This window comes from Cibotium barometz, chromosome 64, assembly GCF_041138505.1.
Source record: "Cibotium barometz isolate CiBa-2024 chromosome 64, ASM4113850v1, whole genome shotgun sequence".
NCBI classification, from domain to species: Eukaryota; Viridiplantae; Streptophyta; class Polypodiopsida; order Cyatheales; family Cibotiaceae; genus Cibotium; species Cibotium barometz.
The window spans coordinates 18,810,211-18,882,299 of record NC_141109.1 but is presented as its reverse complement, the minus strand read 5'-3'; the positions used below and the strand labels follow the sequence as shown (position 1 = coordinate 18,882,299).

At 43.6% G+C, this 72,089-nt stretch overlaps 1 protein-coding gene and 1 long non-coding RNA gene across 2 annotated transcripts; one reads left to right on the top strand and one right to left on the bottom strand.

Moving 5' to 3' along the window:
* The first annotated feature begins 15,229 nt into the window (after positions 1-15,229).
* Positions 15,230-17,049, top strand: LOC147603408 (uncharacterized). Its single transcript, XR_015265623.1, has 2 exons — positions 15,230-15,695; positions 16,527-17,049. It is a non-coding gene; the product is annotated as an uncharacterized LOC147603408 (long non-coding RNA).
* LOC147603407 (uncharacterized) lies at positions 16,521-44,098 on the bottom strand. Its single transcript, XM_086796608.1, has 6 exons — positions 43,944-44,098; positions 24,892-25,157; positions 24,477-24,742; positions 17,348-17,469; positions 17,156-17,238; positions 16,521-17,051 (listed from the first exon to the last, which is right to left on the bottom strand). The coding sequence occupies exons 2-6, from the start codon at positions 25,117-25,119 to the stop codon at positions 16,749-16,751; spliced, it is 1,002 nt and encodes a 333-aa protein (XP_086652734.1). The 5' UTR covers positions 25,120-25,157; positions 43,944-44,098; the 3' UTR covers positions 16,521-16,748.
* Positions 44,099-72,089: the final 27,991 nt, after the last annotated feature.

The window sequence follows — 72,089 nt, the reverse complement described above, 5'->3', positions numbered from 1 at the left end:
CTTTGAAATTTGGAAAACCCCTTAGGGAACTTTCTGTTCTCAGCAAAACTACATGCGGGAGATTCTTTCCAGGTTTCAAATGACTAGGTGTAGACTAGTATCTTCTCCTATGGACACTAGTGAGAAGATTTCTCTTCTTGATGCTTCTCTAGGGATTGATTTAGGACACTATCGGTGGGTTCTCATTGGATGTTTGGTATAGTTGACCTACTCCCAATTGGACATTTTTTTCACACTCAACTGATTGAGTTCTTTCACATATAAGTCGCGTCAGCAACATTGGCAGTGTGCTATCAAGGTGCTTTGATACTCAAGTGGTACTTTGAATTTTGGTATCTTTTATGGCGAGGGGTGCACTCTTCTTGGATGGACTGGAAATCAGGATACTCGGTGTTTGACCACTATGGTTGTGCTTCTCACTTGGGTCGGGAGCCATTCATGGAGCAATAAAAAGTAGCCTACCGTGGGACTTTCCTCTATAGAGATTGAGTATCGAGCACCTTGTTATGTTGCATGTGAGGCGATTTGGTTGCGGAGATTATTGGGAGGACTTGGCTTTCCTCCTACCAGATCTACTCTTCTTTGGTGTGAAAATCAAAGTTTTTACATTGTCATCGCCACCAAGAAGCCTTTGTTTCATGCTCATACGAAACACATTGAGTGAGAGCGAGTATCACTATGTTCGTGAACGTGTTCTTGCAAGAGATTTGTGTTTAAATTATTCTCTGTAGCAGATTTGTTCACTAAGCCGATGTTTCAGGCTTCCTTGGCTCCTCATCTTTGGCTTCTTGGAGTCTATTTAGCATCTCATATGCTAAGAGGGGTGTTAGCATTTCATCCCTATATGTTGTCCATATTTAGCCCATATTTTTTCCCTTTTTATGGCCCTTGATTGTGGGCTTGCCACACCTATTTTTTCCATTTTTCCTAGGTTTTTTCCACGTCGGTTCCACTTGGCTAGCCTCACCTATATATAGGTGGGCTGACCTCTCACATTGATATGTTCATTAGTGTTTGTGTGTGGTTCATGTTCTAACACCCTTGCCCCCTTTTGTATCCTTCACTTATGAGCCTACAAGGTCTCTCGCTCGGGATTGTATTCATTGTAGTATACTAGGTGTTTTTTGCTTCATATCTCTCTCTCTCTCTTGCACTCTCAATTCAACACATTCTAGTGCTCCCTTTGCTCCTGTTCTGTGCACACTCTATCAATTTTACCCTCCTCATACACTTGGGTATTAGACATGGATCTTATTGATGTGATAACAGGGTATGCTTCGTTGTCATCACTTGGTGACTTCCATCCTTCAACAATGGATTATGAGCTTTGAACATCATGAACAACAAGTATTCCTTATTAAAAGAGAAAAATTCTTCACTAAGATTGATTTGAGATCGGGATACCATCAAATAAGGATGAAGGAGGGTGATAAAGAGAAGACTTGAAGGAGATTGTTTCATTTTATTGTCATGGCTTTGGCTTAAGAAATGCATCGGCCACTTTCCAAGCATTGATGAATAGATTATTGGCTCCTTTTCTATTCAAGTTTGTGCTGGTGTTCTTTGTTGATAACATATTGATATATAGCAAGAACAAGGAGGATCATTTATTTCATGTTATGTAAGTGTTTTAGGTGATGAGAAAGCACACACCTTTGTGGCAAAATAGAGAAAATACACATTCATGGTCAATGAAGTGGAGTATCTTGGACATTTGATGAAAGAAAATTACATAAGGGTGGATCCAGAGAAAGTGGCATGTGTCAAAGATTGACCAAAACTAAGCAACTCTATAGGGTTTTTGGGATCATCTTCTTTCTATAGGAGATTTATGGAGCACTACGCATCGATAGCGCACCTCTTATTGATCTTCTCAAGAAGGAAGCTTTCCTTTGGGATTCCGTTGTGCCAATGAAAGTTTCAATGAACTCAAAGCTTTACTTACATCAGCCCCCATTCTTGTTTGCCCTGAATTTTCATCAAAGACTTTCTATGTGACAGTGACAGATGCAAGTGGAAGGGGACTTGGGGCTGTTTTATACCAAGAGCATGGAGTCATTACATTTGAGAGTAGAAATCTTGCCGTTCAAAATGAGATGAGATTGCATGTTTATGAGCAAGAGATGCTTGCTATCCTTCATGCCATTATCAAGAAGTGGCATCATTATCTATATTATGTCCTTTTCAAGATGAGAAGTGACCATAGAGTACTAAAATGTTTTATATCCCAACAAAACCTCTCTTCCAAGCAAAAGAGGTGGCTGGCCACTCTTCAAAGTTATGATTTTGAGTGTCATATACACCAAGCAATCATGAAGATATTCCCCATTATAAGCTTCATAATAATCTCTTATGGTACAAAGTGATCATGAAGATATCTCTGATTACAAGCTTCACAATAACCTCTTATGGTATAAGGATAGAGTGGATCATGTTCCCACTTCATCCTACATACCTAAGGTGCTTCATGAGATGCATTCTTCTCCACTTGTGGGGCATCTTCGTGTGCTAAAGACTTATGAAAAAGTGAGTAGAGTTTCTTTTAGAAAGGTATGTGGAGAGATGTCAAGAAGTTTGTGATGGAATGTTTTTCATGTCAAAGGAACAAGGATAGTCATCAACTACCTCTAGTGGTCTACTTTATCCTTTACCCATTCTGGATGGAAAGTAGACCTACATCTCTATCGATTTCATTTACAAGTCTTCACAAGACTAAGCATACATGGGATCAAATTTTCATTGATTCTGAGATTACATATGGAGCATCTCAAATTGCCAAACACTTCATGGAGAATGTATTCAAGATACATGGCTAGCCACTTAACTTAGTGTGTGAGAGTTCAAATGTTTGGAGATCTTTGTATGAGAACTTAGACACATGAATTACTCCATCTATAGCCTATCATTTCCAAACGAATGGTCAAATGGAGTGTACCAAGTGGCTTGATGCGTATTTGAGACATTATTGTAATGGGATGAGTGGCTATATCTTGTTGAATTTTGCCATAATTTTACCAAGCATTTGAGCATTGGGATGTCTCCCTTTCAGTCTCTTTATGGGTATCAAGTGCATGTGTCATCCATAGCCTTCCAAGAAGACAAGATGGTCATCACATTGGCTAAAGAAAAGATGGAGAGAATGAGGTAACTTCTTCAAACTATGCAAGGACAATATGATTGAAGAAAGCCCAAGAGGTTATGAAGGCTAATGTAGATGAGCATAGGCATGATGTGAAGTTTCAAGAAGGAGATTATGTACTCTTGAAGCTACCAACAAAGAGCCACCATAATACTCTCAAGGGTTCTACCAATCCCAAGTTTGCTCATAGTAGGTACTATGGTCCATAATACTCTCAAGGGTTCTACCAATCCCAAGTTTGCTCATAGTAGGTACTATGGTCCATACCTGGTACTCAAAAGGGTTGGTGATTTGGCTAACGAGCTTGACCTTCCTTCTTCTACAAGAATCCATAATGTATTCCATGTATCTAAATCTCAAGAAGTATGTGGATTCTATACCTCAAGAGGTAGAAGAGCTTCCACCTATGGATGAAGAGAGAGAAATCATTTATGAGCCGGAGAGGATTGTGGAAAGAAGGACAAGAGAGTTTAGGAATAGAAGCATAGAGGAATTCCTCATCAAATGGAAGCATTTAACCTTGGATAAAGCTACATGGCAAACACTTTTCTATATGTAATAACAAGGTCTATCTATGGAGGATGTTTCTTGACCATGTGGCATGATTTTCATGAACTTTTTACGTCTTATTTGGGAAGATCTACATTCTGTAATTTTTTGGACAGATTGTGCAAAGGCAAGTCTTTTCGCTATCTTAAAAGACTCCAATGGCTATTATGATGAAGACTTATGACATGGAGATGTTTTGACATTATGTATAACTCATTTACAATCCATTTCAAGATGCTTCCATGAAGGAATTACAAGGGCTTTCAACTATGCATTAACATCAAGATAGTTTTCTACATATAGGTTGATGGCTATTCTTTATTGGATAGTCAAAGCTTATGGACTAAAGTTTTATAAGATTGATTAACGGCTCGCTTAATCATTCCTTGGAGACTTTATTTAGGGACCATACAGAAGACCAAGAACATTTCTTTTCTCATACTTGGAAGATCTAGTTCTACAATGACTATGCTATCGACATGGCTACTTTTGAAAATCTTTCCATCTATTTTTTTATAGTCTATAATAGATTTTGAGGACTAAATCTTTGGAAAAAAATGATTTAAGGATCATGATCATGGGCTCAAGTATAAAAGGGATGATTTAAGGATCATGATCATGGGCTCAAGTATAAAAGGGATGATTTAAGGATCATGATCATGGGCTCAAGTATAAAAGGGAGACTCATAGACCATTATTGTATCTTTTGGACACTCTATCATTTGGACAATCTTGGAGTCTTTGCCTTTCTAAAATTGGGCTTGTGGAAGGCTATTTTCATCCTCTTGGTGAGAGGTTAACTCACTTGAGCATCATAGCTTTGTGTGTTATCTCATTAATACATGCAAGCCTTCATGGTGATTTCCTATATCTTAGCTTTCAAGTTTTGCATTAGTGATTCTTCACTACACCCACTTACATCCAATAGCCTTCTTTTACTTAGGTGCAAAGGCACCAAAGTAATTGTCTCATTAGTATCAAACGTAACCATCTCTTCATCCATTGCATCTTAATGATGCCTATTGCATCCTCAAAACATGTGGACTCATCTCTTGTATAAATATGACCATATATATATCATGATGGACTATATATCTATCATATCTCAACATCATAATAATGGACCATATACACATCATATCTCAATATGTCCACTAGATATGTGATTCTAGTAGACCTGCATATACCTAGATCACTACCAAGTGTTCTCAACACTGCTTTGGTTCTTTATACACTAAGTGTAATAATAGTTGGGATTCCAAACTCCTCATCAAGTGAGCCACTATCTCCCTTAACAAAGAAGTAACCTCTTGAAACACCAAACATTATAAAAGGTTGATCCACCTTTTTTCCCCCCTTGTGTGGTACATGTGAAGTTATTGAATTTTTAACACCTATAGCACCACTACATGACACATCAAAATGTCTAGCATTCTACCTCAACTTGCCTGACCAAGGTCTCACAATAGACCCATTGCTAGAGGACTCTTACGGTCTACTAAGTGCCTGTGATTGCTCCTTTAAAATTAAGATAGCCATATGTTCTTCGTTTGAGCCTCAATAGAATCCATCACTCACATATATCATCTACTCATCTCATCAACAATTACAATACCCCTGCTCACTCACGTCTCATGTGTAGTTGGTTATAGTATCTATAATCTTTTTGCCCAAGGGAATAATATACAAAACTTAAGCCTTTAGCTCTTGCTTTAACTGGATCTTCTTGGCCTTGGTTCTTGTGCTATACACCTTAACCAAGATATCCCATACAACTTTAGGTGTCATTGCATCCTATATATGACTAATCATATAAATGTACATACTAAAAGAGAGCCAATACATAACCTTCATGGTTCTCTCATGCTATGCGTTAAAAGGCATATACTTATTGTGAAGTGGGATTTTCTACCAAAAGCTCGGGTATCTTTTTATCACATGTAATAAACTCCTAATATCCTTTTCCCATAAGAAAATTTTATCATCTAGAACTTCCATGCTTAGAAGTTGTTCTTGTCTAGCTTCTCGCTCATAATCTCTGGGAGAGACTGTCAAATATTATTACCTATAGTAACTTTCACTTGTAGTACCAAATATGATATTATGTAAGCCCAAAAGAACTTACAATAACATCTACACTCACAACAATCTTGCAATCTCCAACAATCTATTTGATAAATACATACATAATTACCAAACAGTACTGTGTAAACATGTTATGCAGACACTTTACGTGAACTAATCACATCAACATACATCTAGCATAATTTGTGTGAATATGCATAAACACCACATCCAAAATTGTCATTGTCGACACTTCTACACATTGCTTGCAAAAACCTAACCTTTACAAGACCAAAAACATAGTCCAAAATGATTCCGAATGGAAAAATAACGATAGAAAGGTTCTTCAAGCTCATTGCGCTTTTGCTTCATAAAAGAGAGCTCCCCAAGATATAATAATGCCCATCTTGATGTACCCAGACTATTGTCCTTGACTAGTAGCTACCTACTGCTTCTTTTGTGTCTCTTGTTTAACTGTTGAGCTCGTTACGTGAACCCGTGCTCTAATACCATGACAAGAATGCAAAGGAAGGGATGAACTTCTTACAAGAAAACTTCTTCACACACACACACAAGAATAAAGAGAGATGGATAGTTGAATTATCTTCTTTCTTCTTCACGTCTCTACAACCATTTCATAAAGACAAGAGTATATAATATAAGAGAAAGTACTCTACTACTAACACATACAAGACCCATACTACGAACCCGACTATATGAACTAACGATATAACTATGCCATAACACAATCACATGTGAGTAGAATTTATTGTTAAATAAGAAAAAAAACTATTTTGCACGGATTAAATAGATGCAGAGATTCTAAACCTTTTGATTAATTAAAAACCTTTCAAAAATGTTGCTTTTTTTTGTAGGCCGTCCAATCTTCAATCATATAATGCAAACCCCCGGTTGACTATTTCGTGTAAAGAAAGCCTTTTCGCCCTTGCTCGAACCCCTGTCGTGGTCGACTATTTCACGTAAAGCCTTTTAGGCGTGATCATACTACGCAATTGTTGAAGTCGCCCTTGCTTGAGCAATCCAAGAACGGTGTTGTTACGACCCTGTGTTTTTCGTCCTTGCTCGAACCCCTGCTGTGTGGTCGACTATTTCACGTAAAGCCTTTTAGGCATGATCATACTACGCAACTGTTGAAGTCGCCCTTGCTTGAGCAATCCAAGAACGGTGTTGTTACGACCCTGTTTTTTTTCCTCTGGACAACAAGCAGATGGGCACGGGCACGGGCACGGGCACAAGATGGACAGTGTGGTCAGGAATCATTTTAATATGTAAAGGAAAACGGTGTTGTTATGACCTTGTGTTTTTCCCTCTGGACAACAAGCAGGTGGGCACGGGCACAGGCACAGGATGGACAACAAGCAGGTGGGCACAGGCACAGGATGGACAGTGAGGAAAACTAGTTTGGCCAACCCCAATGTGAAAAAAAAAGCGCATCGCCTCCTAGGGTGGCGGATTCGAGAGCAGGTGGGTGGGCGAATGGTTTGCACGGGCGCACCTCCTGGAGCGTTGCTGCCACCAGGTGCAACTACTACTGCTGATGGCGCCGCTAGCAGGTGCAACTACTACTGCTGTGCATGGGATTGTTGTTGTGCATGGGGCTGTTGCTGCTCTTGGGCATTACCGCCGTCGTCGAGTGCTGCTGCTATCGCCGTTGGGCGCTACTGCCACCAGGTGCAACTACTACTACTGATGGCGCCGTCAGGTGCTGCTACCACTACATGTTACTGCTACATATGGACTATAGCCGGGCAGCATCGGGCAGCCAGCAATGGGCAGCCAGGTAGGAGTTTCTCTGCAGCCAGTCCGACAGCCAAACGGGTGTCAGATGGGAGGCCCTCTACGCCAGGTGAATGCGTGTGTCGAAGCAGTCAACGCGGGTCTCTCTCTATCTCTCTTGAAGAAGGTGAGCTGAAGGAGGCACCGAGGGGCTAACAACCAAGGGGTTTCTCTCTCTCTTCGCAAGCAGGCTTTGTTTACGAGATTTGGATACAGAGGATCAAGTTAAGATGCACAGGATGATGTTCTTGGAAGAGATGTGTGTTGCTCTTCATCTTGGACTTGTGTATTCAGGGTTTTGCTTGACACGTCCTATCTTTCTCTCTCTAGATGTTTGGCACTTTGATTGGATGGTGCAGATGTGGGTTTATCTGTCATGGAAACAGTACATTGGTTTTTCGAGAGAAAACAGGACTTTGGTATCGAGGAAACATGCCTATGGTTTATGGTCCATGGTTTATCAGATACAGGTCTTTGGTTTCATATGGAAAGCATGTCTTTGGATTCATGTGAAGAGGTTCTAGTTTTCTCGAGGTTACATGCAAGCTGTGACTATAGGGAAGGACATGGTTTGGTACAGCCCTACTGCTGTTTGGGAAAGGGTTCGTGGGATCCATGTTTGAGATGGAGAAGACCTTTTTAAGCAGGGAGGTGTTGTACAAGTGTGCCTTCTCTATGGAATGCTTTGCTGTAATAGCGAGAGTTCTTATTTAGAAAGTCCTGGATGAAAAGCTAAAAGGGATCCTATTGGTAGAGGATTCGACAAGTTGTACTTTGTACTCAAATTTTGTTCAAGTAAAGAAATACCGCAAGGGGCGCCACTGCGTTTTGGGACCAATCAGTGTCCTTGAACTATTTGCAGGAGCACTCTAACTCCCCTGTTTGTTTTACTTTTCCAGGTTCCCATGGGTGATGAAGTGTTTTATGTGCGAGTGTTTGTTTCACCGCCCATCAGATTTCTGAGGGTCGGTTTCATGGTTCCATCGTCGGGATATCGTCGACTTTCTCAAGGAGACGAGCCCGTGGTTGTCACATCAAAAGCTTCAACATGTGGAAAGTGAAAAGGAAGTGCAGGAGACAATGCAGGATTGTGTCTTTACCTGTATGAGGTGAAGAGCAAAAGCTAAAGATGAAGCTCATGAGAAAAGACACCAAGGACAGGAAGTAGTCAGCCAGGAACAAGGAAGCAGTTGAAGTATTATGGTGCAAAACATGGGTTAAAGGCTATGGCTTTCGACACTTTGTCACCAGTGGTATCTTCACGGAGGCTTCATGGGTTCGGAAGGCAGCTTCTTTCTATGTTTAGCAGTGGTGATCTACTATGCTTCATTGGGGACTTGTGCTTAGCACTTGGGTGGAGTGCAAGCAAGTTTTGGGTGCTTGAGGATGTATCAGATGAGGCTCAGACGGAAGCGGAGGAACTTGATGAGGTTCTTATTCTCGAGTAGATACCGGAGCAGATACTGGCACATAAGGAAAGAAAGGTACAAGGTAAAGTTTCCCGTCGCTATCTTGTGAAGTTTAAAGAACTATTCACCGATGGATGCGAAGTGGATGGAGGAGGGTGACTTAGCAGATTCACCTCAAGAATTGCAGCTTTATCTTGATGCCTTTGAGTTGTAGCCGACTCTTGCGACGACTCATTCAGGTTCAGCAGGGCATGGGTCTGGAGCATTACCTGATGCTCAAGAGGGGGGTAGCACCTCCGCTCCCTTGTTATAGACAGGCTCAGTTTCCATCATGAAGTCGCTTGGTGACATCTTTGTATTCACCCAAGGTACTGAGGCTGTTCTGGAGTTGGTCTCCTTGGAATGGCCTAGAGTTGGTTTAGTTCAACGTCTGCAACAACCTGAGCTAACACTTCGAAACTCTATGGAGGACATAAGTCTTGCGAGCAGTCCTAGAGTTGGTTTGGTTCATATATGGATCGAACTCTATTTGTGCATGTATTTATACACTTTCTGAGGTATTACTGTATTCTGGTGCCATTGGATCCTGGTACTCTTGGGAATACATGGGTAATACGCTGGATGTGTCAGGATGAGATGCATGTATACTGGTATGATACATCAAGTACTTTATTATATTCATGGATATGCATCACTGAGTGCGGCTCCTGCAGAATGGCCATGTGCAAAGTGGGTAAAGCATCAAGAGAAACATGTGGGAAGTACTTCGTGGATGTATAGTTTAGATGCATTGAGCGCTTTCATATGCTCATGTTGTACCATCAGTCATGGTTCCTGCGGGATATACATGGGTGTAAGGCTTGCGAGCAACCCCGAGACTATTATTTTAGAGTAGGTAGAGCATCTTGAGGAGTTTTGGCTAACACAGGTTACGTGTTTCCACTGACTTTGTTGCAGGTTCTGAGCAAGAGTTGTTTGTCACTTTGACGTGACGGTGTGGCCTTATTGTCCAGGATGATTGTTTCATCACCCAGATGCACTGGAGGGGCATTGCTTTTGTCATATGGGGACTCTTTCTTCACTGGATGCTTACTGTGTTATTGAGTGTAATCGAGGACGCTTGCTATTTTTTAAGAGGGGTATGTTACGACCCTGTGTTTTTCCCTCAGGACAACAAGCAGGTGGGCACGGGCACAAGCACGGGATGGACAGTGTGGTCAGGCATCAATTTAATATGAAAAAGAAAACTCATAAGTGTGGCCAGCTCGTGTGAAAGGGAACAAAAAGGATTTTTAAAGATAAGGTTTTTAAACCTTTGATGATTTAAAGTATTATTATTTATTTTGAAAAGTAGGCATTTTTTTAAAACACTTGCTTTTGGCATTTTTGAGAAAAAAAAAAGCGCATCGCCTCCTTATAAATCGAGGGGTGGCGGATTCGAGAGCAGGTGGGTGGCCGGATGGTTTACGCGAGTGCATCTCTTGGAGCGCTGCTGCGCATGGGACAGCTGTTGCTGCGCATGAGGTTGTTGCTGGTGTTGGGCGTGCTGTGCATGGGGGTGTTGCTGCTGTTGGGCGCTGCTGTCGTCGGGTGTTGCTGCTGCTGCCGTTAGACGCTGCTGCCACCGAGTGCTACTACTACTGTCGCCAAGTGCAACTACTGTTGTTGTTGTCGCCGTCACAGGTGTTGCTGCTGCTGCCGCCGCCAGGTATGCTGTTGCCGCCAGGTGTTACTGTTGCTGCGTATGGACTACAGCCGGGCAGCATGGGCAACATCGGGCACCCAAACAGGTAACCAGACGGGCAACCAGCAATGGGCAACCAGACAGGCGTCAAGTAGAAGTTTCTCTGCAGCCAGTCAGGCAGCCAGACGGGTGTCAGATGGGAGGCTTTCTACGCCAGGTGGCTGCATGTGTGGAAGTAATCAGCGCGGGTCTCTCTCTATCTTCCTTGAAGAAGGTGAGCTGAAGGAGGCACCGAGGGGCTAACAACCAAGGGGTTTCTCTCTCTCTCTCTCTCTTCGCAAGCAGGCTTTGTTTACGAGATTTGGATACAAAGGATCAAGTTAAGATGCACAAGATGATATTCTTGGAAGAGATGTGTGTTGCTCTTCATCTTGGACTTATGTGTATTCAGGGTTTTGCTTGACACGTCCTCTATCTTTTCTCTCTCTAGATGTTTGGCACTTTGATTGGATGGTGCAGATGTGGGTTTATTTGTCATGGAAACAAGACAGTGGTTTTTCGAGAGGAAACAGGACTTTGGTATCGAGGAAACAGGCCTATGGTTTATGGATACAAGTCTATGGTTTATCAGATACAGGTCTTTGGTTTCATATGGAAAGCATGTCTATGGATTCATGTGAACAGGTTCTAGTTTTCTCGAGGTTACATGCAAGCTGTGACTATAGGGAAGAACATATGGTTTGGTACAGTCCTACTGTGCTGTTTGGGAAAGGATTTGTGGAATCCATGGTTGAGATGGAGAAGAACTTTTTAAGCACGGAGGTGTCGTACAGGTGTGCCTTCTCTACGAAATGCTTTGCTGTAATAGCGAGAGTTCTTATTTAGAAAGAGTCTTGGGTGAAAAGCTAAAAGGGATCCTATTGATAGAGGATTCGACAAGTTGTACTTTGTACTCAAATTTTGTTCAAGTAAAAAAATACTGCAAGGGGCGCCACTGCGTTTTGGGGCCAATTGGTGTCCTTGTACTATTTGCAGGAGCACTCGAGCTTCCCCTGTTTGTTTTACTTTTCCAGGTTCCCATGGGTGACGAAGTGTTTTATGTGCGAGTGTTTGTTTCACCGCCCGTCAGATTTCTGAAGGCCGGTTTTAGGTGCCATTCAGCATTTGAAAGTAGCAAACAACTCCAAAATGCAAGCAAAAGCAGTCCATGACTAGCAAATCTTGAGCAGCTTTCATAGGCGGCCGTGAAAGGAATACGTAATTGTCAAGGCAGCTCACAGAGTAGCTCCAACAGCAGCAATAGATTGGTTGAACACTGAAAACCCCTTGAGAAATTTATAGCCCACACAGAGCCGTTCCTAAGCAAGGTACGTATGACAGCAGCTCACATGCCATGACTTAGGTGGTTTACAACAACTTGAAGAGTACAGAAGGAGTTCTTGCACCATATTGTCTTTTGAAGCATGATTTGAGACGTCTACCCACCGTTCACATCTCGAGTTGGCTTTCCCACATTAATCTTATGCATGAATGCAGCAAAAGTAACATGGGGTTAAAGCAATGAAGTGTTGATAGGGTGTGATTTTAAAAACACTTGAAAAATTAATGGCCCACACAGAGCCGTGCCTAAGCAAGGTACATATGACAGTGACATGCAATGACTTATAAGTGGTTTGTAACCACATCCGGAGTTATTCTTGCACCATATTCTTATTTCTTTTGATAGCTGAAGCAAGATTATTTGAAACGTGAGAGTGTGTGTGTGTGTGTGTGTGTGTGTGTGTGTGTGTGTCTCCCTTTGCCAATTGACAAAAAGTGTTAATACAATGGGAAAATGTATTTGTGCAAGGCCGCAAATATTATGCGCTAGTTAGCAATCAAAAATATGCCACCCGCTAGTAAGTTGCCCTCCGTCTTGGCCTCAGCGCCCAGGAACTTGGGCACCTGCAAGCCCTTGTCCACCAGAGTGCTGCTTGGAAGGAATTTCTTTTTGTGCTAAGAAGATAGGAAATTTTATAGGCCTCCCCTTAGTCACCATTTCTCCAGATCGAACCGCCCTGCCAATGCCCATAAACTTGGCCCGCCTTGACCTGTTGATGAGTGGGTGCGCAACAGTGGGCATCCTCAAAGGCATCATCTCCTTAGATCATGCAACAATAATGCTTCACCTAAGCAACCTGTGGCAACATGACCGCCAAGGTTTTCGATGCTCTCATAAAAGATAATGTGTTTTGCTCCTGAGGGGACTAAGGAGTTGTCCTCTTTTCGCACTAACACAACCACCTCTGCACTAGACAATACCCTTCTAGAGATTGATACTTCTCTCCACTCTATTGCCTAGGAGTGGCTAGAGTCCTTGAGAAGGAAGAGTTTGTGGCATAGCCTAACCTCACTGAAGCTAGACTCCCAATTCTTCTAAAGCAGGCGCACAGATGGAGACCGCCCGTACAACTCTCCCCACCATCGAGGAGCAAAGCTTACAGTACCACTGCTATGCCCCAGAAATGATGCACATCACATACGCGGGCCCAATGGAGTGGTGACCTTTGATACCCGTTGGGTTCATACCATCACTGGAGACGACTTCCAAAACTGCATTCGGCAGACTTCCTATTTTTATCCCAGGAGCAGGCATGCCAGCAAGTGTGGCAACACTCTCTGACAGTTGTCACAAGATCTTATCACTCAATACCCCCTTCTAAGTAAAACAAGTTGGAGAAGGCTCTCCAAGCCCTCGCATGTCGAAAGTGCCTAGGATGGGCTTCCAGTCTCCCTCTACCAATGACTGGTGTATCTCATGAAGGCTGAATATCAAGGAGATCATGTGGACCAATTGGAGAGACTGGTGGAAGGTCTCATTCATTTTATAAAGTGAGGGGAGACAAGCTTGAGGTACAACAGTGGCACCCCATCACAATCCCAAGGCAATCAACCTCCGCCTTCAGCAGCACCTTCTTGGTCTCATTCATGGCACTCATGGGACATCGTGGCAAGGTGAGGAACGAGGTCATGGTTTTGGTCTAGCCTCATAGCTCGGGGATGCTCCACAGGAGAAATGATTCGAAGGTGAGCCGCCAACACCCCTCATCTATGTGTTCTCTGCTATATGATTGTCTTGTAGGAGACGTTCGGGATATCAAGGGGTAATTTTACATATGGTCATTACCTATCGGATTCTAGGCAGTCATGTGGATTGATTAATTACAATGGGTTATCTCAATGAACCCATTCCAATGGGTTTACTTTCTTTCCTCATGGTGGAAGCTCCAGTACCCCATCAAACTACCTCTCGGTTCTCACACAGATCTACTTTAACCACCAATCAGAAAAGGTGTACCCAAGTCAACTCTATGATGATCTGCATACCATCCATCGTCTAGCTACATTAGAGCGCCATCTTTTACAGAGGCTTTGAGAACAAAGGTAAATCTCTTGCAGGTCACAGTCGTGAGAATATTGCGGGGGTTCTCCTTGTTGGCTTTGAGAGGGCCTACGACCCACATTGAATGGAGTTTCATGGAGGGCACCATGTTTCGGATGTGTCCTCGGCCTCTTGGGTCTAGGGCTGCCCTTGGCTCCTTTTCTCTTCCTCTTTGTCGTGAAGCTCATGAAAGCTTTGTGCAAGCACACAGCAGCAACCTTCATGGCCACAGCCTCCCCGTCTGCACCCTAAAAGAGCAGGTTTGGATGCATGATACTACTGCCTAATTGTCCAGGCCCTTGAGTTATTCTACCTCACTTTTGGCATACAGATCAACTGGCACAAGATGAGTGTTGGGTGGAGCACATCGTGTGACAACCAGCCCAAAAGGCAACATCAATGCGCACTGCAATATTGGCATTTTTTGTTCATGTGCAGCATGCTAGCTGACAGCCTCCCTCTGGACCGACCAGCAGCCCTACGTCATATAAAAGCTGTGCCTCATATTCAGTAATCATCGTAGCATATGATCAACACCAGCCGTCATCGGTTCTATTGCGCATACAGCAGCAGTCTGGCTATCATCCTCATCACATCGCCAGTGCTCTACCATTGCATCAGCCGCCTGAACAACCAACAATCATCAACTCGTGTTCAGTAGCCCTGCGCATCATACGACAGCATCAGCCAGCTGAACCTTCATCAATGCAAGGCAACCTGCATCATCATTCAGGTGCAGCGTTCCCGCCTCTTGCTTCAACATTGATCATCATCATCAATCAGCACTTTAACCCCTGCGCAGCACACCACTGCAGCAGCCCCCCATCAACACAAAGATCTTCATCATCGGCTCTACCACTGCAGCGTTTCTGCTCCCTCTGTATTTAGCAGCACACCTGCGTTTGCAGACTTCTATCTCTACTTCACACGGAGTGCCACCGCTGTCCTCGACGCGAGCCTTCGCCATCAACCGAGCCTCTTGCACCGACTTCCTCTTTGCTCCTTCGCCGGTCTACTACTCAGAGTCACCTCACATCAGAGGGCCTCTTGTACTGGATTACTACACCATTATACATACATTCTTTCATCCATTTCATGCTGTGTTGATTTTCTTTGATCTCTCGCACATTTGGTCCTTTCGTCCTTTTGCCCTCACACACATCCACCTTTCTTCAGGTCACCCTCTTAAGGCCATGCCCGACCTCTCTTTAAGGTCGCATGAGTTCCGTCCCGGCTTAGACCATGGATTCCTAGCTTTCATTCCTCTCTTCCACTCCTTGTACAACAGGAGAAGCTTGGTAGCCTTAGGGAAGAACCGCCTTGGCCTCAACATCGCATGGATCCATCTCCTGATTTTGTATGGGTAGCCTCCTCCCAAGAATGTCTTTCAAGTGTTTAGGTCCATAAGGAGATGCAGCCAACCATTGCCTTTTGAAAAGTGATCAATAACCACATGATCTGTGATGCAAGTTTGAGCTTTAGAGATTGCATTGCACCTAGAATGGCTTTTACTCATGGCCTTCATCCCTACAATTCTAATGAGTAATAATGACATGTCTCTCATTGGTTGTGGTAAAGACAGGATGCTATGGTTTAATGATCTAGAATATTGTGGATGTAACATACGGGTAGGTGCCTATTCCTCCCAAGTGGAATACCCCTCCAATCCATTGTATTCTAAATCAAAGATGGAATATCCTCAAAGATAGGAGCCAGTGGTATTTCGTCTTCAAATCACTTTGGGGCATACATGTGGAACCTAAGAAAGCTTGTCTTGCTTGGCTTATCATGTACAGGGCCATTTGGACACAGAAAAAAGCTCTAGTCTTTGGCAAGGGAAATGGATCATGTGCCAGATGCCTCAAGGAAGAAGATGACGTCCACATTTTTCTACTGTGCCCTAACATAGAACCAATGGTACAGAAACTCAATGAGTATGTGGCCAGTTGGGGGAAAACTTGCTTATCCTGGAAGCATCTGCTCATTGGGGAACCCATACGCTGCTCTACTGAACTATGGACAGTATTAAGAACAGAAATCCTCTGGTTCTTATGGATTGAAAGACTAGCGGCCCTACACAACGGTGATACCCAGAATACCTGCTCCCTCAAAAGTCTTGAGGAAGATCACTGACATTGAGGCCAGAATTTCAAAACTGGTAGGCCCTATTGGAAGCACTCCAAAGAATGTCACAGATAAGGTCAAGATTCTTCAGCTTCAAGAGAAGAGAGAATATCTTGTAAACGTGGATCTAAGCTATGTGCTGAAGCTCCAATACCTCTAGAGCCTAGGATAGAGACCCAAAGGGTCATTGCTCTTTGCTGATTGCCTAGGATAGTGAGAGAAGTCTCGGCCTAAAAATGGCCTTGACTGCTATTTGATGTCAGCCCGACTTTTGTAACTTGTCTCGATTTTCTTCAATAATAAAAATGCCATTATTGAAAAAAAAAAACATACGGGTAGGTGCCAACTCTTTTGAAGTTATTTTATCAAAACCTAAGTTAAACTGAGAAATGATGAGTTTGAGTGACTCTCATCTCAAGTTGGTAATTTACTAGACTATATAGTCTCGTACCGACAAGTAACTAATGGAACCTAGTAAGTCAGTTTACTAGTGTGATTACATTCAAAATAATACATAACCAGCTTTTCACAGAAGTAGGGCCTTCAACATCCCTTAAGAAATCAGCTTGTAAGGAGCACTTTACCACCCCTGCCCACCTCTTCTGATTTTCTCATAGCATCCTTGAAGTCTGCAAGATCAAACTTCACCCCTGTATATGGCTCTAAAACCTTTTCTGCTAGCAGCTTCCAAACCTCCTCCACATACTCTTTGCGCTTCTCTTCAACATCCCAATAATTTGAAAGAATCCAACCAGTCACATGGACCTGCCGAAAAAGGTCATTGATTCGCACTATGGCCTCGTCTCCAGCAAGGACACCATACAAAAGAACATGTCCTCCACGTCTGGTGCTTGCAAGAACACTCTGTAATAATCAACAAATAAAAGATAGTGCATAAAAGACACTTCAATATTCTCTCTTCATTTGGAGAAAGATGAGGTATTTTATGAGAGATGAAAAGGAGTTACCTTTGTTAATGTTCCGCCCACACAATCAAGTGATCCATATGCAAGTTTTCTTCCTGTGATCTCCTTCACTCTAGTGACAATATCTAGAAACCATTGCAGCAGCCAGAGATTCAACTTGAAAGTTAGAATGCTCTAGATTTCTGTGATATGTTGTTACAGCTTTAACAGAGCCAGCTCATGAAGCTTTTTTACCTTCTGTGGTAGAGCAGAGCACTTCATCAGCACCAAGCAACTTAAGCTCCTCTTTCTGCTCAGAGCGTCTCACAATGTTAATAGTTTTGACGCCCCAGTGTTTGGCAAGTTGTATTATTTGCCTGAATCATAGATAAGAGTTAAATCAAGACCTTCTCATAGCAAGAGGTCATTCGAAATGCTTAAAATTGCTTAGTTTTTAGGACCATTCAACAGGATAATATGGCACAACTCATGGTAGATCTTGGCAGCTCATACACAATTTGTTTGGCCTCCTGCAATTTGGGCTTGACACTGCGTTTGAAATTAGTTTTCCCACACTCCCAAGTATTTTCTGAGGGCTTCACTGATATGAGAGTGAAGGTGCAACGCATAGGCTGGCTGAAATCTGAGAGTACATTGCGATCTCAATACAAATCAGGCTGTAAACTGAGCAGCTACTGGCTGTTCTCCTTTAATACAACAGGTGCAAACTCCATTCTCAGGGCCTGAAAGTGTGCTACATTTTGCTGCTGGATCTGCACTCATTCTACACTGGCTGAACGCTGATATGGAGAATAGATGACAATTCCCGGAGTGCAGGGCTCAATATATAGCTTTTCCCTCCCCCTTACCCTTAGCTGCTGCTGGTTGGTGTGTGGCTGGCAAAAGGTCCAATTTGAGGGAAAACCCTCGTATTCAAATTTTGAAGGTGAGGATCTCCTGCAGCAGCCATGCCTATGGAGGATGGTACCTCATCGTGGAGAAGTGAGAAAGACTACCGTAGAGAGGGAGAGAGAGAAAGTTGACTGTATCAAAAATGAAGTGAGAAACAACAGTTTGCACGACTCAATGTTGCTTTGATTACTGTTATGAAAGTACACCAAGTACATGCCTTTTGTAGGTGGCAAACCTTATCTTATGACTCACACGATCACACACGTGTTGCCACATGGCACACTTATCTCCTCATAAGAGGTGGTTCACACACGCGCACACACACACAATAATACATACTTAGCCCTTTTAGAGGTTGTACACATGGACACACGCGTGAAGCTCCGAATATCCCAACAAACCCTCCCTCAGAGCGAGGGTGGCGAAACCGCAACGCAAAGAAGTTGCCACCACCTACATCTCTACTGCCTCTATGCAGACTCTCCATCCGCACCTCCCGTGCAATGGTAGTCTCTCCTATCAAGACAAGACCGAGGTAACGAGGTCAGCACTTAGTCACCCCTTGGCTCTTAATTGGGATAAACTGAAAATACAAAGCCTTTTATAAAACAAGGCGCTACAAACCATAGACAAACACCAACACACATTTATTACAAATCAATTTCAAGGGACATCCCGGGCAGAGGACCCATGACTCTCAACAAAAATAGGACAATATAGGTAAATCTCTCAAGATGAGAAATGTCCTCTTCGCAGCTGCTGCACAGTGAAATGCGCAATCTTGCTCATTTGGTGATGTGTCAATCAAGCCCGGCAAGAATGTCCCGGAAGATAGTGTCGGTGTCACCCATGGGAGTTGTTGCTTGGATTAGCTAGTGCATGACTCTCAAACTAGCAGCTTTAGACCCTTATTTTTGGTGTAAGGTGTCAAATTGGGTGAAAATCCCAATTAGTGGGTTACAACAGCTTTAATTTGTGAGGCAAATTTGATTTATGCAAATGCCCCAATTTTTACAGCCAATTTAAGGGTTAATTAGAGGTTAATTGCTAAATTTTTCAAGAAACCCCAAATTTGTTCACTTACAGAATGCTGATTTTTCTGATTTTTATCTTATTTCATGAAAACCCCAAATTTATTTGATGTGATGCAGATGCCATAGTCTGAATCCTGAAAAGCCCCAAATTTGAGTTATCAGTCACAACTGCTACTGGTGAAGAAGCTGGGACATGTTGAAACGATCCAGAGGCCCAGAGGTGCCACAGGTGAAAGGTGACAAACAGGGTTCAAGACAAGATGACAATTGACGGGCAGCAGAGGAGGTAGACGGGAGAGGATAAGCGGCTGGAGCAAGTCATCAGGAGTCGGGAGCGCCGACGGAAGGCTAATACAGATTTTAATAAGCCTTAATAATAAGGCTTAAGGCTTAAAAGGCTTAAGCCTTTGAATTCTACTAAAGCAGTCGGGGGCGCATATAAATAAGCCGACGGAAGGCTAATACAGATTTTAATAAGCCTTAAGGCTTAAGCCTTTGAAATCTAATAAAGCCAACTGGTTGGATTAAATAAAAGCGTAGAAGACTGGCAGTGGCCGAGCGAAAAAACGCAGGATTTTTAAGAAACGAAGAGAGAGAGAGAAGGCAGCACGTGAATGGTGACAAACAGGGTTCAAGACAAGATGACAATTGGGACAAGCGGCTGGCACAAGTAGCGGTGCATATAAATAAGCCGTCGGGAGGCTAATACAGATTTTAATAAGGCTTAAAAGTCTTAAGCTGGTTGGATTAAATAAAAGCATAGAAGACTGGCGACGGCAGAGCAAAAAACGGCGGGGATTTTAAAAAACGAAGAGAAGGCAGCGCGTGGTGGAAGAGTGAAGCTGATGAAGGGATGGCGAAAGAAAAACAAACGTAGACAGGGAGACAACAGGCTCTGATACCAATTGAAGGTGAGGATCTCCTGTAGGCAGCCATGCCTATGGAGGATGGTACTTATCGTGGAGAAGAGAGAAAGACTACTGTAGAGGGAGACAGAAAGAGAGAGACTCGACAGTAGCAAAAATGAAGTGAGAAACAACAGTTTGCACGACTCAATGTTGCTTTGATTAATTTTATGAACTACATGCCTTTTGTAGGTGGCAAACCTTATCTTATGACTCACACTATCTCTCACACACACACACATGTTGCCACACGGCACACTTATCTCCTCATAAGAGGTGGTTCACACGCATACACACACAATGACACATATTTAGCCCTTTTAGAGGCTGTACACATGGACACTCGCGTGAAGCTCCGAATATCTCAACAAATTTCACACAAGACAACCTTGGTCCAATGTAGCACAAAGCGTTTCCGTTTCCAAAACCAAACAGTTTTCAAAATGCTTGAACGGAAACGCTTCATTGCCAAGAATCCAAAATGGCTTGCGAAATGCATGGGTCAAAAAATAGCCAAAAATATATATTTATTTTTTTCCCAAGAAAAGATCCTTTCCATTAGTTACCAAAATGCAGCCGAAACGGCTATAAGTACATGACCCAATCTCAATCACGGGAGACGAGAAAAACAGATGGGGACAGAGAGGCTCTTCCTCACTGGCTGGCCGCTCTCAGATAAAGGGTATCTCATACAATTGAAGCCAACTAGGTGGCCTCTAACGCCAAGTGACCTCGCAACTTCTCCCATTGGCCATGGAGGGTGTGGATGATGTCTGTCCATATGCTCTAGAGGGACTCAGTGGGCGGCACGGTAGTGCTCTCTATGGCCTCGCTGCAGCAAGCATGCCAAATGTGCCATGCTGCAATGCTACTAATAATCTCCCACCTCTAACAGGTGCCTCTGGTACTCCTCCCTCTAGGGTTGCTAAAAACAGGGCTGCCGTGATCCTGTGGTGAGAGGAGAAGAGCAAGGCCCTATCGCGTCCTCCTCGTATCCAAGGGCTGGTGCTGACTCAGAGGCCCGTGCAACCGGCCCCCACATAATGGTGCGGGTAGATGCCTGGTCCATGGTGAAGATGCGGAGGATCCTTTGCCACACCTGATGCGCCTTGAGGATGTCCACAATCCCAAACGCAATGACGCTAAGATTCTTGAGGGTGTCCACACCTAGAATAGAGCATCGTCCAACCTCCAACAGCCAGCCAAGAGCCCACTACCAAGCTCCTACAAGCTATCTGCCAAAAGAAAAGAGTAATCTTCCGTGGCCAAAAGCTGTCCCATGGCCATTTCCAAAAATGACGGAGGAAATGCGCAAAGATGTCATGGGTCTGCCAATGTACTGGTGCTACTGGCGTACTATGAACCTCTACCATCTAAATCACAGTATACTCAAAAAAGGGGATGTCGAGGACATCCTCTAGGGCAAAGGGATGATGTCATTGCCACTCGCCCACATCCCACCGCCGTCTCATCACTGATCAACCATAATCTCTCTCGCCACTTTGGTCGGGGGAGGGTCAACATGCCACCTGTGGTCATGAAATCTAAGCACTCTCACTCTCTATTAAGTGCAGCTAGAGGTCGCGTGGGAGGGGGGGAGGGGGGGGGGAGGAGGGGGGTGTTTGGGCGGGCTCAAGCTGCCCTATGGTCCAATAGAAAAGGTCATGAAGGTGCCTCCATCTGCACCACGGACCACAATTGGGATATTATGTCTAGTAAAAACCCCTACTCACTTAGGGGGAGGCGGGTTGAGGGTCGATACCAACCACACCGGAGGAATGGAGAGTCTATTTCGAAGGTAAGCATGTCTCTACCTCAGATCCTAGCGAGGCTCCACTCGTGGGCCTCAGGTGGGAACTGTTCGAAGGTGACCCACTCTCCAAGAGACTGTGCTGGTTCCTCATTCAAAGCCCTCCAAGGGACATGAGGACAGGAGCCTAGCATGTGGCTACTAGGAAGGGTACTCAAGGGGTTCCAAACCACAGGCTGACGGAGTCTCTCCTCATTCAAGACTAGGGGCGACTGGTGAAGAGTAGAATGGATGTGGTTCCATGTAAGCCCAGCGGGGCGTGCCATGACAAACTCAACCACGTATCCGAAAGATAATGATAGAGAGAGAGAGAGAGAGAGAGAGAAGAGAGAGAGAGAGAGAGAGAGAGAAGGGAATAGGGATCTACCACACTAAGCGGGAAACAGGTCCCGCCCCCTTTCAGGAATTTATTCAAGAACAATCCACGGGCACGCTAGCCAAGATCAATACAATCAATGATTACAAAACAAACAGATATGCCAATGTAGGATATCCAAGTCGATGTCGATGGTGAGGCACAAGATCTCTGATGTCGAGCACACCACGAGGATGACCCACAAGAAACTCTCACCGGGCTAGTACCAAATCCAATATCCAAATCCAAGTCCAATGAATCCAAGTCCATGTCTAAATCCAAATCCAAGTTCATATCCATATCCAAGTCCAAATCCAGATCCTAATCCAAGTCCAAAAATCACTTGCTCGTCCCATGAGTAATCTCCACAACTCCTACAGCCTTGTCGATGAAGGAAACCATGGAAAAGCTCTTTCTGGCAAGAAAACTGATTTAAAACCTGTTTTAATGGTTTTCGGGCGATAAAAACCTCCAAAAAGCAGTTTTTAAGGTTTTTCGAGCAGTTTTAAGAGTTTCTGAAATTTTTAGGGCTTCTGAATTTTCAGTCCGTGCAGTTCCGTACGGCTGTACGGATCCATATAGTCGTATGTACAGATGATGACGTGGCACTACAGTCGATGAAGGCGCTCTAAAATCAACGGGCAGTGATAAAAAAATCCATAATTTGGTTCGTGCTCAAGTAGATGACGATGGAGAAGATGATCTCCACGCTTCAATGAAGATGGCAACGCGATGAAGAGGTTCTCAAGAGAGGCTCATGCTTCTTTTATACTTGGGGAAGCCTTGCTTTTTGCCAAAAAGTGATGCTTTGGCTTTGCTTTTGCCTTTTACTTTGCTTTTAGTCTTTGTAATAGTAAAATATTACTCAACTTTAGTTAAAAGTTCTTGTTTTGCTTTTCTATCTTCAGGGCCTTGCTTTTTGGCCCTGGAGCTGCTTTTAGAAAAAGCGGCTTTTAGCTTTTTGGTCCGGCTCAGTCTCCTCTTTCCAATGGTACCCTTGGCTCGCGGTCAACCCTCTTTGATTTTTTACTTTTTTCTTGCTTTTTGACCAAGAATAGTGCTTTTTCTTAATCAAACCTTATGGTCTTCTTCCACCTGCCTGGTGTCCGGGTATGGGTTTCATCATGTGAAATAGAGCTAGGAGGGCCAAATAGTTACATCCCAAGCTTGGAAAAGGCTGGCCGCAAAGTGGTCCTCAAAGGTTGGACCTAGCCCGTGGGTCCCCATCTCTGTAAAGATCCATCTCGGGCTCGGGGGGCAAGGACCGCCAAGAGCTAGAGTATACCAACCAGACCGCCATGTCCACAGGCCCACTCATCAACATAAAAGCAATCTATCCGAGAGAGAGGTTGGGGCCTGCGCTCCACCTGCTGGATGTGGAGAATCTCAGGATCCTCTGACTATGCCCAAGCTCCAGGAGACGCCAGGGGTCCTATTCCCAGATGGTGAAGATAAGCTCCTCCAAAGCTGCCAACTCAGCTCCAAAGACGGTATCCTGTGACCTCTGAGCCTGTCCTCCGTAATCTCCCCAACATATTGAAGTCTCCCCCCATACACCAAAAATCCACCTGAGGGAGGCCTGGCCTATCGTGCTCCAAAAGTCTGCTCGACCTGCCATGGAGTTTGGGGCATAAATGTTGAGGAGGCCCACCCGGTCCTCCCCAAGTCTCATAATCACCCACTGCACCCCTCCTGGTACGGTGCCTGAATCTACCACTCCCGGAAGAAGCTCCTCACTGACAGAGATACATACACCGCCTTGGATCCCAGATGGGCTGAAGGCAGGTGACCAGAAGGTGTGACTACTACCCTGCAAAATATTCCCACATTTGCGAGCACAACAAGCTGACAGATGATGCTCCTTCAGAAAACAGGATGTCGATAGAGAGCCTCCCACTAAGGCTCTCTGCAAAGGACTCCTCGCCTTTAGCGACAATGCGGGCCACCCAATCCCGGGATGTTCCAAGTAACTATCCCATCACAGGGGTCTAGTGGGGTGAGATCTGTTTGCGCTGCCCTCCACCCTATGAGACTTGGTAGTCGCAGTCTGTCCTAGTGCACAGCCAACCAAGGTGTTCCCCGATCTTATGCTCCATGTGGGCCCATTCCGCTCTGGCTTGGTTGTCTGCATAAGTCATAAACTCTTCGGGTATTTCACAGACGTTAATATAATCTCTTTCTTTTGTTTTTTTCTCTCTCTGAATGAATACTTCCTGTAATTGGAGCTTATGTCACTGGGCATCTCCAGGGGAAAAAAAAAAGAGGATGTTCTGTTCCAAGGTTCTTTTGAACTAAAAATCAGACTTAGCAATCCTTTGAAGTAGCATGTGATCGGGTCCACATGGTAGTATCAAGAGGAAATTTTTACCTTCCTAAAACAGACCCAGCAGCAGTCTGAAGAATGTATTCCCCTTTAGGGACAGCAAGGTCCTTCAGCATTCCATAAACAGTCCAGGGGTTGATCACAAATTGAGCAGCTACTTCATCTGATACAGAATCAGGGACTGCAGTAAGCATGTCCTCTCTAACAGATACATATTCCTGCCATGATCCCCCACCTCCATGCAAAAGACCTTCCCACATGAATGGGACCACACGGTCTCCAAGTTTGACTCGCACGACACCCTCTCCAACCTGTACATAATAAATATATGCATGAAAAATAAAAAGGCGACAGCTTTCTGATCACTTGAGCAAATCTGCATTTTGAAAAAGCTCACACGCACTTGCTAGCTCACAAAAAGCGCGCACTCTTCTAATTTTTTACATTCAGAAATAATTACCGAATGAACAATTCCATAGCCTTCTGAACCAGGAACGGGTGGTATTTTGGCAAATCGAGTAAATCTGCCAGTGCGGATGGCAACCATGTCGGTTGGGTTAATTGGGCGAAGTTTAATATGCACTACCACTTGCCCAGGAGCTGCTTCTGGTATTGACCTTTGTAACAATTCCAAGGTGCCCTCGGGTTCCTCGGGATTGAAGCCATTTTGAACTATGGCCCTATACATTATGGTGAGTTCTACCCACCACTGACCAAAGCACCAACCTGCAGACAAAGTTAAAGGCAAGAGACAGCATGTTTTTTAGATCTCTCAACAATACTTTTTTCCAATCTATGTTTAAAAAAATATAAATAGCAAATGTGTGCATATGTATGTCAGTCCCAGCCCTATAACTCAGAAAAACAACCTTGTACTGACTTATCACAGAGAAGCAAGGAGAGACAAAAAGGAACTTTCCATGGCAAGTTCGATTTTCCACTCAGCCTTCCCTTGATACTTTTGGTGTACGCCTGCCCTTTGGTGTACGCCTGCCCTTAGCCACTTCTTAAGAACTTGGTTGGCACTGTAGCATAATTGGGCCCCTTGTGCCCGAGCCATCGGACCCCTAGCATTCAGCTGTGGTCGTCACAACACCTTGACGCTTTTTCAGCGACCTGAGGCCAATCTAGTCCAGTCCACCTCAAACGCCGTTGCCCATACACAGCTTCATGATTATTATCTTGAACACCTATTGCATTTGCATCTAAAACCATCCTGCAGTAGGCCTTTGTAAAGGAATATCAATTGTAGTAAATGAAATCGGACTATGCCCATAGTTCAATTCAAAGGGTAAATGTTGTAGAAGAGCACTTGCAATGTGTTACATACATTGAGGTTGATTGTGATAAAGCACAACAGGGCCTTCTTTATACCTTTATGTGGTGAGAATCTTTAGCATCCAATTCAGAGATTAGAGAGAGAAGAGAATGAGACAGTGAAGTAGACGACACCTTATCGGGCAATGGGTCCCAAATACCCACTAAAGGGCTGCCCCCTTGCAAGCAGCAGTATTTGCATATATTATTCTTTGGAGAATGTTGTACAATGCTCCAGTGAACAAGCGATATGAATACCGAACGCAAGGATGAGGAAGACCGTACGTCGGCTGAGTATCCACCACCAAACCAACGCTCTGTTGAAGACTCTTCAGGCCACTAATGCAATTCCAGATAGCTGTAGGACTGCACATATGCTGGCTGAATGTTGAAGAGGATCTTCCTTGATAGCCCAGAGATGATTGGATAATTATCTGCCGTTTGTACTTTGCTGAATACCTGAATGAATGAAGGGAACTGCTGCGCAAGCTTTTATGTCTCTATATACTGGTCGGCCAGCAGAAGCCGTCGGCCAGTAGCAGTTGGACACATTAGCATTAAATGCTATAACAATTGCTTGCGCATGGGAAAAAAGTCATTTTTTTATGCTGCCTGACTGCTGTAGCCTGGCCGACTGGAGGCTTACAAACATAATGCTGTCGGCCTGCTGCAAATGCTGGCCAACTGGTATATGGAGGCTCCAATGTTTGTCTGCTAGCCCATGTTGTTGTCCAAGGTTGTGATTAACCCTTGGCTTTATTAGCCCTTGGACACGCCAATAAAGCCAAGGGCTGGCCTAAAGACAAAGCCATGCTTTAGGCTTAATGCTACTAATGCAAACCTACTTCTAGGGCAGACTCTACAAATAAGTAGGTTAAGAGGACCGACTCTCAACTGACCTCCAAGGCTCGGAGACTGACCTACGTAGCTTGTGCCTGACTATCCCTGGACTGAGGGCTCACAATGGGGTCACGGCGTACGACAAATATTCCTATAAAAAGGTACTTCTTCTTATACAAATGTTGCCCTGATGCAGGGTGCACGTGACATTCCCTCCTGCTTAACTTGGCGACAGGTTCAAGGCTTCCAAGTAGTCCGCCAACAACTGGGGGTACTCCTGAAAGAACTCTTCATCGAACCATACTGCTTCATGGGTTCCTCGGTCTTTAAACTCTCGTATTCTTCGACCGGATCCATGCTTCCATCTATGGAGGAGAATTTGGTCTAGCTCTATGACTTCAGCTTCGTCGATCATATCTGGTTGTTGCTCTTCTGATATATCCTGCAATGCTGAACCTACATATGGCTTCAACCAAGAAACATGAAAGACATTGTGCATAGTCCAACTTTCCGGCAACTTTAACTTTAAAGAGACATCACCTAACTTTTGAATGACTGGAAATGGGCCAAAACTTCGGAATGAAAGTTTGGGACAACGTCTGCCCATTTGCTTTAGCCGTTGTTTCATGATGCAGAGATATACCCAATTCCCTTCCTTAAAGTTGACATCTCGCCTGGATTTGTTGGCTTGCCGGGTATATGCTTCCTGAGCTTTGACAAGGCACTCCTTAACTGACTCCATGATTTCCGAGAATGTCTCGGTGGCTTTATTGGCCTCAAGAGATGGTGACGCCTTTCTCATCAAAAGCGATGAGAATTGGCAACCAAACATTCGGCAAATACTCGATGAGTGAGTATCGTTTAGGATTGCCTGAACCAATCGAAGGCATTGTTCCCATTTCAATTGTTGGTCATGGCACTATGATTTGAGAACGTCAAAGGCCAATTGATTGTATATTTCTATGTGGCGATCTGTTTGAGAATGGAATGCACTGGATAACTGCAACTTAGTCCCAAAGTTGTCAAACAATGATGTCCAAAAATGGGACGTAAATTTTGGATCTCTATCTGATGTGATAGTTTGTCCAGTGACCACCAAAGGGGTACCAAAACCGAATGAACAAGCGAGCTATGTCCTCGACTGTGGCTATATTCATGCATGGAATGCGCATACAGAACTTACTGAATCTGTCCACAATTGTCATACACTGTGTGTTTCTAGATCCAGCTGAGGCAAGAAGAGAGCCTACGAAGTCCATACTGATGTCGTGAAAGGGTCCCTCAAGAATAGGCAAAGGCTAAAGTAACCCTGCTTGTTTTGTATGAGAAACTTTCACCTTTTGACATATCTGACATGATTGGACATGTTGGTAGACATCTCGTCGTCTTAGGCCAATGGAATGAGCTCTCTAACTTCTCCAAGGTACTGTTGATACCCGGGCATCATGGAGAAGGACTTGGCGCTTTGCTTTGAGTACACAAAGACGGTTCTTGAAAAACAACCAGCCATCCTGTATACTGTAGTGGCCTAGTTCTGAATTGAGGGCCAACTGATATTAAGTCCCAAATCCAAATATTGTGCCTTCATACTATCCAAGTCTTTGCCTTGAATTTCTAGCACAATGGACCCGTGCAATGTCTGAATGGTGTCGTTTCGACTAAGAGCATTAGCAACACGGTTGTTTTTGCCAAGGATGTATTTAATCATTCCCCCAAAGTGTTGGAACAATTGACTCCATCTGGACTGCCTGTCACTCCATTGGGCACTGAGTATGGTTTGCAATCATTTAAGTGCCTGGTGATCTGTCTTAACTGTGAAGTCCCTCCATACAAGAAGTACTTCCAACGTTAAAGAGCGGTCATCACCCCCAAAAGCTCTTTGTCATACACCGAATAATTCTTTTTGGCGTTATTCAACTTGGGACTGTATAATAAGCCATTGGCAAGGTTACTCGCATCAGTAATCACCTCGAAAGGATCATCCCAGGATGCCAACTTCAAAACCGATGACTCAGAGACAACTTTCTTCATTGCCTCGAATGCCTCTAGAGCCTTGCTTGTGACGGACTCTTTCTGATGAAGAGTCTTCACACCCTTCAGCAAGTCAATGAGAGATGCTACAAGGTCAGAAAACTTGTCCATGTGTGTATTGTAGGCCTAACAAAGACCCACAAATGAGCGGGTTTTCCTGGGCTGTAGTAGGAACATCCCAACTCAGAATGGCCTTGTCAAATCCCCATAGGATCTCCTCGTAAAACGCTCCTGGTATTAGTGAAACCGATCCCGTCAAGTGGGAGTAGACTCCGTTGGACACCCACACGCGTAATAGCACAACTTAAATATCACAATATGAATGGACAACTCAATAACAACTGAAAAACTAAAATGAAATGATGATCAATGGACACCAGCACTGGGGCCGGAACGGGTCGACCCCCCCCCCCAATATATATAATATATTATTGGGAGTATTTAAGGGGTACGATATTCCATGGGTTCAATGAACCAGATGATGTCCATATACAACTGAAATGAATACAGTTACCAAACAATAGTCTTGAAGTAGACGTTCGAAGTAGAGCGAACCACTTGAAGAAGTCTAGTCTCTAAGGTCCCGTGCCTTCACTCGAATCCGCAGAGAGCGCCCCACTGGTGTTCTAGGACCACGCACAAAGAGGCGCTCCCATACTAACGCCTGGCTCTCCCGATCTCGACACCCACAGACCGTGGTACTCCAAAAGCTTGGACTACCCGGCACCGAACGGGTGTTAGCAGCAATGAATATCCCTCGAATGTTTTACACCAAAGGACCTTTGCTTGAATCTCATTCAATGAACGTGGTAGAGAGAGACGCCCGTAGTAGCTGCCCGTTTGTGGAAGAGAGAGTCGCCTGAATGCAGCTCGCTTGTGGGCAGGAGAAAGACCTGGGCCCTGCGTGTAGCTCGCTAGTGGGCAAGAGAAAAGTGACGCCTGTTGCAGCCGCTTGCAGGTTAGAGGGTGGCGCTTGTGCGATGCCACTTGCCGGCTAGAGTGGGTGGCGCTTGTGCGATGCCGCCTACGAGCAAAAGTAAAGTCCGCCTGGGCACAGCCACTTGCAAGGTAAAGAAAGGTCGCCTGGGCGAAGCCCATTTGAACGTAAGCAAGGGAGAAAACGCCAAGCATTCGTGTGGGCACACCACGTGCAACTGGCCGTCCCACCCTTTGCATGGGGGCGGCCAGTTCGATGGCTCCCAAGGGGGGGGGGGGGGGGGGTAGGTGGCCATGCACCCACCCCCACACACACCATTGAGGGAGGGCTTCAAAGTGTGGATGCCCATAATAGGTGCCCACCCTACAAAAGGACACCATAGGATATTGAGGAGGCCGTCCGCTCGTTAAAGAATGTGAACCTGCAACCTTATAAAAACAAAGGTTAGAAATAATGCTATAAAATAAACAAATGGAATACTCTTACCACCTGTTCACACGCAACAAAACTCGTCAGAAGACAGAGCAAACTTCACGACTCACTGGCAAGCGTCCCCGCTCAGTAAGTGGCACGTCAAACAGGCAAACACAAGAATACAAGTCACGCGAAAACAGTTCCAGGCATGCAAACATGAATGCATGTGCAAACAGTATCATGGGCATATCTCCCGTTCATGGAACAAGTACTAGACATTCATGTCGGGCACAGTGATGGCACGACAAAAAGTATAAGTCCCAGTCTTCCTATGGAGTGACAGTCCCATAGGTAAGACACAGATCCAGGCACGAGCCTTCCTATGGAGTGACAGTCCCATAGACAAGACACGACACAAATACTAGCTCTCCCATGGCGTGAAAATCCCATGGATAGAACACAGTCCAGGTCATACACGAGTGGCACCAGTCTGGCTCGTGTCCATACGACACCATCCTGCTAACACACGGGTGGCACTAGTCTGGCTCCAACCATGTTATGCACAATACTGGCCCCTTCACATGAGACACTGGCCTCGCCTCAAGTGAACAAGACACAAATCTGGAGATGGACCAAATGGTCGGCCAATTGGTGACATCCCCCCAGGCTTCTAAAGAGTTAGCCTCCACTGAAATGCCTCAAGATGTGCAGGCAACAACTGTGGGTAGTCAACAAAATAATCTTCATTTACCCACTTTGCATCAATGGGCAAATAATTCTTGAACTTCACAAGGTATCTTCTGGAAAGCTTTCCTGCAGATAGCCTTCTCTCCTTGTGAAAGACAATCTGCTCTGGCTAGAGGATCTCCTCAAGCTCATCAATCTCTAGCGGATCTTCTGTGACAGGCTCGTCAGAATCTGGCCCGACATCCTTCCGCAAAAGACTCACATGAAATGCATTGTGAATCTTCCAATGACTAGGTAAAGCAAGCCTGTATGACACTTCATTGATCTTTTGAATCACCTTGAAGGGTCCATATTAGCGAGCAGAAGCTTAGGATATGATCGTTCTCGTCCTGGCCTCTTCCGAAGCCTAGCTTTCTCAAATTTCAACAAAACCCAATCACCTTCTTTGACTTGCATGTCCCTTCTATGCTTATCAGCAGCCATTTTATGCTTATCTTGTGACCTTGCAATGGCTGTCCGTACCTGAGCAAAGACTACATCCAAGTCACGTATATACTCATCAGCTACAAAAATCTCATCCTTTGTACGAAGGAGGGTGGCAAGACCACTCTACCATAAATAATCTCAAACGGGGCCTTTCCTGTGGAGGCATGCACCGTATTTTTTTTTTTCGAGAAAAGATCCTTTCATTAGTTATAAAAAGACGCCCATAGGGCTACAAAAGATCCTCTCCTGCTCGCAAGAAAAACAGAGCAAGGGACAAAGCAAGGCAGCCTGGGAGACTCTCCCTAGGTGCTGAAAAGAACAAGCATCAGTACAAAGAACTGAGGAGCTAAATCATACAATAGGCGGGGGGAAAAGCCAAACAGGTGGCCTGTAATGCCAACGGGGGGACCTCGCGTGTAGGGTATAGACGGTGCCGCTGCGCCAGGTGGTGTGGAAGGCCTGGCGCCACAAGATCGCCTCATCCGAGTCACCCCGGATGCGGTCATCCTGTCCTCGCAGGGTGTGGATCAACTCTTGCCAAATCCCCCATACAGTCTCTGCTGGTGGCTCCAATCTCCCCTCAAAGGCCCTGAAACATCGAGCCCTCCAGGTGAACCAGATGGTGAGGCTGCTGAGGAGCTCCCATCGTAGATCCCTCTCCTGTGTCCAGCTGGCGGACGCGAAATCCGGTGAAGGAACAAGGTGAGGCTGGCCCCTAATGAATCTGATGGCCTGTCTGTCCTGCTCCGTCTCATAGCCCATAGCAGGCCCTGACGAAGTCGACCAAGCAGCGGCACGCCATGTATACAAACCCTCTGGAGAGAGAGGGGCTAGAATACGCAGCATCCGCAGCCAAATCTGTTGCGCCTGAGGGCAATCCCAGAGGCAATGTCTCTATGTCTCCATAGGGTGGCCGCATCGGACGCAGGCCGCCGGAAGACCGCTGTAGACAAGCCAAGTGCCAACTGTTGATCCCCTGTGGGCGACCAGCCACTGAAAAGTCGAGATCCTGCGGGCCTGTCGACTAGCCCAGAGCCGGGCCCAAAAATCCTCCAGGAACTCCTGTGAAAGTCCCTGTAGCCGCCAATGCCCCGCTGCAGACCATCCTCCTCGCCGTCAAAATATGCCGCCCCAGCCGAACAGTATACTGGAAAAAGGTGATCTCTGTGGCCTCAAGGGCTGCATAAGGATCATGCCACTCGTACTCACCAGGGTCCCACTGTAGCCGGGCCAAGGGGCGCGCTGCATATGCCCATATGCGCCAATCCGGGAGCACATCTGCAGGGGCTGGGTCAATATGCCACTTCTGAGAAGCGGCGGCCACTACCCGTATCCTCTGAAAGGTGCACTCTGCAACCAAAGGCGACTCCACCTCCACTCTCTGAAGTCTGCCCTCATCTTGAATCTCATAGTAGAGGCAATTGCCATCCTCAGTGCAAGCTTTGACCGCAATCAGGATCTCCAACTGTGTGAAGGCTCCCATCCACCGTGGGGCCACTAGCTCGAGAGGCGTAAACCACTCCTCTGTGAGTGCCTCCTGAATGTCATCCCTCATAATCAACCCCCCTCTGAAGTGACTCAGCCTCTCCACTTGTATCTCCTCTGGGAGACTGCAAAAGGCCTGCCAGTCTCCAAAGCTACGTGCTGGGCCTGCCGCCAAAGGTCCCCAGGCTAGACGAGGCCGAGAACCCAGCATATGACCCTGCTCTGTGCGAACCGCAGGGCTCTAGATGAGCAGCTGTCTGGCCTACTCCTCGACACAAGAAGGAGGTCGCTGAGAAAGCCCCGGTCTCAGCAGCTCCTAAGCTCTCAGGATGCTCAAAGCCAATCTGTCCGTCGCCTGCGCTGCCTTCAAAAGATGACGCCCAGCACCTGTACTTGCTGTTGTACAGCAGACACCACCTGTACCTGACTGTACGGCCACCTGGCAGCAGTCGTACAAGTGTCTGTACCTGCTGTACAGCCCCTGTCAGAGCCCACAGCCTCTGTACCCTCTCTAGCTATCTGCGCCGTCTCTGTCCACAGCAGTACCTGCTGTCGTACAGCACTATACGGCTGCTGTACGGCCTGCTCCAGCACACAGATTCAACAACAGCACCCCTCAGCAGTCGACCAGAGCTTCTCCTCAGCTTTTCCACGCATGAGAACCAACAAGAGTGCTCCACGACTCTTTTTCCCAAAAGCTAGAGAGAGGGGGAGGAGAGAGAAGCACACACTCCAAAAGTGGAGTGGCCTCCTCCCCATAAAAATCCTAGGGCCCCAAACTTTAAAAGTCCCTAGGGGCCACTAAGGCCTAGGGGCAACTTTAATAAACATTAAAAGTTTGCCCACACTTGTGCTGTTCCATTTTCACATGGCCATGATAGCAGCCAGTTTACAGGATGATGATGAGCCTGATTCATTTGTGGATGCACGAGACAATGTGCATTGGAACAAAGCCATGCAGGATGAGCTTGATTCTATTAAAAGGAATCAAACATGGGATTTGGTTGATCTGCCCAAAGGCAAGAAAGCAATTGGTACTAAGTGGGTCTATAAGTTGAAAAGACATGCAGATGGATCCATTGACAGGTACAAAGCCCGTCTAGTTGCAAAGGGCTATGCACAGAAGAAGGGCATTGATTATGAGGAGGCATTTGCTCCTACATCCCATATGTCGACACTTAGGTGTGTCATTGCATTGGCTGCACATCGTGGTTGGGTTGTTGTCATGGCCCTGTGAAAATGGAACAGTACAAGTGTGGGCATGGTGGTTGCAGAGTCAGAATATTTTATGATTCACATGGGGGGTGCCCGGACAGAGTTTAAGATGTGTGGACATCCCTAGGTGTGAAGGGGGGAACTAGAACATTAAACTTTAATGTTTATTAAAGTTTGCCCCTAAGCCTTAGTGGCCCCTAGGGACTTTTAAAGTTTGGGACCCTAGGGATTATTTTGGGGAGGAGGCCACTCCACTTTTGGAGTGAGTGCTTCTCTCTCCTCCCCCTCTCTCTAGCTTTTGGGAAAGGAGTCGTGGAGGAGCCTTCATGCGCATGTACTCTAGCGTGGAAAAGCTGAGAAGGAAGAAGGTGGTTGCTAGAGAAGGAAGAAGGTGGTTGCTAGAGACTGTTTGCTGCTGTTTTCTCTGTGCAAACCAGCCGTACAGCCTTGTACGGACAAGCTGCATGCTCTTTCTTGGTCCACGCTACACACAGGAGCTGCTGCAGGTCTTTTCCTCTGCTGGACAGGCCGCGCACAGACTCTGTACAGGCTGTGCAGACAAGTACACAGCAAGTACTGTACTGTACGACTGCCGTACAGTGTACGGACAGTCAGGTACAACAAGTACAGTTGCTGCAGGCGGCGCAGACAGGTGCTGGACAGAGCTGAATACGCAGGTTCCGGCGAGTATAAGTGTGGACAGCAGGCTGCGTGTGCAAGTACAACTCCTGGCACGTATCCCGAGGTAGTACAGACGGGTACGGGGCTGTTTTTCAGATCTGTACTTTCAAAGACAGCATAGAAGTGAACACAAGGAGGAGGGTACAGACAAGTACAAACACATGTGTGAAGCAAGGTTGTTGATACAAGTGCCTGCAAGTACAGATTGGTACCGTTGCTTCCTCCAGTGCTGTTTCACGAGCTGAATTTGGTAAGCTCCGTTTCTGTTCATCTCTCTCTCTTTCTACTGCTTGATGTCTGTTGGCAGATATGAGTTATCTGGCCCCTTGTGAGAGGAGGGGTACGGCAGATTGACAAGGGTTGAGACAGAGTTTGGACAGCATATGTATGTATGAGCTGAGATGATGTATCATGCACTTGAGTTATGCCAGATGTATGCTCATGGCTGCCCTGCTTAGTGGTCTTGGCTGATCAGAGGGAGACACAGTGTGTTATTGTGGAACACAGATCTGTGTGCATAGATCCTCTGTGCTAAGAAGGATTGTGGGCCGTCAGATTGGGCATACAGGTGTAAACTCTTGGCTGATTTTTGTTGTACTCAGCCATTCATATTATTTTAATTGAATAAAGAAATACCGCAAGGGGCGCCAAGCTTTGGGGCCAACAGGTGTCGCCTTGTTTTCAGATTTGGGCGCTCTAGCTCCAATCTGTTTTGTTTTCTCATCTAGACTACAAGTGGACGGGTGACTGCTAGTCTACCGCACTCTAGTTTTCTATCAGAGGCCGGTTTCAATTGTTCACCAGTTGGACATAAAGACTGCTTTCCTACACGGGGACCTCGAGGAGGAAGTTTATGTATATCAACCCACAGGTTTTGCAGAAGATGGTCATGAAGGGAAAGTATGCAGGCTGAAAAAGGCCTTGTATGGTTTGAAACAAGCTCCACGAGCTTGGTATGCAAAGATAAATGCTTTCCTACTCACTCAAGGATTTGTGAACAGTCCATCAGAAGCCACCTTGTATGTAAAGAAAGAAGAGACAGATCTGCTGGTCATCAGTCTTTATGTAGATGATCTCTTGCTCATGGGATCAAATGATGACAAAATTGCAGCTTTTAAAGAGATACTGCAACAGACATTTGACATGTCTAATTTGGGGCTTGTACACTACTATTTGGGCATACAGTTTGTGCAGGACAACAGAGGCATTGGGTTGTTGCAAGCTCGGTATGTTGCTGAACTTCTAGAGAAGTTTAAATTTCAGGATTGCAAGCCTATTAGTACTCCTATGGAGCCTGGGATGAAACTGTCACTACAAGATGACAGTATTTCCTTTGATGCCACTACATATGCTCAGGCTGTTGGGTGCCTTATTTACTTGTGTACTACACGGCCAGATATTCAGTATGCAGTCTCTCAGTTGAGCAGATTCATGCACAGCCCGCGGTTGTCACATTGGCAAGCTGTGAAGCGTGTATTCCAATATTTGCAGGGTACCTTGTCTCTTGGATTGCTTTATCCTGAGGGGGGTGACATGCAATTATACGCTTACAGTGATTCAGATTGGGCTGGTGATTTTGATAACAGACATTCCACTAGTGGAAATTGTTTCTTTCTTGGCTCTTCATGCATTTCTTGGCTAAGCAAGAAACAGACCACAATGGCCACTTCGTCTTGTGAGGCAGAGTACAAAGCAGCCTACACTACTACTACTGAGTGTGTTTGGCTGCGTCGCCTCATGACTGATATGGATATTTCAGTGGAGGAGCCTACACCTATCTATACTGATAGTCAGAGTGTCATTGCTGTGGCCAGGAATGAAACACATTGAGATTCACTATCATTTTGTTCGAGAGAGACTCCACGCAGGTGATATCAGTCTGATCTACTCTGTCCTACAGATCAGAATGTGGCAGACATCTTCACCAAGGCATTACCACGTCCGAAATTCGAAGCATTCCGCACTGCTTTGAATTTGTTTCCTTTTGGTGGATGATGTACAGTGATCACATATCACTCGAGGGGGGTTTGTTGGGTTTTATGCTGTGTATGCACCCAGAGGAGTGCTAGTGATCATCAGTAGATTACTAGGGCACTTTTTACTTCAGTTAGTGGAGGTTTTTTCCCCCAGTTTAGCTTAGTTTCACTTATAAGCAGTTTATAAGTGTTTTGGTCCACCCGGCACATTTTATGGCCGGACATGTGAACACATCTTTTTAGGTCACTTTATTATGTGGCTATTGTACTTCACATCATTATCTGAATACACACAAAGAGTTGTGTTCTCTCTCTTTTTCTCCACGCCTGTGTTTGCAGCACCTCCAAACCCTAACCCTAAAAGTCCAAGGCCTTTAACACTTTCATTGTCTTTTTGCTCAAGTCTATCCCACTTTTGGGTGAGAGTTTGCTCCACATTAGGAGACAAAAACTGGGCATAAAATCTGTCCTTAAACTCTTTCCAAGTGCCAGTGGGATCTTTGGTGGTCTTTTCAGTGATCCACCGATGGGCAATTGTCCCCTTCAAGAACATACTTGCATGGCGAATTTTGGCTTCTCAGTGAAGTCCTCATCACTAAAAGCAATGTCAAACTGTGCCACAAATGCTAACACCTTAGAGGCATCATACTCTCCATGAAAGGCATCAGATTTCACGGACTTGTCCCGTCTTGAACTCCTTGAGCTTCTTGGGATGTGGTATATGTTCTTCTCTTTCTCTTCCCCTTATCCAACGGGACAGCCCTCTCTGCATGGGCTTCATGGGCAATCAAAGATGTTTCAAGAGGCACGGTGGCATGTGCATCATGAATCTGTGGGCCTAATAAATTGACCTCCCCAAATGATGCAATGTCTCACCACACGACAACTCAATAGGCAAAGTCTTTCGGCTTGCATGCCGACCACTCTCTCCATGATATACATTCTTTGAATCCACAAGGCCATCATGTCGCCAACTAGCTCCAACATGCACATACTTGTTGCCTCCTATCCCATGAGGAGTAGATGCATGGCGAGAAGTGACTAATACCTCTTCCTTGTGTATAAAAGACCTCAACCTTTGAGATGTTGGGTCTCCTTGCTGCAAGGATTCTTGAATACTAACTCTCCATCCTCTCCTTCCTTGTTGAGATCACCCTTGCGGATGAGATAGGAGAGTGCCAACTCCCTTGGCTTCTTGCCCACTTCACGAGCCATGGACTCAAAGGTCATATCTACCATAGCATCAGCTTTCCTTGCTTCAATGACACTTTGTGCATGGGGATCTTCATGCAGAAATTTCAGCTTTTGCTCCTTTGCCTGCAAAAGCTTCTTCATGTGCTCCAATCAACCCTCAATGCATTGGGCTCATCCTCATGCATAGGCTCTTTTCCTCGGGATGGCTGTCCCATGAATGCACTGTCATAACCTCTCTCAAAAGGTTTGTGCCTTCCAAGCAATGCATCAAAATCACGTGAAGCACTTGATTGACCTCTTGAATCTAGCACCTTCAAAGTATTGCCTTGGCTGTCCAAGGAGTCAAGTGTCTGTGTATGCTTCCAATCCCAAAACACCGTGTCTCCTCATAAGAAAGAGAGACGACTCGGCTCTGAGACCAATGTAACCGCTCCCTACAGGAGACCTACAAGTTGGAAGACAAAATACACATTTTTTTAAACCACTTAACAAATACCAACAATGGACATTATTAACAACACTAAAACTAAAAATAACCAAGAACACTTAACACCAACATTGGGGCCGGAAAGGGCCTAACCCCCCCCTCAATACAGTTTGTATTTCTTGGAGTATTTGTATGTACAAGTGTTCATGGGCCTCATGGCCAGATTCTTCCATGACATGGAGTGAGAACAATGTAATACAACAAGTTTTTGTCGGTCAAGAATCCACTGTCGTAGGCTGCCCATTGAGTCAAGTGTCTGTGTATGCTTCCAATCCCAAAACACCGTGTCTCCTCTTGAGAAAGAGAGACAACCGGGCTCTGATACCAATGTAACCACTCCCTACAGGAGGCCTACAAGTCGGAAGACAAAATACACATTTTTTTAGACCACAAATATGGCAACAAATACCTGGCAAAGGTTTTAATTCAAATCTCAGCAGAGAAGATCATTCCCTTTTTGTGTACTCCTAATTGGTGTAAGCAACAAGTACAAACACGTACAGCCGGTATTACTAGTACAAATGTAGGGCAGCAGGTACTGCCAGTACAGATGCAAGTACAGTAGGTACAGCTCTGCAAATACAGTTCAACATGTACAGATCTGGTACAGTAGGTACAGCTCTGCAAGTACAGTTCAACATGTACAGATCTGGTACAGCATGCGTGTACAGCACATGAGGCAGGTACAATTCAGGTATAACAGTCGAGGGCAGGTACAACTGGCGGGTGCAGTCTACAGGCAGGTACAGCATAGGTACAGTAGGCAAGTGCAGTCTGCAGGTAGGTACAACACAGGTACAACAAGCGAGTGCAGTACAAGAGAAGGGTCCAGAAAAAACTCTCCAAAAATCAACTCTCCCCACAACTTCTGTAGTCGCCTACCTTTCATCAACCACCCCCCTCCATATCTTCCACGTGTGGGGAAAGAGAAGTTGCCTATGCAATAGTTGCTTTAAATATTATTAAACTTTTAATCAAAGGTTAACTCATGGGCACCCACACTAGAGAGTGTCCGGACCAAATTTTAAATGTGTATGAACATCTAACCTTATAAACATTAAGGTTTACATGACTTTATGAATTTTACATTAGAAAAGGCCAACAAGGGCAATACTTTCTACCTGTTCACACCGCCACAACTACTCGTCAGCAGACAGCACACCCACGGTACACTGGGGGCGTCCCCGTCCAGTGTACTGGCACGTCATAGCAGGCAAACACATGAAAACAAGACATGCGAAAACAAGTTTATGCATACAAACACAAATGCATGTGCACATGTAATGGACGAAATCTCCCTTTCATGAAACTTGTACAAGGATTTCTTAACTGGCGTGACAGAAATGTGAAGTCCTGGTTTTCTTATGGAGTGACAGTCCCATAGGCAAAACACATATCCTGGCATGGGCCTTCCTATGGAGTGACAATCCCATAGACAAGGTCGGCACAAATATCAGTCCTACCATGGAGTGACAGTCGCATGGGTAAGACGCAATTCTGGTCATACACGGGTGGCAGCAAACAGGCTCCCGTCCATATGGCACAATACTGGTCACACGGGTGGCACGAAATTGGTTCCCGTCCATGTGACACAAGATAACTGACCCTTTCACATGAGGCACTGGCCTGGCCACATGTGAACATGGTACAAATCTGGCCACTCTATGAAGTGACAATCCCATAGAAGTGGCTCTAGAAATGGAGATGGACCAAATGGTGAGACAGATTGTTTATTTCTATGTGGCCATCTGTTTGAGGATGGAATACGCTAGACAACTGCAACTTAGCCCCAAAATTGTCAAACAATGCTCTCCAGAAATTTAATGCTAATTTGTCCAAACTAGTTCTGTACAAATGTTGCACTGATGATCATGCCAGTGTGTCACTATGTACCCCAATGCAGTGCAGGGTGCACGTGACACAATGATTATAAGCAAACTCTAAAAATGGTTGAAATCTCTCCTAGTCACTTTGCTTTTCATTAACATATGCTTGCAACATAGCTTCAAGCATTTGATATCTTGAAGCTACTCGTTCTACGCTGGCTTCCTAGCTTATTAAAAACATGTTACATGACACCAAAATTGTCCATTAAATCTAAAATCTCTATCAAATTGGTAATCCATGTGGACGAAATACATTTTGTACAAATCTGCTACTTGCAGTGCATGACAATCCTCCACATCATCAGGAACAGGACCTTGGGCAGGCCTGGACAAGCCCCGGGCAGCAACACATGAAGGTTGGGCAACCCTGACACATGTCAGGCAGCCTGTCGGGTGTAAGGGCAGGTACACTCGGGCCTGGGCCAATAGCCATACAAGACAACCTATCGCCTATAAAAGGGGCATTTGGGGACCTTATACTCATCTCATGTTTTCTGGAGCTTACCCATCTGAAGCGCGAGGACAAGGTGAGAAGCTGGAAACTGATCTGCAAACATCGTCGTGCTGAGAACACTTGTTGCTGAGATCAGAGATCTACCTTGGTTACATTTTGTACAGAGATCATTCGGTTGTAATAATCCTTGTACATAATATACAGTAGGATTTAGGTCTACTTTGTGGGTGCTTGCTGCTCTCTTTTCTCTATGATGAATTCTTCCACGAGCACAAGTAGTCCACAATTGGTATCAGAGCACGGGAAACCTGCAAATTTTCTTTGCTGGCACCCCTTGTGTGTGTGGACCGCCTGTTAGGGATAGCACCCTTAGAATCAAGAGTGCACAAACCAGGTTTCGGGAAAGCATTTTTGGGTTTCCTTACTGATCACTCACTCCTAGCTGTTCATCATATATGCAGACATTCCTTATTGATCACTCGCTCCTAGTTGTTCATCATATATTCATAGACACAATAGCGGCTCTGTTTGCCCACATGGAGGGATGCATGGAGACCTGTATGGAGGTGCACAAGGCTTCTCACACTTTGCACTTGGATGCCCACTTCCAAGAGTTGGGCACAGGTCCGCGTACCTTCACCTCTAGCCACTCCAGAATGTGTACCCAGCCAGGGCTGTGCCCAGCATCGTCAGCAATCTCTGGACGGCAAGTGGAGCAACCAGCTCGCTGTAGTCTGCTTGTCGAGTGGCCAGACGAGCAATGCTCCCCATCTCAAGGAGTCGTTGCTCGGAGCATCATGCAAGTCAGCACAAGAGCTGCCGTTTTCGCCAGAGTCATCATTTGAGAGGTGCCACCAACAATCTCCTTCAAAAAGTCCTCTACCGGAGGAGAAGTCTAAGGAGAAAGCCAATTCATCTGCCACAAGTTTCAACAAGCCAACAATGCCTCCCCCCACGTCACCCCTTCTTGCTCCCACAAATATCATAGCTACTCTTCATTTGACCCAGCCTGGCAGGATCTCACTTATCCTTGGCTGACATGATACAATGATGTGCCGGGGGATGATTCATCAACACTAGCAAAGTAAGAGCAGCAAAAGGAAAAAATCAAACGAGTTTCAAGTTGCTCAAGCATTTGCAAATGTGCAAACGCCTCTTTGTCTTTTGGGAAATTCTCTAGTTGTTGCACCTTAATGGATGTCACTCTAGGTCACCCATGGCTATATGTTCACAAGGGAGTTCTCTACTTTAAGGAGAAAAGGTTGGCGATCTAGGGTGGTTCATCTGGCACTTGAAGAATGTCATGGAGCCCTTGCCTTCTCACTTAGAACCCATTGCCTCGTGGGATTCTGAGATTTGTGTGTGTAAATCAACCCTTCGCAAGTGTATGAGTGTGGACCACCTATTAGTGCGTGTAAGTGTACCTATGTGTGTGAACAACCTCTAAAGGCTAGATATTACGTGTATGTAGTAAGCAGTGATGTCATCAACCAATGAGGTGATAGCTCTAGTGATAGAGATGTTTAACTAGGACCAAGAGGTCTTGGGTTCTTTCTCGGCAGCATCGCCTATAGGCGAGCGCACATGGGCAGTGATAACTATGGGAGAATCTTGGGCCTAAGGCCAATCAAATTTTGTTCTTGCTTCATGAGGATTCGGGAATTTTTTTCTATTGCAAGTTGTAAGGTCTATCTAACCTAATTAAGCATAATTAGATATTTAATATTCATTAAACAAGAGATAATGATATAAGGTGAAAAGTTGAGATTGTTTGCATTGAGACAAGGGTCTTTCTTAAATAGGACCCAAAGAGGTACAATTGAAGAGGCACATTTCTCAGTGTAGGGTGTGGGTTTTGAATGAATAGTCATGTCCTTTGGATGTAAAGATATGTCCTTTGATCAATAGTTGTGTCTCTTTGAAGAGATGTCTCGACTCATGTGACAAGGTGTGACCCTTCAATGGTTCCTTTCGATGATTACAATGATTCAAGGAATTGAAGGGCTCAAATAGGAGTTTAGTTACAATCATGACATTCCTTCCCACTTAAAATAAGATTCGAGATGCAGAGAATGATTGTTGTCTTCTTGCTTGAATGTCAAGTCCCATGTTGTAGATGTATTTCTCCACTCTTTAGTCAAAATCTGCTTCTGGAGGTCAATCTCTCCAGATTGAAGAAAATCATGAAATTTCTCATAGATATATGAACGTCATCTTTATGAAGTTCCGTGCCGAAAGTAGTGAAGTGTCCATTGAAACTATGAAGATAGGTTCATCATTGTCGAAAACAGTATCCAACATTATGTCAACCAATATTCATTGCGTCGATGGCTCTTCAAAAATGCGTTGAATAGGTAGGTCAGTTTTTGTTTCTTCATAGGATTCAATCAAAAGTGAATCGTCTTCTTGAGATAACAAATCCAAGAACTTCCCAATTTCATCCCTTTGAAGTCATGCTAGAAGAATCTTCATTTGTATCCACTGCTGTCGAAGGAGAAGCTGATTACTTCTGAAATCTTTGGGGAAGTCTCTGAAGCAGGGCTAGTTCAAACATAAACTCCATGAGCTACTGCATGCTTGCCTCAAATTAATAGTCCAAGACCCCTCGAAGCTATTTGGTCACATCATGTTAAGACTGTTAGGTAGCGTCTCTAACTGTCCCCTAACTATGAAGATAATTGGTCATCCTAGGCAGTCTTTGGTTTGCTGCTTACAGCAACATTCTGTGGGACTAGATGTTCCCATACAAGCTTCCTTCGTGTAACCCCTAACCTTGGGCCTTTGTCCCTTTGTCAAAGAAGGCCCAACATACACCTATCACGTCGTCAGTGCCCAAGGGTGGTGCAGGTCCATGCGCAATAGATAAACCAACATGATCAAATTGATCTATCATTTCTCCCAAGGTGAAGAGCAGACTCAGCCATTATGAAGGCTAACACTAAAAAGAACGCGCACACCCCACTCACACACACAGACACGCACGTGATAGCTGGTTGGGTAAATTGCACCGCTTTGGATAGAAAAGATTAACATAAACCAGCTGTCCGCAACTTGGACTAAGTCTTCAAAAAACTTTCTGCATGTCTACTAACACCGCTAAAAGAAATCTGGCCAGGATCCCGAAGGCCCAAACCCATGACCCTTGATTGACATCCAGTTATGAGCTCTAAACCTGACGGGCCAAAATGCCCAGTTCCCAACCCACCCACCCCCTTCTCTCGCTCTGTGTGCACGCGTGCATGCGCGTGAGATTTTTTTTTACCACGCAAGATGCAGGCCACACAGAACAAACTCAAAATCCAATCAGGAGGGCCGATTGAAGATTGTGAGTACGCCAAAAAGCGAGCAGCAGTGGCGAAGGTTTTGAGTTACAACAGGAGGAACAAAACCAAAATTTCTCAGAGCGCAACAAAGACTCGTACCTGGATAGTTAGCAATGCTGAGATCCACGCTTCCAGCTGATGCGTTCCTAACAGACTCAAAGCATAGGCGTTGGAACTTGGAACTGGTTACCCATCAGATAGGGTTTAAATTAACGCCAAGGAAGAAAAAAAAAGCCTGAAATTAAATATAGGCTAGTCCTCCTTTTTTTTTAATGAGGTCTTATAATTTATTCCATTCCTAATTGCACAGTGGAATTTTACCCAGCGCACACACCATACTAACCACATACACCCGTCCAAATATTGGCCACTTTATTGGCAGTGGACAAGCCACGGGACAAACCGCACCCACCCCCCTCTCCCTCCCAAATTTCAATAGCCATATAATATTACTATAGTATGATATTGCAATGATAGATTTGCGTCCACTAATATTCTTTTTTGGTGTGCATTTATATTCTGTCTTTTTTGGTGTACATATTAATTAATGCACACTAACACGGTATTAATTAATAGAACCATACATTACAAGGAGTAAAACCCTCAATCAAACCCTTCAAGTGCTATTCACAGGAATCGAGGTCAAATAAGCACCGAAGATGTTTTGCTGGATTAATTAATTCATTTAAGAAATAAGGAAGTAAGTTTTCAAAGGATTTAAAACCTTTGAAAACCTTGCGGTTTTAGTAATATACGAACATGTCAATAAAAACCTTGCGCTTTTAGTAATATGCTGATGTGTCAACGAATTGCTTGCATGTGGCAGGCACACAATCGACAACGTGGGTGCGACATCGTCTACTACTTTGCATGTGGCGACTGTCTATGCGATCTCCATGGCAACAAGCTTCTAGGTCATGGCATGGTGGTGGTCGTATTTGCCGGTGCTCTTACCTTCACGCACAATCGACAAGGTGCAATCTCCATGGCAAGCTTCTAGGCCGTAGCATGGTGCTGCTCCGATATGCCGGTGATGTTACCTTCACACATTGTCAACAACGTGCAGTATGACGTCGTGTGCTACTTTGCATGTGGCGGCTTTCTATCCAATCTCGATGGCAAGCTTCTACCTAATGGCACGGTGATGGTCCAATTCGTAGGTACATTGACAGCATGCAGTTTCACGTCATTTGCTAATGCTTTGCATGTGGCGGTTTTCTGTGTGCTATCCATGGCAAGCTTCTAGGGCATGGCATGGTGATGGTCCGATTTGCAGGTGTTGTGACCTTCACACGCACAGGCATGCTTTCTCTTCTAGTGTTTTTGATGTGGGCATGTTCGGTGCATTGTGGCCATCGGAAGCTTCTAGTTGATGCCGAGTGGTCTATGTGGCTTTTTTTACAGGGATCCTAATCTTATTGTGTATGGATCACCATGCTAGCTAACGTTGGATGTCCTAGAGGATGGCCATCATGTGCTCGTCGCAGCACCTGCGACGATAGGTTTGTGTCTATCATTTCTTTTTCCAACTATCCTGACTACTCGCTCTAGGACTATTTATAAGGATCCTACCATTGTCCTTGTTCATGTACTTGTTAATGATGCCGCCGAAAAGGTTTTCTCTGTGCATTTATATTCTGTCTTTTTTGGTGTACATATTAATTAATGCACACTCACATGGTATTAATTAATAGAACCATACATTAAAAGGAGTAGAACCCTCAATCAAACCCTTCAAGTGCTATTCACAAGAATCGAGGTCAAATAAGCATCGAAGATGTTTTGCTAGATTAATTAATTCATTTAAGAAATAAGGAAGTAAGTTTTCAAAGGATTTAAAACCTTTGAAAACCTTGCGGTTTTAGTAATATACGGACATGTCAATAAATACCTTGCACTTTTAGTAATATGTTGATGTGTCAACAAATTGCTTGCATGTGCCGGGCACACAGTTGACAACGTGGGTGCAACGTCGTCTACTGCTTTGCATGTGGCAACTTTCTATGCGATCTCCATGACAAGCTTCTGGGTCATGGCATGGTGGTGGCCGTATTTGTCGGTGCTCTTACCTTCACGCGCAATCGACAACGTGCAATCTCCATGGCAAGCTTTGAGGCCATGGCATGGTGCTACTCCGATATGCTGGTGATGTTACCTTCACGCATAGTCAACAACGTGTAGTATGATGTCGTGTACTACTTTTCATGTGGCGGCTTTCTATCCAATCTCCATGGCAAGCTTCTACCTGACGGCACGGTGATGGTCCAATTCGTAGGTACGTTGACAGCATGCAGTTTGACGTCATTTACTAATGCTTTGCATGTGGCGGTTTTCTGTGCACTATCCATGGCAAGCTTCTAGGGCATGGCATGGTGATGGTCCGATTTGCGGGTGTTGTGACCTTCACATGCACAGGCATGCTTTCTCTTCTAGTGTTTTTGATGTGGGCATGTTCGGTGGGTTGTGGCCATCGGAAGCTTCTAGTTGATGCCAAGTGGTCTATGTAGCTTTTTTTACAGGGATCCTGATCTTATTGTGTATGGATCACCATGCTAGCTAACGTTGGATGTCCTAGAGGATGGCCATCATGTGCTCGCAGCACCTGCGATAGGTTTGTGTCTATCATTTCTTTTTCCAACTGTCCCAACTACTCGCTCTAAGACTATTTATAGGGATCCTACCATTGTACTTGTTCGTGTGCTTGTTAACGATGCCGCCGAAAAGGTTTTCTCTGTGTGATCTAACTAATTCTATGCGCCTGCTCTACCATCACCTTGTCTTCTTTGTCACAAACCAAAGCCAATGTAGTCTGTTCAAAGAAATGTGCCTACAAATCATCAATCTTTGAGGATACACATTCCCCTGAAGGTCCCTCGTGCATGCACAATATGCTTGATGTGAAGAGGAAAGCAAGATCATTAGATTTGTTTCTTATACATTTTAATGAGCATAGAACTCTATGTTGGATTGGTTATGTGTGTAGAACAACCATCAAAGTTTTCTACATAACTCATTGCATGGTTTTGTTTGTCTAACAAACATGATCGTGTGGTCTTCTTCCATAACTGCATAACTCATTGCATGGTTTTACTTGTTGAACAAACATAATCGTGTGGTCTTCTGCCATAACTGATTACATGCTTTTGTGTTTTAAAAACAAATATGATCACAAGGTCTTTTGACACTCCCAATACAAAAGGCAAGAAGGTTGTATCTGATCCTTTTGTTAGCAACTTCCTAAAATTCCATACTGCAAAGAAGACCAAGCTTTTTGAAGCGTCTGTGATGACAGTGGGGATTGGAAACGGTGATATAGATATATCCCATTGGTGCCTCTTAAAGAGTTTGTTCGTATGGAGTGTCTTAACAGGCTATTCGCATTAGAGAAGGGCAAAACACTAAACCACTTCACTTCTAAATGGTGGTTTCTCGAATGGCACCCTCGATAAGTATTAGCAAGTTGATAAAAAGGTACATGCAATGGGACTTCTTCAAACCTGAAGAAGGTTTGGTGATGTGTAGAGGCTTGCATCAAATGTGCATGCAGACTTTTAAAGGTGTGCTCGGTTACTACATGAAGGATTTACATAAAAGCCATTTCAAGTTTTTTTGCCAGAACATTTCATCTAAAGAAATAACTTGTGGATAGCAACTATATGCTCTGTATGGTCAAGGAGATCTAAATAATAAGGTATGCCTTATCACCAGTTAATCTGGTGTGATACTCAAAAACACTATGCTTTGAATGATATGAACCAAAAAATATTACCCTATTACATCATGGATCGTACCTAAAACATGCAATGGTATGGATAGAAAGCAAGCTTCATCGATTTGGAAAGTGATGAAAATCCCACACTTGACGCAATGCACTGACATTGAACGTATTTTCTACATGGACATATCGATAAGAAGATATTTCTATGTAAACAATACATAAGAAGAAAACTATGGAAGTGATCATGATAGTGATGAAAGCAATGAGGTAGGTAGTCCTCACAATCCAATAATCCTCGATGTCGAAGAAGAGTCTGTGAGAGACGAAAGAAGAGTACATCAACAACTACATGTCTATGTGGGAAGAAAAACTGCAAAGTTTAAGGCATCAATTATAAATGAACAAGATTACGTGCCTCTTTCTCCTACCACTAGAAAATATGCCAAATCACCAAAGGAGGATGCTTGATTTCTTTAAATTAGTAGTTCTTGTGTATACACTATGCTCTGATTTTCCCACAAAGGCTGTGTTGGTTCTCTTTATGTGTAATGTTTAATTTGTGTTCTTGTTTGAACTACTGTAAAATATCATGTAGCTAAATACATATTGTGTGTTTGTGAGCAATTTGACCTAGACTCCTATGAACATTATAGCACCTGAAGGGTTTGATTGAGGGTTCTCCTCTTTTTAATGTATGGTTCTATTAATTAATGCCACGTCAATGCGTATTATGTAATATGCACACCAAAAAAGATTGAATATGCACACCAAAACATTAAAATATCATGTAACTAAATATATATTATGTGTTTGTGATCAATTTGACCTCGACTCGTGTGAACATTATAGCACTTGAAGGGTTTGACTAAGGGTCCTCCTTTTAATGTATGGTATTATTAATTAATGCCATGTTAGTGCGCATTAATTAATATGCACACCAAAAAAGATTGAATAAGATCATGATCCCTTCAAAAGAAGCCACATAGACAACTCGACATTGCTTAGAAGCTTCCGATGGCCAACACACGGAACATGCCCACATCAAAAACACTAGAAGAGAAAGCATGCATGTGTGTGTGAAGGTCACAACACCCACAAAGTGGGGACCATCACCATGCCATACCCTAGAAGCTTGCCATGGAGATCGCACAGAAAACCGCTACATGGCAAAGCATCAACAAACGATGTCAAGTTGCACAATGTTGTACTCGTGAATCGGACCATCACCCTACCACCATTGGGTAGAATCTTGCCATGTAGATTAAATAGAAAGCCGCCACCTGCAAAGTAGCACACAACGCCATACCACATGTTGTTAACGATGCATGAAGGTAATAGCACCAACAAATCAGAGCAGCACCATGCCATATCTTAGAAGCTTTCCATGGAGATCGCACGCTGTCGATTGCGCATGAAGGTAACAGCACCAGCAAATCTGTGTGTATGTGTGTGTGTATGTACATGCATACATATGTATGTGTGTGACACACACATATATATAAGTATATACACACACACATACATACATACATACATACATACATACATACATACATACATACATATATATATATATATATATATATATATATATATATATATATTAGATTCATACATACACACACACACACACACACACACACATATGTAACAAAGGGTTACACTCAGTAGGAATGGAGTACACGCATCTTAGCATTCATGCACACAAGGGTAGACAAACTACCATGGATCCTTGATCAATAAGCTTCAAGAGAAGATTATATATTCCAAAAGTTACTAAATGAAGTGTGTCCACCATGGGCTTATATACTTGGGCCCCTTTTGACAGTACACTTATTAGTGCCTTTACACTTGACCATGGCCTTGGCCCATACAATTATGTACAAGACATGTGTAACCATATTACAAAGCATCCCTTCCCATTGGTTTGATCATCAAAACCATAAAATTCAATTCATGAAATGGAATATAACTCCGATAACCATTTAGACTATATTTAGCATATAATGGCCTCAATGTACATGGCTCCCTATAATGGCCATTATATTCCAATGTACATGGCTCCAAATTGGTAGTGCCTTCTATACACCCAAAAAACTACATAATATGCTCAACAAGAATGATCCCCAATGTTAACGTGTAATTCCTATGAAAGATTTCTTGCATAAGAACTCAAATCTTCTAGTTATGGGACCTCAAAAACTATCTAGCAAGCAAATAGCTTCTATTTGGTACCAATATCACTCATGATATGTATCCAAAATCCCTTCAAACCTCTCCAACATAGAATCGGACTCCCATGAAGATTCTTCAAGAGGTAATCCATGCCATTTGACTAAGTACTCAACCATAGTACGATTGTGAATCACTCTTTCTCATTTGCCAATTATACTCTCTGGAACATATTCAATCTTTCCTTCTTCATCCATAGGTGGGTAGTTCATGGACAACTTCCACCTTTGGTCCAACATAAGCCTTCAAATGATATGTATGAAATAAATCATAGTTGATGGAGGCAATAGTTGGTATATAACCTCACTAACTCTCCTTAAAACTTTATAGGGACCATAATAGCGAGATGAGCTAATTTGGTATTGGTGTTTCCCTTGAGAGAGCCATATCTTGATTTAGGGATTCTTAAAAGCATACGATCCCCTTCTTTGAACTCCAATAGTCTTCTATGAGCATCCCCATAGTGCTTTATTCTTTCTTGTGACCTCTTTATGTAGGGCTTGTATTGTCAAAGTATTGCTTGCATCCTTTCCACCTTTTCCTTTGTGTTTGGATTAATATCCTCTTGCTTGTTTACCACCATTGGTATGCTAATCTTATACCTGTACAATGCCTCAAATGGTGACATGCTAATGCTTACATGATGAGTCTTATTATAATAAGCAAATTCAGCAAGAGATAACCAATTGTCCTATGCATGTTTTGTCATGGCAATAGTGTCTCAAATAAGTCTCCACGCACTTATTCACCCTTTCCATTTGACCATTGGTCTTCGGATGGTGCTAGGAGTCAACTTGCTTCCCATGGTTTCAAATAGAGTTCTCCAAAATGAACATCATAATCACCAACAATTCGCTTCGTCATACCATGCAATTTGAAAATATACTCCACAAATTGCTTTACCACCATATTGTCGTGTACTTAACCTTTGTAGGGATGAAATATGCCACCTTTGTTAATCCATCACAGCTATATACAAGCTGTCCCATCCCTTCTTTGTGTGAGGAAGTCCCGTGATAAAGTTCATAGCAATGTGTATCCACTTCCCCTTGGGAATAGGTAAGGGCTGAATCAAACCATGGGCTTATGTGTTGGGACTTTGTTAAGTTGACAAGACATGCACTTTGACACACATGCATGTGTTGGATTTTTGTTGAGTTGACAAGGCATGCACTTTGACACATATGTATGTATGTCCTTCCACATACCTTTCCAATAAAAGCTCTTTCTTATCTTGTCTCATAGGTCTTGAAAAGACCTAAATGCCCCACAATAGGAGATAAATGCATCTCTTCCATTACTTTTTGCTTGTATTCCAACATGGGCACAAGATAGACTCTTTCCTTGAAGTATAAGAGATCATTTTAAAACTTAAAATGAAGCAAATCGTCATGAGAACCATGTTGTAATTTTTGTATTATTTGTGACACTTCCTCATCCAAAAGATACTTCTGCGGAATTGGAAAGTCGACAGAATCAGACACCCGCTACGATAATGAACGACAAGGACTTTCGACGACCAAAACATGTTCGTCAAATCTCTATATACTTTGGAGATGGCCAACAAAGAGCATGTCCACATTCTAAATATATCATTAGTCACATTTTCTTTGCCTTTTGTGTATGTAATCTCAAAATCATAGTTTTGCAAAGTGGCCAACCACCACGTTTGCTTAGGAGACATGATCACTTCTCAAATAAAAGGCATAAAGATAGTGGTGTCTCTTCTTGATAGCGTGTAAAATAGCAACCATATCTTAATCATACACATGCATTTGCATTTCCTTCTCACTCAACTTGCAGCTCTCATAAGTAATCACACCATGATCTTGGTACAAAACTGCCCTAATTCCTTTCCCACATGCATCGACCCTCATTTGTGAATGGCTCAGTGAAAACTAGGTAAACAAAAATAGGGGCTGATATGAGCATCCTTTTAAGCTCCTCAAAACTCTTATTTTATATTTGCATCCCAAAAGAAGGCTTCTTTCTTAATCTTATCGGTGAGCGGGGTTGCAATTTTGCATACTTCTTCATGAATCATCTATAAAAAGAAGATAGATCCAAGAATCCCTTAGTCATATTTGTAGGTGTAGGCCACCTTTTCATAAATCTTCTATAAAAAGAAGATAGACCCAAGAATCCGTGAGTCATATTCGTAGGTGCATGCCACCTTGTTATGGGTTACCACATCTCCCAAGAGAGAACTCTACCCATTCACAATCGGAAGAAGCAATAGACAACAACTATTGCTGGGTACTTACCAATGCTTCGAGCTCATGTCCCTTGAGGCTCCCCAAGCTCACTTTTGGAAGCTCCACTCCTCCAATCTCCACCTCCACCTGCAAGCTGTCACTGCCCGCATAGTCGCTCTCACCACAATGCAAGTCAATCTACCTCTCACTCTTCCACATACATATGCATAGAAGAGGAACATGCACTAGAGTACACTCCCACTCTCTCTCTCTCACACTCACACGACAAAGCAAGAGCTCTTATAACATAAAGGAGGATTGTGTTCTTTCATTATGAGAAATTTCCTTTTATACATTTGGCCCTTATTCACACTTGGGCACCCAAAACTTACTAACTAAGGCCTTGGGTGGCCAGTATCTTAAAATGTACAACTTTTATGGTGCCTTTACATAACACTTATTAATGTTCTCAATCAGAGGAGCATCTTTGTTAATCCAAAATGAGATTAACATCCCCCTACTTGATGTATGTTCTGTCCTCATAACCTTTACCTAGGTCGAAAGACTTGGTCGCCGACTCGTGTCTGTAGAAGTTTCAGCGGGATTGAAGCTTTTTAAGGGTTCTTTAGAATGCTGAGTGGGACATCTAGAACCTAGTGTCGACCATGTCTTTAAACGTGACATGCATGTAACCTGGAAGACACCTTAGGCAATGATAATAAAGCATTGTGCCTCTTTCAGTTGGGCCTCTGTTCATGTCAAAGCAAAGCTGCTCTGCCTCAAATCCATCATGCCTTTCCTTTGGTTAATCAATGAGAACTACAATCAACTTCATGAATCTTATGGCAGCTACCATATCTGGATTTGGAATTTTACGCCATGCTCGTATCCATGTGAGCAATTTTCTGTTGACTTGTTATATCCTAGAATGTGGATGGCGAGAAGTAAGGGAAGTTGCAGCAGACATCAGAATCCCGTTCCTTTGCTTTGTGGAATTGGAGTGGAGTCAGGCGCCTTTTGATTGGCATGAATAAGGGATCCATTGATTCTGTTGGCTGGGAGCCCTGGTAAATGTATTCTAGAATTGTCAGATACTCCTTGAGCCAATTCGGCTATATGCCGGAATTCGCCAAGCGCGGGAGTTGGTATTATCTGTTTGGATTGCCGTATAGCCTCCCCTTGTGTGCACTGGGTGTGCTTGCACCATCTGCATGGCGGGGAAACAATAGCTGATCACATGAATGTGACAATTTGGATCTCCAGAGAGAACAACCAAGTGGGGATTGGCTGCTTGGTGTGACGAGCCACATTCTTCCACAAGGTCCTCTCTCCTCCCATTGGTAAAAGCTCTTCTGATTCTGGCATTGGGGCTTGGAGAGGGTATGGGACATAAGGCTGCCTCCGTGACTCCATGTTCAAGTATGCATCCGGTAGGATCCTTCTGATAGGCTCAAATGGTGTGATTTGCATCAGCACCTTGAACATGAGTTTAGGCTTTAAGAGTGGGTTGCCTACACGGATAAAGCCCTCGTACTCTACAATTGACAAAGACTCAAGAATATTTGCATTAGTAAAAGCTTGGATATCATCCTGAGGGTGATGGTCATGTTCCTCATCAATCGGCCTTGGTGGAGATAGAGTTGATGCTAGTATCTCCTTGGGGGAGAGAGTGTTAGTGGGAAAATCAACGAGGATAGAAGAGAAGGGAGAGAAGATATAATTGGCCTCAGTTTTGTTAGCAGGAGATACATTAGGAAAGGGATTTAATAATCTTTACTAGTGATGAAAGAGAACACTGGATAAGTAAAAGATGAGGAGGTTCCTGGTGTTTCTTCTTGACCCTCTCCAGAACTTGGGGGCGGTAGGCTGGGCTTGTTAGTTTTCCTAAATTCTTGGAGGTCAATTATATCATTGGTGGTTATATTAGGATATTCTATATGCTCTTTATCAAAATTATAAATCACGTTAATGAGCATAGCCTCCAAATGCTTATGGATATTTCGATAAAGTTTTATAATACCAAAAGGATGATATAATGTGGATTCTGAGAGGTTTAAATGTTGATGGGTATTATATACTTCAGTCCAGCCATGGCTAATAACCCATTGGTAGCTTCGTGCAACAACCTCGTAGTTGGCCAGTGTTATTGGGATATCATTTGGTAGAAATAGGTCGAGTTTATCGACACTGTCATCCAGGATGTCTAACTATTGCAGCACCTGACACCAACTACGAAGGTTTAGCACTATGGGATGTAAGGGGAAAAAGAAAATATCAGCTAGGTCATTTAGAACTATATCCCCCCTATAGGATTCCCATTATTATGGTTAGGTTTGCATCCCTTTTTGTGTTCTGATGAATTAGGGTTAGGTCTCCTAAATTGAGTTCTTCGGTTAAGTTAATTTTGTATTGAAGGTGAGAGAGGGTTAGTGTAGATAAAAACAATGTTAGAGTTTGAGGAGGGGCCCGAGGAGTTACTGGCAAACGAACCTATCTCTAAGGTGCGTTTGATGAGTTTGCGTAATTCATCTAGTTGATCAGTTCTTTAAGATCTTTGTTGGAGGCAAGCTGGCATTCCATATCCTGTATTCCGAAGTCTTTGGTGGTGAGTAGTGTGGAGATGGTTGCTTCCTGCACAGCAGGCCAGCTCTGCATATCTTCTTGCAGCTTCCTCCATCGCAATCCTGGAAGATATGGCTACTAGTTAATTGCTAGTGTACATGCTCAAGCACTTGCTGATGGCTAACCAACATCTGATCCATCTCCATCGACTTTGCAATGATCACCTCATCATTGAGGACTTTCAGTTTCTGAGCGTGTGCTTTTTTCAGTTGTTCTCTTTCTGTTTGAAGGCTTACTTACCACTCTTTGTTCTTCTTTAGCAATGGCTTTAGTGAGTGCATTGATCTGCCCTGTATATCCTTCTTCCTTGGATTGGAACGTGGCATGTGCTTCCTTTAGCTGCTGTGTATATTGCTCTTCTTTCTCCTTGGTATATGCCGCTTCCTTTTGGAGTCGTACCTTGGCTTGTTCTAATCTTCCCTTGAGCTCCTCGTTCTCTTGGTGGTACGGACTATGATCTTGCTGATTACTCTGTTATTTCCCTCCAAGGTTTGGAGCCTTGCCTCATGTCCTTGGCTGCCTTTAAACTCTTTAGGCTCACTTCTTTGTGTGTGGCATCTGATGTGGCTGTTTTCTCCTTAAGCGCTTTCACCTAGTCAGTGGACTCTTGGACCGGTTTCCATAGTTTGGCATTCCTGTCATGCTGCATGTGAGCAGTAAGCAAATGACATCTCCATACCCTTTGCTCTTGGGACCAAATATCTGCACTTGTGGAGGCTCAGCCTTCTGTTTGGCATGTCGAGGCCTTCCATGGTCTCTTTGAGGAAGCAATTAGCGTCAAGATTATGTAAGAAGGATCCTTCTTCTATTGTGCCCTTAGCATCCATTCACCTTATCGTCAAGATTATGTAAGAAGGATCCTTCTTCTACTGTGCCCTTAGCATCCATTCACCTTCGCTTATTGGGATTGGAGTTTCGTTAGTTCTCTTCCTCTTCTTAGCTTCTTGAGCTTCTTGAGTTTCTAGTTGTGCTGAGGTGGCCTCTTCATTCCTTTTGCCCTTATTTGTTTGTGTGGTAATTGTTGTGCTGTTGGAGCCTGTGTTGCACCAATCTCCATGGAGGTGGGCTAATCTAAGATTACGGAGTCGCAGAGTGGTGAAAGGTTTGTGAATACTATATAAGCAGGGTTGGAAGGTGGTGTGTGCTATGTTGACTCTAGAATAGCACTTGATGCCAAGCTGATATTCTCTTTTTCTTGTGCTTCATGTTGCTCCAGAACTTGTGAAAGGATGTGATGTCATGGGCTACCTCTTCTTCCATACGTTGCATTTTTTATTCTAATTATTGGAGGCTGCCCCACATCTTTTTACCTTTCTTTGACTTCTTACCATGCTTTAGCTCTTGAATTAGCTCCTTAGTCTCTTTTAGGACCTCTTATCCTTGCTCTGCAGCTCTTTTGAAATGAGGGTAGATGGCTCCATGGATCCTTAAGCTTGAGGTACCCCTGCCTCCCGAGTGGGATGGGAAGATTAGCTGCATAGCTGAGTACTTCAGTTAGGATATATGGACTACACACCTTGGATTGGTGTGACTTGAGGTAATTGTCCATTTTGCGGTGGATGTATTAAGCCCAGTCCTCCTATTTTTCCTCATGGACCTTTGCTATGCGATTGAGAGGGACCTTGCTATATTTGTCCACTGGCTTTACTTGCATGAGCATTGACATTGCTCTGCAAGCTTTCTCATCTGCATCATCCTTTATATTCTCGTACTCCACCCGATTCAAGTTAAAGGAAACCCTCTTTAGCATGTTCTCCATGGGCATCTGATCGATTGTATGGACATGTGCTGGTATGGGGGGAGGTAATTGCAGAGATTCTCGTATCATTTTCTCTGTGATGAGGACTTGCTTAGTGGAGCCATCCACCTTTGTGACTGTACCCTGCTTGGTGTTTCTATCATAAGTCTTCAGAAATTCCACACATAGTGTTGGGTTGATAATACGGGGGAGGACCTCTGCCATTGTGCCAAGTCCTACCTTCTCCAGCTTGTTTTTGGCATCTGTATCTTCTAAGATCTTCAAACACTCCACGTTGTGATACTGGAATATACTCTTCTCGTGAGCTATCTGAATGTCTTTGTGGATGATGGTACCTTGGACTGTCTATGCATACAGCCCAAGGTAAGTGAGCTTGGTGCCACGTGGGTGCTCTTTTCCTCTTTTATGTTGGTGACCCTGTGGTACTAGCCTGAGTTACGGCCAGGTTCTCCTTAACCCCTCGTTTGGAAGTAGCAAAGGAGGCCATCTGAACATGTGAAAAGAACATCACTCATTGTGACTGGTAGGAGCTCGCGGTCCTCCTTTATTTTTGTTATGTGTGTGTTAGTTATTTTTATGCATGGGTGTATGATGGGAAGAGTGTTAGTGCGGTGAGCAATGAATAAAGAAAGGATGAGTGTTTGTCAAAAATTAGTCATAATCCATGAGCAAGCTGTGAAATGGCCGAGCGTGAAGTAGCTGTGCGTGAAAGGTTAATCCGTGGTGAGGTGTTAGCCCATGAAGGGTTAGCACGTGAATGGTTAGTTCGTGAAGGCTTACCCCGTGAAAGGTTAAAGCGTGAAGTGTAAAGACGTGAGGGGCTTAAGTCGTGAAGGCTTAACTCGTGAGAGGCTTAAGCCGTGAAAGGCTTAACCCGTGAAGGACTTAATCCGTGAGGGATTAGTTGTTAATTCATGAAGTAGCAGGTTGTGTTGTGATGACAATTATCAGTGTTGAATAAGTGTTGATGGGTAGCATATGGTGTAAGCAATATCATTTTAGCAATTAGTGTATTCTCCCTAAACCCGAGATTTTTAGTTGACTCCGTGAAATAGCACACTGCTATTTCACGGGCCATTCCCATATGCATTTATGATGAGATTTGGTAGGTGATGTCACTTTGAGTGATGATGGAATGACAAGCTAAAAATAAGAAAAGGCACAGATGTAGACAATGTGTGCATAAGCGCAGAGATGTTTCCATGGTTCACGAATGACTTTATGAAAACGAATGAAACAATCGAAAGTGTGTGAGAAGCTCTTACATGAAAATCGATGGTGGTTGCAAGTAATCAAGTGAGGAAGAACACTGAAGATGTGGGCGCACTCCAGAAGACGATGATGCCAAGAAGCGATGGAAGTCGGTCGATGAAAAATGACAAAAGAGGAAAAAAAGATGTATTTATGATCTAGCCATCAAGCCCAACGGCCATCTTAATTGGGTATGCCACGCAATTTATGGAGGTTTTTTTACCACTTCATGACATGAATTGGCATGAGTTGGTTCATGACATAAACTATTTTGAAGTGTTTCATGACGTGAAACAGTCCCAAGCGATGCACGACATGAACTAGCTTGAACCGATTCACGACGTGAAACAGCTTGTACCCTTATGCATGCAAATATTGATACCCTATTGTTTTCTATATGCTTAAACACTCCAAGGCCATATGTTATGCATTCTGAGGAGTAGAGTGTACATGTGAAATGAATAAACATGTTTCACGGCATGAAAAGCATACCTCTTTACCTTGTACCCAATTTCTTGGAGCTGGGTACCCCTCGTCATCCTCCTTCATTTTATTGCCATGGGAACTACCCTGGGCGACAAATTGGTTCAGCTTTTCCTCATTGGTGGATGACATTGACGGTGTCGCACTCCATTGATTACTTGGTTGAACTTGTTTCTTTCTCCGGATCAACTTTGGTACTTCCTTAGCACTTGGTTTAGTTGGGACTTGGTCATGTATGTGCTTATGGCTCTCTTTTGTTTCTCTAGAGGTACGTGCAAAATTGGGTTTTGGATTGGCTTTTGCTACCCATACCGTTTTATTTCCTTGATAATAGCCATGTGCCGCTAGTAAGTCTTTTCGGAACCACCGCTGTTGAATGTTGAGTTGTGTGCGGGCTTGTTTGGAATACAGCTTCATGTCCTTGGTTGGATATCCTTTACAATTTTAAATTGCTCATTGTTTTTATCACGAAGTCACATGGCAAAGGCATCTAATGACATGTGTAGGCATGCAATACTCCTCAAGTGCATGCAATGATATGAAATTAATGCAACACTATGCATTATAAAGTAGTACCATGCAATGACATGCGTATGTAATAAAATCCCAATGCCATGCCATGCCATGTAGTGCAATGTATTGTAATGGCTCCTCATACTACATGCCAATATTGGCATGCGGGGGGGGGGGGGGGGGGAGAGAGAGAGAGAGAGAGAGAGAGAGAGAGAGAGAGAGAGAGAGAGAGAGAGAGAGAGAGAGAGGGAGGATGGGAGAGTGAGAGGGAGTGAAAAAGGAGAGTGGGAAAGGGAGAGGGAGAGGGAAATGAAGGAGAGAAAGAGGGAAGAGAGTGGGAGAGGGAGAAAAAAATGTCGGAGATAAGGAGAGAGAGGGAAGGACAGAGAGTGAGAAGGAGGGTGGACAAGTAGAAAGAGTGAGAGAGAGGGAAGGAGAGATTATGCAAAGGGAGGGTGCGAGAGGGAGAGGGAAAGGAAGGACTGAGGGAAGAGGGTGGGAGAGGAAGGAGAGAGAGGAAGAGATAGAGGGAAGAGGGAGAGGGAGAGAGAAAGGGAAGAGGGTGGGAGAGGGGGAGAGAGGGAGGGAGAGAGGGAGAGAGGGAGGGAGGGTGGGAAAGGTAGAAATAATGAGAGAGGGAAGGAAAGATTATGCATAGGGAGGGTGAGAGAGGGGAAGGAAGGAGAGGGGAAGAGGGTGGGAGAGGGAGAAGGAGAGAGAGAGGTAGAGGGAGAAAGAAAGGGACAAGGTTAGGAGAGAGAGGGAAAAAGAGATTATGCATAGGGAGGGAGAGGAAAGGAGAGATTATGCATAGGGAGGGAGAGGGAGAGGGCAAGGAAGGAGAGGGGGAAGAGGGTGGGAGAGATTATGCATAGGGAGGGTGGGAGAGTGAGAGAGCAAGGAAGGAGAGGGGGAAGAGGGTGGGAGAGGGAGAATGAGAGAAAGAGGAAGAGGGAGAGAGAGAAAGAGAAAGAGAAGAGGTTGGGAGAGACAGAGATATAGGGAAGGAGTGAGAGTGAGAGGGAGGGTGGATAGGGGAGAAAGAATGAGAGGGGGAAGAGGGAGAGAGAGAGAGAGAGGGAAGAGGGTGGGAGATAGATAGATAGATAAGAGAGAGAGAGAGAGAGAGAGAGAGAGAGAGAGAAGGGAGGAGCTAAGTTGGCTAGAGAGGAGAAATTGGGCTGGGTGGTGGTGGAGGTTGTAGGAGAAGATGGGAGGAGGTAGTGGTGGAGGGACTAGACAGAGAATGTCCACATTTTTAAGAGAGAAGAGTTGCTAGCAAAAGCTCCCTCCAAAGCTCCCTCCACCAAGCTCCCTCACACTCCTCCAAGTTGACATTAATCAATGGCACAAAACTCAACAAGGAGCTCATGAAAATGCATTGTGTTTATGCATTACAACTTTGCAAAGCTGAAGCTATTGATGGTGGTAAGAAAGTAATGTGCATGAGGATGAAATCATTTACCACATTATAGGGATACAATGGGCTAAAGATGCGTGGGATGAACTCAATAAATTATTTGGCAACTCAAGCAAAAAATTCAAAGATAAATCTACCAATGCAATTCTACAAACTTGACATGAGGGAAAGTGAACCTCTAACTACACACTTGAACAAATACAAAAGCATTAAGCAACAGCTGTGGTGGCAGCTATTGGTAAGAAGGTAGAGGAGGATGATGAGGCACTAGTAGTGCTTCTGATGAAGAGTGTGGACAAAGGAGAATATGAGAACATTGTGGCAACCTTAAAGAATGTACCGGAATCGAAGCTGCATATATGAGATAGAAGGAGCTCTACTAGAGCAAGAAAACAAGGTCAAAGAGAAGAAAGGGTTGGACCCAACAACTGGAGAAGAGAGAGCATTCTACACCCGAGGAGGATTCTCACGAGGATGAGGACGAGGAAGAGGCAGGGGAGGAGGAAGGACCTTCACTTGTCACAACTGTGGGGGGGGAAGCCAGAACATATGACTAGAAACTGCTATAACACACCCAATGAAGAAAGATCGACATCAGCAAACTTCATGGAGACTCCTAATAATAAGGAAGAGGAGTCAGGACATCTTATCTGAGAGAGAAAGAGAGAGAAACCCCACAACCCAATGTAACTTGTCCCAATAGAGTAAAACCACCTCTAAGCCACCAATGATGTAGGCCATGTGGTAGATGTATGTGTGAGCACCTTTAGTGAAGGTCACGGGCACTTGTAGTAGCCTTGGACACATAGAGAGAGAGTGTGTCAAGGACTATGAGTTAGGGACTTGAGGAGGCACTGGTCGTGGGCTACCAAGTAAGAGGGAAACTTGGTATTGGGTCCAGGTGTGCTAGAGTTATTCACTTGAGGGGAGGTGTTGAAATGTACAAGTGAATGGGTGTGTGCGGGAACAAGCCCTTAACAAGAGACTGTAAAAGGGAGTCTTTAATTAAGTGGGTAGTAGTGAAGAGGTGAGAGGAATCTACTGATAAGAGAATCAAGGGTAGCATAAGTGAATATAGGGGTGTGGAAAGATTCTAGCAAAAGGTGCCCCCAAATGTAGGGGAGGTGGCACAAATCAAGGAGAAATCAATGGGATTAGATGCTTGGCATCTCGTGGATGTATAACCTATAAATTAAGGCATTGGCCCAATGAGAAATTGCTGGTTTTTGCGTACCCATGCCTACATTATCGTATTAGATTAATTGTTCACTCATCTTATCTTAATCACATGCTAATTATGTTGATTCTTGCATTTGATCCATCGTAGCTCATCACATTGCTGCACATTTAATGTGGTATCAGAGCCAAGCTTAGGATTCAGCTAGTATTCAAGCCTAATCACTCTACTAATTATAGATTAGGAGTTAATCACATTTTTTAGTCTCTTTTCAACATCTTTTTGCAACTCGAGCTAGTGTGGAGGGGCTTGATCTCCCTCTAGCCTTAACATTAGGCAACAAGATATTAGCCACACATAGATAACCTTCCCACGCATCAGCCCAACAACTCAGCTCTTCAAATCATCGTCAGGGAGCAGCAAAAATTCGCGAAATCGCTAGTGCCTTTTTCTTCAAGTAAATGTGTAAAATTGTCTTCACTACTTGGAATTGGGGGCAAAGGAGCTAGCCCAAGAGGTTTTGGATGCTCTGAACATGTTGGTGATCTCAGATCTATGAAATTCCTCAAGGAGAAGTGGCATCAAGCTCTGTATCAAATCTGCAAGTGATTTTGATAAAACAGAGATTAAGCATTCAATGTTTAGTCAAATCTTTTGTTTCTTAGCTTGATCCGCTACTAGATTAATTGCTATTGGTGCTCTTAAAAGAATCTAAGCTCATTTGAACCCTAAGGCACTAGATCTGACCTCCCCGCACACTCCATGTCCTAGACACAAAATAGGGAATTATTTCACTAATCAATGATTAATTAGCACTAATTACTATTTTTTGTACAATTGAGGGTTCAAATTTACCATTGAGTATCTGATACAGATCCCTATCACTTCAGACTGTAATTCCGAGATGGTTTGATATTCCAACCATTCAGTACAAAAATCAGTTACCCTTGGCCTTATGTAATTTTTGGTGAATTTATGGTGATAAACTTGTTGTAATCATCCTTAAACATAAGATTTATGGTGATAAATTTATTGTAATCATCCTTAAACATAAGATTTGAGTTATAAAAGGGTAGACACTGCCCTTGAATCTTGAATTGGATCAAGAGGTAAGACCCCCTTCACATCATCATGAGCAATGCACAAGAAATAGCTAAATTTAATGGGGAGCAGTTCCATACATGGCAAACAAAGACCATGTATTTACTCATGAAGAAAAATCTATGGGGGCTTGTTGAGGAGGGAAGAGATGAATGTCCGAAGGAGCATGGGGATAATGAGTGGAAGAACAGGAATGAGAAAGCATTAGGACTCATTGCACTCAGCTTAAATTCATGAAATCATTCACCACATTGTAGGGATACAAAGGGCTAAAGATACATGGGATGAACTCAATAAATTATTTGGCACTCAAGCAAAAAATTCAAAGATAAATCTGCTAATGCAATTCTACAAACTTGACATGAGGAAAAGTGAACCCCTAACCACACACTTGAACAAGTACAAAAGCATTAAGCAACAGCTATTGGTAAGAAGGTAGAGGATGATGAGGCACTAGCAGTGCTTCTGAAGAGTGTGGACAAAGGAGAATATGAGAACATTGTGGCAACCTTAAAGAATGTACTGGAATTGAAGCTGCATATGAGATAGAAGGAGCTCTACTAGAGCAAGAAAACAAGGTCAAAGAGAAGAAAGGGTTGGACCCAACAACTGGAGAAGAGAGAGCATTCTACACCCGAGGAGGATTCTCACAAGGACGAGGACAAGGAAGAGGCAGGGGAGGAGGAAGGACCTTCACTTGTCACAACTGTGGGAAGCTAGAACATATGATTAGAGACTGCTATAGTAGCACACCCAATGAAGAAGGATCGACATCGGCAAACTTCTTAGAGACTCCTAAGGAAGAGGAGTCAGGACATCTTTTCTGAGAGAGAAAGAGAGAGAAATCCCACAACCCAATGTAACCTGCCCCAATAGAGTAAAACCACCTCTAAGCCACCGCCGATGATGTAGGCCATGTGATAGATGTATGTGTGAGCACCTTTAGTGAAGGTCACGGGCACTTGTAGTAGCCTTGGACACTTAGAGAGAGAGTGTCAAAGACTATGAGTTAGGGACTTGAGGCACTGGTCGTGGGCTACCAAGTAAGAGGGAAACTTGGTATTGGGTCCAGGTGTGCTAGAGTTATTCACTTGAGGGGAGGTGTTGAAATATACAAGTGAATGGGTGTTCGCGGGAACAAGCCCTTAGCAAGAGACTGTAAAAGGGAGTCTTTAATTAAGTGGGTAGCAGTGAAGAGGTGAGAGGAATCTACTGATGAGAGAATCAAGGGTAGCATGACTGAATATAGGGGTGTGGAAAGATTCTAGAAAAAGGTGCCCCCAGATGTAGGGGAGGTGGCATAAATCAAGGAGAAATTAGTGGGATTCGATGCTTGGCATCTTGTGGATGTATAACCTATAAATTAAGGCATTGGCCTAATGAGAAATTGTTGGTTTTTGCGTACCTATGCCTACATTATCGTATTAGATTAATTGTTCACTAATCTCATCTTAATCACATGCTAATTATATTGATTCTTGCATTTGATCCACCGTAGCTCATCACATTATTGTAAATTTAACGTGGTATGAGAGCCAAGCTTAGGATTCAACTAGTATTTAAGCTTAATCACTCTATTAATTTTAGATTAGGAGTTAATCACATTTTTTAGTCTCTTTTCAACATCTTTCTACACCTTGAGCTGGTGGAGGGGCTTGATCTCCCTCCAGCCTTAACATTAGGCAACAAGCTATTAGCCACACATAGCTTACCTTCCCACACATCAGCCCATCAACTCAGCTCTTCAAAGCACCGAAAATTCACGAAATCACTAGCGCCTTTTTCTCAAAGCAAATCTGTAAAATTATCTTCACTACTTGGAATTGGGGGCAAAGGAGCTAGCCCAAGAGGTTTTGAATGCTCTGAACATGCTGGTGATCTCAAATCTCTGAAATTCTTCAAGGAGAAGTGGCATCAATCTCTGCATCAAATCTGTAAGTGACTTTGGTAAAATAGAGATTAAGCATTCAATATTTAGTCAAATCTTTTGTTTCTTAGCTTGATCCTCTACTAGACTAATTGGTATTGATGCTCTTAAAAGGATCTAAGCTCATTTGAACCTAAGGCACCAGATCTGACCTCCCCACACACTCCATGTTCTAGACACAAAAAGTAGGGGATTATTTCACTAATCAGTGAGATGAATTAGCACTAATCACTATTTTTTGTACAATTGAGGTTCAAATTTACCATTGAGTATCTAATACAGATCCCTATCACTTTAGATTGCAATTCAGAGATGTTTTGATATTCTAACCATTCAGTACAATTCAGTTACCCTTGGCCTTATGTAATTTTTGGTGAATTTATGCTGTTGTTGTAATCATCCTTAAACATAAGATTTGAGTTGTAAAAGGGTAGACACTGCCCTTGAATCTTGAATTTGATCAAGGTAAGACCCCCTTCACGTCATCACTCATGAGCAATGCACAAGAAATATCTAAATTTAATGGGGAGCAGGACGACCATGTATTTGCTCATGAGGAAAAATGTGTGGGGGCTAGTTGGGGGAAGAGATGAATGTCCAGAGGAGCATGGGGATAATGAGTGGAAGAACAGGAATGAGAAAGCATTAGGACTCATTGCACTCAGCTTAAATGATGAAATCATTCACCACATTGCAGAGATACAATCAGCTAAAGATGCATGGAATGAAAATAAATTATTTGGCACTTAATCAAAAAATTCAAAGATAAATCTGCTAACGCAATTCTACAAACTTGACATGAAGGAAAGTGAACCTCTAACCACACACTTGAAAAAATACAAAAGCATTAAGCAACAACTAGCAGTAGCTATATTTGGTAAGAAGGTAGAGGATGATGAGGCACTAGCAGTGCTTCTGAAGAGTGTGGACAAAGGAGAATATGAGAACATTGTGGCAACCTTAAAGAATGTACCAGAATTGAAGCTACATATATGAGATAGAAGGAGCTCTACTAGAGCAAGAAAACAAGGTCAAAGAGAAGAAACGGTTGGACCCAACAATTGGAGAAGAGAGAGCATTCTACACCCGAGGAGGACTCTAACCAGGACAAGGACGAGGAAGAGGCAGGGGAGGAGGAACGACCTTCACTTGTCACAATTGTGGGAAGCCAGAACATATGACTAGAGATTGCTACAGCACACCCAATGAAGAAGGATGGACATCGGCAAACTTCATGGAGACTCCTAAGGAAGAGGAGTCAGGACATCTTTTTTGAGAGAGAGAAAGAGAGAGAAACCCCACAACCCAATGTAACCTGCTCCAATAGAGTAAAACCACCTCTAAGCCACTGATGATGTAGGCCATGTGGTAGATGTATGTGTAAGCACCTTTAGTGAAGGTCACGGGCACTTGTAGTAGCCTTGGACACATAGAGAGAGAGTGTGTCAAGGACTATGAGTTAGGGACTTGAGGCAGTGGTCGTGGGCTACCAAGTAAGAGGGAAACTTGGTATTGGGTCCAGGTGTGCTAGAGTTATTCACTTGAGGGGAGGTGTTGAAATATACAAGTGAATGGGTGTGTGCGGGAACAAGCCCTTAGTAAGAGACCGTAAAAGGGAGTCTTTAATTAAGTGGGTAGGAGTGAAGAGGTGAGAGGAATCTACTGATGAGAGAATCAAGGGTAGCATAAGTGAATATAGTGGTGTGGAAAGATTCTAGGAAAAGGTGCCCCCTAGATGTAGGGGAGGTGGCACAAATCAAGGAGAAATCAGTGGGATTAGATGCTTGGCATCTTGTGGATGTATAACCTATAAATTAAGGCATTGGCGCAATGAGAAATTGCTGGTTTTTGCGTACCCGTGCCTACATTAGCGTATTAGATTAATTGTCACTAATCTTATCTTAATCACGTGCTAGTTATGTTGATTCTTGCATTTGATCCACCATAGCTCATCACATTGCTGCAAATTTAACATGGTATCAGAGCCAAGCTTAGGATTCAGCTACTAGTATTCAAGCCTAATCACTCTACTAATTATAGATTAGGAGTTAGTCATATTTTTAAGTCTCTTTTCAACATCTTTATGCACCTCGAGCTGGTGGAGGGGCTTGATCTCCCTCCAACCTTAACATTAGGCAACAAGCTATTAGCCACACATAGCTAACCTTCCCACGCATTAGCCCATCAACTCAGCTCTTCAATCCACCCTTGGGAGCAGTAAAAATTCACAAAATCACTAGTGCCTTTTTCTCTAAGTAAATCTATAAAATTGTCTTCACTACTTGGATCAAGGAGCTAGCCCAAGAGGTTTTGGATGCTCTGAACATGCTGGTGTTCTCAGATCTATGAAATTCCTCAAGGAGAAGTGGCTTCAAGCTATGCATCAAATCTGCAAGCGATTTTGATAAAAGAGAGATTAAGCATTCAATGTTTAGTCAAATCTTTTTTTTCTTAGCTTGATCCTCTACTAGACTAACTGCTATTGATGCTCTTGAAAGGATCTAAGCTCATTTGAACCCTAATGCACCAGATCTGACCTCCCCGCACACTCCATGTTCTAGACATAAAAAGGAAATTATTTCACTAATTTGATTAATTAGCACTAATCACTATTTTTTGTACAATTGAGGGTTTTACTTCACTATCGAATATCTGATACAGATCCCTATCACTTCAGACTGTAATTTGGAGATGGTTTGATATTCCAACCACTCAGTACAAAAATCAGTTACCCTTGGCCTTATATAATTTTTGAATTTATGCTGATAAACTTGTTGTTATCATCCTTAAACATAAGATTTGAGCTGTAAAAGGGTAGACACTGCCCTTGAATCTTTAATTGGATCAAGAGGTAAGACCCCCTTCACATCATCACTCACATGAGCAATGCACAAGAAATAGCTAAATTTAATGGGGAGCAGTTCCATACATGGCAAAGAACGACCATGTATTTGCTTATGAGGAAAAATCTGTGGGGGCTAGTTGACAGAAGAGATGAATGTCAAGAGGAGCATGGGGATAATGAGTGGAAGCATAGGAATGAGAAAGCATTAGGACTCACTACACTTAGCTTAAATGATGAAATCATTCACCACATTGCAGGGATACAACCGGCTAAAGATGCATGGGATGAACTCAATAAATTATTTGGCACTCAAGCAAAAAATTCAAAGATAAATCTACTGATGCAATTCTACAAAATTGACATGAAGGAAAGTGAACCTCTAACCACACACTTGAACAAATACAGAAGCATTAAGCAACAAGTGGCAGCTATTGTTGGTAAAGAAGGTAGAGGATGATGAGGCACTAGCAATGCTTCTGAAGAGTGTGGACAAAGGAGAATTTGAGAACATTGAGGCAATCTTAAAGAATGTACCGAAATTGAAGCTGCATAAATGAGATAGAAGGAGCTCTACTAGAGCAAGAAAACAAGGTCAAAGAGAAGAAAGGGTTGGACCCAACAACTGGAGAAGAGAGAGCATTCTACACCCGAGGAGGATTCTCACAAGGACGAGGACAAGGAAGAGGCAGGGGAGGAGGAAGGACCTTCACTTGTCACAACTGTGGGAAGCTAGAACATATGACTAGAGACTGCTACAGTAGCACACCTAATGAAGAAGGATCGGCATCGGCAAACTTCTTAGAGACTCCTAAGGAAGAGGAGTCAGGACATCTTTTCTGAGAGAGAAAGAGAGAGAAATCCCACAACCCAATGTAACCTGCCCCAATAGAGTAAAACCACCTCTAAGCCACCGATGATGTAGGCCATGTGATAGATGTATGTGTGAGCACCTTTAGTGAAGGTCACGGGCACTTGTAGTAGCCTTGGACACTTAGAGAGAGAGTGTCAAAGACTATGAGTTAGGGACTTGAGGCACTGGTCGTGGGCTACCAAGTAAGAGGGAAACTTGGTATTGGGTCCAGGTGTGCTAGAGTTATTCACTTGAGGGGAGGTGTTGAAATATACAAGTGAATGGGTGTTCGCGGGAACAAGCCCTTAGCAAGAGACTGTAAAAGGGAGTCTTTAATTAAGTGGGTAGCAGTGAAGAGGTGAGAGGAATCTACTGATGAGAGAATCAAGGGTAGCATGACTGAATATAGGGGTGTGGAAAGATTCTAGAAAAAGGTGCCCCCAGATGTAGGGGAGGTGGCATAAATCAAGAAGAAATTAGTGGGATTCGATGCTTGGCATCTTGTGGATGTATAACCTATAAATTAAGGCATTGGCCTAATGAGAAATTGCTGGTTTTTGCATACCCATGCCTACATTATTGTATTAGATTAATTGTTCACTAATCTTATCTTAATCACATACTAATTATGTTGATTCTTGCATTTGATCCACCGTAGCTCATCACATTGCTGCAAATTTAACGTGGTATCAGAGCCAAGGTTAGGATTCAGCTATAGTATTCAAGCCTAATCACTCTATTAATTAAAGATTAAGAGTTAATCACATTTTTTTAGTCTCTTTTCAACATCTTTGTGCACCTCGAGCTGGTGGAGGGGCTTGATCTCCCTCTAGCCTTAACATTAGGCAATAAGCTATTAGCCACACATAGCTAACCTTCCCACGCATTAGCCCATCAACTCAGCTCTTCAATCCGCCATTGGGAGCAGGAAAAATTCGCGAAATCACTAGCACCTTTTTCTTTAAGTAAATCTGTAAAATTGTCTTCACTACTTGGAATTGGGGGCAAAGGAGTTAGCCCGAGAGGTTTTGGATGCTTTGATTATGCTGGTGATCTCAGATCTATGAAATTCCTCAAGGAGAAGTGGCATCAAGCTCTTCATCAAATCTGCAAGTGATTTTGGTAAAACAGAGATTAAGCATTCAATGTTTAGTCAAATCTTTTGTTTCTTAGCTTGATCCTCTACTAGACTAACTGCTATTGATGCTCTTGAAGGGATCTAAGCTCATTTGAACCCTAAGGCACCAGATCTGACCTCCCCGCACACTCCATTTTCTACACATAAAATAGGAGATTATTTCACTAATCAGTGATTAATTAGCACTAATCACTATTTTTTATACAATTGAGGGTCTTACTTTACCATCGAGTATCTGATAAAAATCCATATCACTTCAGACTGTAATTCGGAGATGGTTTGGTATTCCAACCACTTAGTACAAAAATCAGTTACTCTTGGCCTTATATAATTTTTGGTGAATTTATGCTGATAAACTTGATGTAATCATCCTTAAACATAAGATTTGAGCTATAAAAGGGTAGACACTACCCTTGAATCTTGAATTGGATCAAGAGGTAAGACCCCCTTCACATCATCACTCATGAGCAATGCACAAGAAACAGCTAAATTTAATGGAGAGCAGTTCCATACATGGAAAAGAACGACCACGTATTTGCACATGAGGAAAAATCTATGGGAGCTAGTTGAGGGAAGAGATGAATGTCCAGAGGAGCATGGGGATAATGAGTGGAAGAACAGGAATGAGAAAGCATTAGGACTCATTGCACTCAGTTTAAATTATGAAATCATTCACCACATTGCAGAGATACAACCGGCTAAAGATGCATGGGATGAACTCAATAAATTATTTGGTACTCAAGCAAAAAATTCAAAGATAAATCTGCTAATGCAATTCTACAAACTTGACATGAAGGAAAGTGAACCTCTAACCACACACTTGAACAAATACAAAAGCATTAGGCAACAAGTGGTAGCTATTGGTAAATAAGATAGAGGATGATGAGGCACTAGGAGTGCTTCTGATAAAGAGTGTGGACAAAGGAGAATATGAGAACATTGTGGCAACCTTAAAGAATGTACCAAAATTGAAGCTACATACGAGATAGAAGGAGCTCTACTAGAGCAAGAAAACAAGGTCAAAGAGAAGAAAGGGTTGGACCCAACAATTGGAGAAGAGAGAGCATTCTACACCCGAGGAGGAATCTCACGAGGATGAGGACGAGGACGAGGACGAGGAAGAGGCAGGGGAGGAGGAAGGACCTTCACTTGTCACAACTATGGGAAGCTAGAACATATGACTAGAGACTGCTAGCACACCCAATGAAGAAGGATGGACATTGGCAAACTTCATGGAGACTCTTAAGGAAGAGGAGTCAGGACATCTTTTCTGAGAGAGAAAGAGAGAGAAACCCCACAACCCAATGTAACTTGCCCCAATAGAGTAAAACCACCTCTAAGCCAGTGATGATGTAGGCCATGTGGTAAATGTATGTGTGAGCACCTTTAGTCAAGATCACGGGCACTTGTAGTAGCCTTGGACACATAGAGAGAGAGAGTGTCAAGGACTATGAGTTAGGGACTTGAGGCACTGGTCGTGGGTTACCAAGTAAAAGGGAAACTTGGTATTGGGTCCAGGTGTACTAGAGTTATTCACTTGAGGGGAGGTGTTGAAATATACAAGTGAATGGGTGTGTGCAGGAACAAGCCCTTAGCAAGAGACTATAAAAGGGAGTCTTTAATTAAGTGGGTAGCAGTGAAGAGGTGAGAGGAATCTACTGATGAGAGAATCAAGGGTAGCATGAGTGAATATAGGGGTGTGGAAAGATTCTAGGAAAAGGTGCCCCCCAGATGTAGGGGAGGTGGCACAAATGAAGGAGAAATCAGTGGGATTAGATGCTTGGCATCTTGTGGATATATAACCTATAAATTAAGGCATTGGCCTAATGAGAAATTGCTGGTTTTTGCATACCCATGCCTACATTATCGTATTAGATTAATTGTTTTCACTAATCTTATCTTAATCACATGCTAATTATATTGATTCTTGCATTTGATCCACCATAGCTCATCACATTGCTGCAAATTTAACGTGGTATAAGAGCCAAGCTTAGGATTCAGCTAGTATTCAAGTCTAATCACTCTACTAATTATAGATTGGAGTTAATCACATTTTTGGTCTCTTTTCAACATCTTTCTGCACCTTGAGCTGGTGGAGGGGCTTGATCTCCCTCCAGCCTTAACATTAGGGAACAAGCTATTAGCCACACCTAGCTAACCTTCCCATGCATCAGCCCATCAACTCAGCTCTTCAAACTATCGTCGGGAGCAGCCGAAATTCGCGAAATCAGTAGCACCTTTTTCTCTAAGTAAATCTGTAAAATCTTCAGTACTTGGAATTGGGGGCAAAGGAGCTAGCCCAAGAGGTTTTGGATGATCTGAACATGCTGGTGATCTCAGATCTATGAAATTCCTCAAGGAGAAGTGGCATCAAGCTCTGCATCAAATTTGCAAGTGACTTTGGTAAAACAAAGATTAAGCATTCAATGTTTAGTCAAATCTTTTGTTTCTTAGCTTGATCATCTACTAGACTAACTGCTATTGATGCTCTTGAAAGGATCTAAGCTCATTTGAACCCTAAGGCACCAAATTTGACCTCCCCGCACACTCTATTTTTTACACACAAAATAGGAAAATATTTCACTAATCAGATTAATTAGTACTAATCACTATTTTTTGTACAATTGAGGGTTCAAATTTACCATTGAGTATCTGATACAGTAGAGCCACACCCTGGAGCTGGCATTGCCGAAAAGTGTCAGCACAAATTGTCTAAACCTAGGTCCTAGTACTAGACTCTCTAGATATTGAAGCACAAAATCCCATTCTAGCTTGTCTCATAGGCTTTGTCGAAGTCAATTTTTAGAAAGATACTTTTTTGTCCAGTATCATGTGCATGTTCCATCCCTTCCTAGAGCTCGATGATGGCATCCAGGATGAAGCTCCCCTTGATGAAGCCCTTTTTCTCCAGTCTAATCTAATCCTTCATGCATTCCCTAAGACTTAGGGCTAGAGCCTTGGCATACACTTTGTATGTGGTGTCGAGCATGGAGATCAGACGCCAATTTTTGTTA

Bases quoted from the DNA above. Each gene is read 5' to 3' on its own strand.
- LOC147603407 (XM_086796608.1), bottom strand. From the start codon at position 25,119: ATGTATAGGGCCATAGTTCAAAATGGCTTCAATCCCGAGGAACCCGAG. The intron at 24,743-24,891 runs GTAATTATTTCT...TATTATGTACAG, and splicing joins GCTATGGAATTGTTCATTCG to GTTGGAGAGGGTGTCGTGCG. The intron at 17,470-24,476 runs GTAAAAATTTCC...TCTATGATTCAG, and splicing joins GCTGGGTCTGTTTTAGGAAG to GCAAATAATACAACTTGCCA.